We start from the raw sequence: 72,089 nt of genomic DNA, 5'->3' as shown, positions 1-72,089 counted from the left end.
GAATCATACTGAGTACAAAACATATTTACAAATACAGATTTCCAGACCATGGAAGAAAGGGATTTGTCAGACATTGTCCTATAAAATAGGCAAACATTGACGTAGATGATGTCATCAGCTTGAGCCATCTCACCTACCGGGCAAAAGTAGTCCAACATCATATAATGCAAGACAGATGTCAGTACAACAATTTCTGATCACAAGCTCATTACAATCCAGTGCTCATGCAACTGGTGGAATGACACAAACATATCTCAAAGAGTTGGCACAGGCACCTTGGCTTACAATGATGAAACACATCAACAGCTACATAAAGGTCATACAGAAAGAGTGTTTAGTCAATGTGAATGGTAACTGACATGATTGTGGCATACTGATTCGTATATGCTGACCACATGATGGTACCCATGATGCATCAGAGCCAACACAGGACAAGAAACAAGTCCAATGGAGACTTATGAACTTCCATCCTATCACTGTGTAAGCTGTCTTGGCACATGTCCCCTACACCCAAAGTCTGTGACCTTCATTCCCTTGAACAATGCGTGTCCACTTCGTATGTCCAAACAGCTTCACATACCTGCCAGTGTCACAACTCTGAAATGTGCACATGAAGGTGTCATGGTGAAGGTACCTGAACAAAGAACAAAACAAGGAGTATAGGCATGAAACCATATAAAACACAAGTCACATAAGAAGCATCTGGAAAACAAAGTACAATGCAATAAATCTGACACAAACAAATCAACAGCATCAAGATGGGGATGCGTCAAAACTTTTCTCATCAAACAGCCTTTGGCTGATTTTTTTCTTAGTATTATCTCCCCAACTATTTCAAATAATCAACTCCACACATTGTCACAACTACAGTACATTGTATAGCCAAACTCAAGACACCACATGACATACTCACACTCATGAGAGGAAGCTGTCGATGAGATCTTGTCACAAGTCAGCTCCTTCCTCTTCACCACTGTCATCTTCATTTGGCATTTCAGGATTTCCACCCGGTGGCAGTACAGGCTCCACCTCCTCTGGGATGTAAGGGATAATCCTCTGCAGGGTGATGTTGTGGAGCATGCAGCATGCCACAGTGATCTGACACACTTTCCCAGGTGAGTAGAGGAGGGCTCCACCAGTCCTGTCCAGACAGCAAAATCTGCCCTTCAGGAGCCCAAAAGCCCGGCTCAACTTCCCACCATGTTGTTCCATGGGCCTTATTGAAGCAGACGTCTCCTGGTGTAGTTGGATTCCTCAGCGGTGTCAATAACCAAGGATGGTTTGGCTTTGCTGAATCTCCTGTTCATGAATGGGACATAAGTGCAACAATGAGTCACTCACTTCATGATTGCAGCACTTGACATAGCACACACACAACCAGGACAGACGAGACTTACCAACAGCCACGCCCTCTCTGGTTGCAGTTGTGACAACCGCTTGGGTATGGTGCTGTACCACATTATGGAGGAGATGTAGAGATCTGATAAACAGACAACTTGCGCATTGATTGAATGAAAGTTTTTCCTGTTGCGTTAGACTTCTTCTATGGCCTGCGTGGGCACCAAGGCAACATGTGTGCCATCAATGGCCCCCAACACATGTGGGAGGCAGGCTAAATTATAGACGTCAGCCTTCATATTGGCAAAATCCTTACGTCGGGGAACATGATATAGCGGTTAATGTGTTTCAATATTGCTGATAGGAGATCTCTCAGCACAAGACTGAGCATAGCTTGGGACATACCACCAGATATGGCCACTGTATATTGGAAGGACTGGGTGACCTGGAAGTGCAATACTGCCATGAGTCTCACAATTGGTGGTATGCATGTTGGATTAGTGTTTTCAGGCATCGGATATGGCTACAACTGGTGACATAAATCCACTATTGTTTGCCTACTGAGATTAAACAGTTGAATTATGTGGCGTTCTTCCATGGTTTGAAGGCCTGGCAAAGGACAGTACACTGGAGCTTGTCATATCCTCCCTCTCCCTGGGTACCTATGTGTGAAAATACATGTGTGGGAGCGTTAGTCACTGTGTTTACATCAACATACATGATGTATCCCAACAAAATTAGGTACAACCAGTACACATCACAGCTGTCAACTACACGAGGGTCAAATGTGACCCTCATGGTTGACAAGACATGTGTCCACTATACGGATTCATGCAACACCCAACCATCTACTACTCAATTGCCCCTCTAAATTTCACAGTATTTTCCGACCGCCCAAAAAACGTGAGCGACGTTGGACAGTGCACCACCGTCATATGGCTTCACTGCCCAGCAACACACTACACTGGTGAATGTGTAGTAGGACCTACACAACAAGACTGATTAGGGATGTTTGTGATGATCCCACACATATATGGTTGTTGTGAAGCATTTAACAGGGCTTCTTACTGTATTACAAAATGCCTGGTGCCTGGCCTACTCCTCTGGACATTGGGAACCACCTGCAACCGCTGGCAGAAGTCATCCGCAGTGGGCGGTACCATCTGCGGTGAACACAGCCATAGGCTAAAGTTGTTTCCTGTGGCGGTCACAGGCCAATGGCTGTGGCCGTCGGCGGTGATCACCACATATGTGTATGCCTCGTTTTGGTAAATCAGTCACTTTACTCCTGGCACTGCTGCCAGCAACACCTCCACCACTTCAGCTGCTGTGCGCCACCAATGGGAACAATCATGCCACACCAGCAGGTGAAAGCGCCCCCCATCTCTCCAGAAGAGCTGTAGAGGCTTGTGGACGAGGTCCTTCCCCTGTATGGTCAGCTCTATGGCTCACTAGAGGATCAGGTAAGTACCTCCTAGGCACAGTTGGCTCTGTTCAATACCATCCTTTGCCTCTTCACCGGCTACAATGGGCCCATGTGTACCAGTTAGACTTCTTGTGTGCCTGTTGTTGCAGTTTCAATGGGATGTGCATGGTGCAGGTATTGACGACCAGTACTATATTTTGTGGACATTCACATTGTGTTGTGTGATGTTTTTGAGGCCCTAGATCCTCCTTGTGTTGGATACATACAAGTAGGCAAGGAGGCTTTTCTGCCATACAATGACATTTCTCTGTTTATGATGGTTGTAAATGTCAGACAACATGAATGTGCACAACAGCATGAGCTGTGTATGCATCTTGTCCCAGTCATTTGAGGATCTTGTAAGCAATGTGTATTGTGCCACAGATCTTTCAACGTACATCTGGCCTTGCCAAACTGTTGTCTGGAAGGCATATCATGAATCACTGTGCCCTTCAGGTTGCCAAACAAGCCACAAGCTATATTGAAGATGGGTACATGATGTACTATCATGCATGGAAGTGAGGGAAAGGTGAGTGCCATGTAGGTTGTGTATGCTCAGCATGCAGAGACCAGGGCCTGTCAAATGTATCTCCCAGTATGGAACATGTTCCAGGCTGTGGGAGAGTCAAAGAGGCTATGCAACTGTGGCACTGTGCCCACTCCCTGTAGACCATCAGATCCTGTCATGTAACCAATATGAGGCTCTAGTGGCAAAACGTGCCCTGAATGCATCAGTCCATTGACTAGATTAGGAATGGGTGCTGAGGTCAATCCATGAACTAGTCCATATGTGCTTTTTGCATCATTGTTAATGTGTGCATTTGACTCATGTCAGGTCCCTTACTTCCACAGCCCTGTTGTCCCCTTCACATGTCATATTTGTCTAGTACAAGGGTATTGAACAGTTGACAAACCCACAGTGCAGATAGTGTGTAGATTCCAGGGAGGCCATGACTTGTGACTCAGTAGCTTGGTTACATTGCAGAAATTGAACCAAACATACCTTTGTATGTTGGGTGCCATCTCTGTAGGTTTGCCACATATGTTCAAAGGTGTGTTCTGTGGTACAGTACATGCCACAAAAACCCACCCTGAAGTGGCATGAGTCTACATTTGGCAGGGCATATGTTCATGCATGCATAGGGTAAACTTTCTGTGTCCACCATGGCAGCCCTTTCAATGTTCCTCAAGTCTTGGGTTGAAGCCTTTACTGTGGTAGTTGCCTGTAGAGACTGTATGCATTGAGTCAATGTGGCAGAGTGCATATGTGTTTGTCCAGTCAGGCCCAAGGAGCTTACCCTTTAGAAGCCACATAGGTGTGTAGTGTTTAATTGTGCTCGCATCACAGTATATGTTTCTGGAGCCTGGGCTACCTGATGTCAGTAGTCTTGCTTGGTCTTTGTTGGCCATAAGCAGGGTAGTGGCTTAGTCTGCAGATAACTCCAAAAGTGTGTAGTCATGTCCCTGTACATGTGTGCTTTACACTTGTGGTGTGTTGACAAATTGCATATTTTGTGCTTAGTGTTGCTGACATGTATGTGACACAACCATTTATGCAAATACTTGTGTTTGTAACCTTTTGATTTGTCTCTTGCATCCATATAGGTCAACGCCCATCAGAAGAAGGGATTTTCTCGAAATGTGCAGTCACTGGGTGTCCATAGCCAGCGGAGCGCCCACTGTCAAAAGGGGTGGGAAGACCTGAGTCGCTGGGCCCGGAAGATCACAGAGGTACAGCAGGGGTGGTCGACCAACATGGGCGGGGCGCTAAACGGAGCCTGATCCGACTAATGGCCTACATTCTGGCAGTGGCCTACCCAGAGCTTGATGGGTGTTTGAAGGGAGCACAGCAGCCACAAGGGTGGGAGTGCAGGGCATATTCCTGCCTGTCACATTGCCAAGTTGGTGTGTTAGGTATGGACTTCTCCCCCTGATGATTGGGGATAGGTCATATGTGACACACAAGATGAGTAACTATTTGTACAGGTTTGAAAGTTTGTGCATATTGATGTGCCTTGCCTATTAGCCCAGGGACCTAGGACACAACTGAGTACAGTCTACAAACAATTTGCTCCCTAGGGTCAACACATGGCTATGTACAGTGATAGATCAAGTAATGTTGTTTGTTGTTGTGGATGTAATTTGTACACAACAGTCCATTACTCTTCAGTGCATCAGCCAAAAAAATGAAGTGATGGATAACTATCCTCATCCATGTATCTGCTCCGGTGAGTATATTGGCATCTTCTGCAAAGAGGCCACTTGTCTTCAGTGTGTCACGAGTACTGGTGCCTCACTACTGACTGTCATGTGAAGGTGGCCATCATACATGTAACATAGCATACATTGTTCTTTGGGTGCATCTAAAGATCAGTACTTTCCCTTGGTAAGTGGGGAATGTCCATTGACATGATTTGTGTGACATCACTGTTGCCAAAATATGTTAGCATGTGTTCCTTTCACTTTTGACAAATTATTTTCAGTGCTGTTTCATGCATGGTCTACCTGTGTTCATGGGATGATTTCTGTAGTTTTCACATATGTGTGCATGCTAACGTGTTTTGAATTGGACATGTGTCATAAGGCTACATTTCATGTGGCCACAGACAGGAGTGTGGTTGGAGACTCACATATGCCCTCACCCGTCATTGCATGTAATGTGGCGTGCACAGCTACAGTAGCAATGAAGGGCATGACAAGTAAGACTACAGTTTTTACCCACAATGTTAATTTCTATGCCATTGATGTGGTATCATGTATCAAAGTCAGCTACACTTGTTAAACGTGGAATGTTCATTACCTCCCTGTTGGCATGCACCATGAAGTGATTTCCAGTTATGTGGGAATCATATGTGGTTGTGTACAACCATTCCTCCACAGAAATCTGGGTTTGCAGGACCAAAATTGAGACAGTGATGTAGCTTCCAATTGGGCAACATGCTGAAGGCCTTCTTACTTGAGAATCCCTGGGCCTCTCCAACGTTCAAAAGACTATTGGCCTACTACTGATATAATCAGAGTATGTCCTTGTAAGGGGTGCCATACAAGAGAGGTGATTTCCCTGAGTCTAGTTGATTCGTTGTGTTGTGGATTTTGAAGACATATCTCATTGACATTTTGCACATTTTGGGGGTCATTCTGACCCTGGCGGCCGGTGACTGCCAGGGTCACCGACCACGGGAGCACCGCCAACAGGCTGGCGGTGATCCCTCGAGCATTCTGACCGCGGCGGTTCAGCCGCGGTCAGAAACGGAAAGTCGACGGTCTCCCGCCGACTTTCCGCTGCTCGGGAGAATCCTCCATGGCGGCGGAGCGCGCTCCGCCGCCATGGGGATTCTGACAGCCCCTACCGCCATCCTGTTCCTGGCGGGTCTCCCGCCAGGAACAGGATGGCGGTAGGGGGTGCCGCGGGGCCCCTGGGGGCCCCTGCAGTGCCCATGCCAATGGCATGGGCACTGCAGGGGCCCCCGTAAGAGGGCCCCGCAAAGTATTTCAGTGTCTGCAAAGCAGACACTGAAATACGCGACGGGTGCCACTGCACCCGTCGCACCCCTGCAACTCCGCCGCCTCCATTCGGAGCCGGCATCCTCGTTGCAGGGGCATTTCCGCTGGGCCGGCGGGCGCTCTTTTGGAGAGCGCCCGCCGGTCCAGCGGAAATGTAAGAATGGCCGCCGCGGTCTTTTGACCGCGGTGCGGTCATTTGTCGGCGGGACTGTGGCGGGCGGCCTCGGCCGCCCGCCACAGTCAGAATCACCCCCTTTGTCTACAGTGTACATTTCCATGCTAGATGTGTAGTACATCTGAGCAGCATTAGTACAACCTCCATGACTCCATTAGGACAATTTACACATGGTGAAGTGAGCATTCTTGATTTGTTTCTGGTGTGACATTGGGCATTTCCATGTCACCTTCTCCAGGCCCCTATACTTCTGTCAGCCACATTCCAGTATATTGAACTATCATTTCTTATTATTGTGGTGTTGTGTATGTGACAAATAGATGTATTCATGACCTTGTGTGGGATCTGTGGGAATCAACTTGGCATTGGCCTACTATTGTATGACAACAGGTAACTGTGGTTTTCTGCATGTGGCAAACCATTGAAGGTGATGAGGTCTGCCTCTTGTTCAGTGGTTACTGTGTTGCACAACTTCACCCATGCAATGGGAGTTGTCTGAGATTCTGATTTTCCTGTGGGCAACTGTTGATAGTTCATGTGGCATGCATGCATATAGTGCGGTAAGTGTAGGAACCACTTTGATGGAGTTTGTTGCTAGGGACTACTTTACATCAGGATAATGTTTGCTAATCACCGCTGTTGTTCAAGTGTGATCAGGAGCATGTAGTGACCCTAGTTCTCTTTGTATTTGCAGAATCATCCCAGGCAAGCAAAGGAGACAGAGCTAAACCAAGTGTGGAAGCATCTGGTCATGGTGCCTCCAGTCATGACACCACTGACACAGAGGGACCCAGTGGCCCGGAAGGTGAGGGGAGTGCCACCGAGGACACAGGACTGACCTTGTCATCTTCAGATTCTACCTCCAGTGGCAACTCCCTAGTGGTGGCCGACCTATCAGGACCTGCTCGTGTACCATCCTTGTCAGCCACCCCCAGTTCTATACCCACCCTTGCTGTTGCTCCTCACCTAGTTGTCTGTGCCTGCTCACCCAGGAGGGTGGTGTCTCCTTCGCCCCTGGCACCTCACCCCCAGCTCCTGTAACCCCTGCTGCCCTGAGTGAAGAGGCTATAGACCTCCTGATGAAGATCTCTGTGGGGGAGACTTCTGCCATTGTGCATGGAATCCAGGGTTTGGCCAGCCAACTTCGGCAGACATATGCGTATCTGGAAGGCATTCAGAGCTGCATGTCTAACCTACAGAGATCTTTTCAGGCTCTGGCCTCCTCACTGATGGCAGCCATCCAACCACCACACTCCTACCCCCCATCACCTCCCTCTGCCCAAACCAAATTCCCTATCCCCCTACCTGTCCCAAGCACACTTACTCATCAGCAATCACCCACCTAAACACACAAAATTAGCACACATAGGCGCAAGCACCACAAGACACACTGGCACTCAACAGTCACCCACAGGCACCACAACAGCCACCATTTCCACAGACACCCCCACCACCCCCACCGACTCATACTGCACAACCACAATGCCCATATACACCACCCACCACAACACCCAGTAACACATCCAACACACCCACCATGCACCCAGACAACACCTCACAACCCTCAGACCCACACACACCTCAGAGACCATACTCTAAGACACCACCACAACACCCACAGACACATCCACCACATCCACCATACCCACAGACAGCGCTCCAACACACACAGACACATCCACCATACCCACAGATACCACCCCAACAGACACACACACATCCACCACTCCTACATCACCCAGCACCTCCACCTCACAGCCCCAAGACTCGCAAATGCCCACACTCACACATGCAACAGACACCACCCAAACACAAGCATACCTCACACACACTCACATCAAGGGCATCAACACCCACAGACAAGACCACCACTCCCTCAACCTCCCAATCACCAATCCCTTCTGATGACCCTACCCATTTTCCCAAACAAAGTTTGGTTTTTGACCTTGCCATTTCCCCTGTTACCTCCACCCCCAAACCCAAGAGGTCCCACTACAGCCCAAACCACCCCTTCCACATCCAGGTCCTCCCCTGCCACACCTGCCCCCCTGCAAGCACCCATACCCGTCCCCCAAAGAAGAAGACTACCCCCTAAAGAAACAGCCCCCCTCAAACCCACCCATCCCAAATCCAACCCACCCAAGCATGATCCCTGAGGTGCCTCCATGCCCACTTGATGCTACTTCCTGTTTAGTGATTGGAGTCACGCTTGAGCACATTACTCGGCATGGACTAATATGGACGGGCCAATGGCCTGTGCTCTAAATCACTTGCATTCAGTAAACCTAAGTTGTTGATTTTTGGGTACACATTTGTTCAGTAATTACTTTTCCACCTTTTTGTTGTTCCGCAGTAATTTGTGTTGTATGCCTACAGTTGTGTGTGTTTCACCTTGATTGCTGCTCCATTTGCTGTTGTTTTCAAAACAAGACTTTGTGGGGAGTGCTGGTGTCAAACAAAACAAGGGTAGATGTTTACTGTATAGAAATGTGTTTGTTAATTTAATCGGGGTGTTATTGCATTGTGTTGTGTTTGATATGATAAGTATTTTATCTTGGGTTGGCCAATGTCAGCATATATGGTGCCAGAATTGTCCCCTGATATGGATTGTTCATTCAACGCATGTCTGGGAGTTAGAATTTTGTTTGTCCACACATGGAGAGTGTTCAATTGTGATACCTTCCTTTACATTTGACTGACCATGTGTCCATTTTGATGTGTGTACCTTGCAGCTACTTCATCTACACATATGGCCCATGCTGTTGCTGGTGTATTTTCTTCCTTGATTTGCAATTACACATTGGGCTGATTGGCATGTCACTTGGCTGTACTATTGGCTGTCCCTGAGATACATTAAGGACCAGTAACTGTGCAAATGGATTTTTAGGGCATGTGCAAAGTGAAATGCGTCCCAGGGCAGCATCCTTCCAGGAGCACTCTTGATGCCACCATCCCTATTGTGTAGGTATTGTTTGCATTGTGAGCTTTGGATATTTGCCTCACAATATATTGTGTATCCCATTGACCTTTCATTGTAATGCAATGTGGGTGATATGTGTGGGTCCATTACAGGGATGTTTAGTTGGAGGTGTGTTTGTGTGAAATGACACATCCATACATGTGTCTTCAATCTGATGACAGTCCATGGCATGTGAGCAATGTGAGGGTGTCAGTTGAATTATGTGTGATATTGTTCTGGTGTGGCTGTTGTGTGACACAATGTTCTGTACACTTCACTGTCCCTGTGACTAAGATGAGCAGACGTGTTATTGTGGAGTGTGGTGGTGCAGTGTCAGTAACCTGCCCAAACGGGGTTACTGACTCTGGATGTGTCAATTGTTATGAATGACCCAGACCCAGAACACAATGACAAGTGTACTTGGTCCACGTAGCGTAACCCCGCGTATCATGTGGATGATGGTGCGACGATCTGTTGTTGAGCTTAATGACATAGGTAGGTGCATGTTTTTACTGTCGGTTGCATTCAAAGCAGTGTGGAATTTGTGCTCCATCTATGAGCAGCAGCTGCGACAGGATGTGTGTGATTGGCTCTATAGTGACACAGGACATGTGACGCTGCCTGCAGGAGAGTTCCTTCCTTTAAAGTCTCCATTTCCACTGCTGAAAAGTGGTGGTTGGACTGCCACAGTCATGTTGGCAGGAAGGCAACATCATAATGTGTGCGGTGGAAGCAGTGTCTCCGACGGCTTCATTGGCCTGTCTCACCACCATGGTGGTCTACGTTGCTTGGTGGTGACGGTAGGACCGCGGTGGTCTTTTCTCTATGGAACCACATGCATCGTAATATAATGGTCCACCCGCCAAGCTGATGGCGGTTGCGCCGCTGCCATGGTGGTCCACAGACATCCAAACTCGTAATCAGGCCCTAAATCTTTTTGGGGATTTAAAAATCAAAGCAACTTGGTATTTGCATTAGCTTGTAAGAAATAGTAATGCAAACCAGAACTGCTTTGCTTTTCTCTGTGTCAAGGGAGCACTCCAATGGTGGTAAAGGGGCGTTCCTGTACTACCACACATGCTTTTTGATGCAAATCCCTACCTACTAACTAGACAGGGTTTTGCACCAAAAATTAACACCACTTGAATGCAGGTATTAAAAAGGAAAAATGCTTAAATTTGTCCTTTCTTTCCCAGCTTTGCATGTATGCTACACTGGACATTACACACAAAAAGTAGGAGAAATTGTAAAGTCAGTGTAAGAATAGTAAGGGTACCCTTGCAGTACTAAACCTATGCTAGACTCACAAAGATACCTCAGTACTATAGTCCAAAGGTGTGTGTGTGGCACTTGGTAGCATAATTCCATTCCGTGCTAGGAAGAGAGAAGGATAATGCCATATCTCTGTAGATATAGTGCTGCCCTTCTCTCTCTCACGCAATGGAGCCCTGCAACTTTGGGTGCTGCACTGCATTGCATGAGAGTTTGTAAATCTGGGCTCCAGTGTAGAAAACCACAGACATCTATTTTATTTTCATAAACCATATTGATGTAAATGTTAAAGTATGAATTGCCCATTATTTAGTGATTTGGGCAAGCTAAAAAAAGATGGCATACTGTGCTACGAAGTGGTTATGTTTATATTAGAACATTGGAATGCTGGGGGCTCCATTGAAAACAATGGAGTGCTGCGGGCTTTTACTGGCCGGTAAAAGCCCGCAGCGCCAACATTCCAATGTTCGCTTTGTTCACAGCAACAGCTGTGAAGAAAGCCTCACGGAGCCCGAGGGGATTTTAATCCCCTCGGGCTCCGTGATTTTTTTTTTTTTAATAGAACATTCTGCCCTGAGTGGCAGAATGTTCTAATAGCCTTAGAACCCGCCGTAGCGGGCTCTACCGGCTATTAAAGTCCCTTACGGCGGGTTCTAAGGCTATATTAAGCATCTTCATATAATACATCTCAACAAGGTAAAGAAGTGACAGATGAAGGTCAGGCCCCATGAGGGTCAGGTAGCTTGAATAGATAGGTTTTCAACCTGCCTGTGAATAGAAAGAAAGATTCAGAATGTTGACGATCCAAAGAGGGCTCATTCCAACATTTGACTTCCATATCTTCTATGATATTAACACCCAAATTCTTGAAATTAATTTTAAGGACTTCTAGCCATCTCTTTTTTGGCAAACTCAATTTCCTGCTTGTGAACTAGGGATTCAAATATTTCTAGGGAGTGGGATGTACTTTACTGATACATTTTCTTAAATACCATCATTAGAGGTCAGCATTTAATCTGATTAGCCATAGCCTACTATGTTTTACTAGGGTAACCATAAGGCTGATATGCTCACAACCTTTGAGTACATCCACAGCTTTAAACACCATTGTGCCTGGTTTATCAAGCCTTAAATGCACCAACGCCCGGAGAGAAAGGAACAACACCACATCTTACAAGATATGGGGTTGTTCTCTTCTCTCCCTTTCATGCAACACAGTGCAGCAACTTTGCTTGTGTCCCAAATTTTGAATTCTTTAATGGGCCTCATCAACCTTCTTAAATACTCCATAGAGATGGTACTACCACATTCTGACCTAAATCTTTGCTGGATTCTCAACTGTAACCCAAGGCTGTAAACTGGAAAGAGGTCAGGTATAGTGTCCTCAGAATGTGGTTTGTTGGTTTGTCCGCCCTTTCTTGTTTATTGTACTATCAAACGTGACACTTAATACATGGCCTGCTGGATCAAACAGATAGCTGAGTCCACAAGAGACAAAGGTTCTCATTTACCTCCCTAATCTTAACCTGAGTTCTAGTCCTCATGGCCATTGTGGATAGCCTCATTTTACGACTAGCTGTAGCCATCTGACTATGGTCGCACAAAGCTACAAGGCTGCCTATGGCCTCAGTGATGCATGATAAGCTTACAAGATATGGCAGGCCATGAAACCTGGTTGCTAGACAATGCTTCTAAAGGGAAGCAGCAGGTAACCAGGTCTATTTAAATCACAGAGGTTACTAAACATTGGTGACTTATTTTTTCCTTTTGTGGTTGCAATTTGCCTAAATCATGGAAGACAAAACAAAATACAAAATAAATTATATTGAGTCTGATCCCGATGAGGCTTTGGTTGAGCCTGCCTCTGGGGAGATAATTATGAAGGATACTATACAATTGATTAAACAGACTGAGGCCACAGATGGGCCACTACCATCAAGGGCTCCCTGATAGATAATTCCTCTTGTGCATTAGATGAAGGATGATGATGACGAAGGGGTTCCTGGCTAATTTGTCCAGAGTCCTTGATTAGCTGAAGTCATCCAGCACTGTAGGGAAATCTTATCTATGCCTTTAGAAGCATAGCTATTTGATAAAGAGGACTTTTCAGTCAATATCAGAAGGAGCCTGACTTTCTTCCACTTCATTCTTCAGTCAAAAATGTCATGATGCATGAATGTAGTATTATGAAAAAAAAACATTTTTTTAAGATTCATTTCAAAGAAGTATTCTCTTAAAACATTTGCTGATAAATTACCTCCGGTGGTGAAGGTACATTGATGAATGGATTATCCTGCCTGGGAGTCATCATTTTGGACAAGGTGTCTCCCTCTGGTCCTGTAGATAGAAGGTCAAGTCAGCTGTAAAGGGAGCATAAGCAGCATTGTAGTTCTCTATTAGAGCCAGCACAATATCTGTTTATGCAATTCAGTCTCTCTTAAGGATTTTCAATCTCTAAATATAGCAAGGCACTGACTTTGTGGTTACCCTGTTTATTACGGGTAGCAAGATGAGTTCTTAGCAGGTATCTCAGAACAGCAAGTGTGGCATCAGGAGCTTCCATTGGCCCAAAAGACATGTTTGTATGACTTCCTGGAAGGTTTATTCAGCTCAGAAGAATATTCCGATGCATCTTCCTTTCTGAAGTTCCAAAGTTTTTAGGAATCAGTTGGTAGAAGTGGTCAAGAAGGCAGGTGGCGATCGGAAATTTCTGACCCCTACTAGATAAGCTTCAAGAGGAAGGGTTTTGCCTAAAGAAGAGCATTTGAGTCCAGCAGCAACCTCCAAGCCTTGCCATTCCTTTCATGGCCATTCCTTTCATGGCATCGTCTCTGCAGGTGATCTGTCCAAGTTTCAGCCGTCCTCCACAGACTATCCATGACCAGCTCCCAGACACTTAAGACTGTCACTTAAAATATTTTCAAAGGTTTGACAGCAGGATATTATGGATAATTGCCCAATATAATTGTTTCAACATGGTTATTGGGTGGACATTTCTGCTTCACGCCTAGACCAGACTTTTTTATAGGACCCCTCTCCCTGGGGATCCAGTACGTCAAGGTTCTCTATTAGACGGCATCCAAGCACTTCTCAACGCAGCAGAAATTATTCTAGTCTCAGAAGCCGAGAAAGGGAGTGGCTGTAACTCAATAATTTCTCAAAGTATTGAAAGAACATCGAAGCTCCAGTCTGGTTCTGGATCTCAAGTCTCTAAACACCACATACTGCACCAAAGGTTCAGGATGCTGATGACCGAATCAATCGTACCACTAATGAAGAGAGACAATGTCCTCACTTCAATCGATTTAAGAGACACTAACTTACATATTCCTGTGCACAAAGACTCCCAGAAATATCTTCGCTTTCGTGTTCAGGACAAGCGTTTCCAGTTCTAGGTGCGTTCATTTGTCCTGGCATCAGCACAACTAACTTTCACAAAAGTGTTACCATCAGTGGTGGGTAAAATTCATTTTGATGTTATCACATTTTTTCATTATCTGGATGACTGACTTATCACTTCTTTTTTTCACAGGAAAAAGTTTATTTCTGGATCATTTACGAGACGCTTATAAGGTTTACCTTCCTTCTGGACAAAGCTGAAATTGGAAAAACTTTACTCCGTGAACCCATAAATTGGGTATCAAGATGTGACAACAAAAGGTAGGTGGAGTCACAAGGGGCAGAGTCATGAATAGCAGCCTGACAGTCAACTTATCTATTTATTTTATCAAAAGCCTAGCATAAATAAATTGTCAACAAGGAGAAATATGACAGTAAATATGTTCTGGCTTAATTTGTTGCAAAGGATGCAAACAAAAAACGTATGGGGTTAAGGCACCTGTTACAGAGAGCTTTGTGTACCCAGTATGACTCAGGGAATACAAATAATGGTAAGATACCTCTGGCAGTTAATGCACTTGCTAGAGAGATCTGCATTTTGTCTAGTCTCAGTTTTTTCTTATAAAGTAGCCCAGAAGGTTACTTTGTTTATTGCGAAGCAGATTGTATAAGATGCAGAAGCCAGATCATTTTTTATGGTATATAGGTACGTGGGTTTCTGCTTTCGATACAGATCATTCAATTATTTGCATTTCATAAATTGAAAACTTTTAATATAGTAAAGTGAACCATGACCCAGCATCAAGAACATGCATGCAAGCTGAATGGATGAGTTAAGAACCTTTTTGATTTTCCTTAATTTGAAACATAAATATAAAAAAAACAACTACAAAAAAATAAATAAATTACATAATTAATTAGAAAACCTAAACCTCTATAAAAACCAAAAATAATTTACTGAAGATATTACCAAAAGTACAAAATGAATCTGTATATAAACAATATTTAAAAATGTAGTGAAGCCTGTAAATAATAGATATACTATTCTTACTCCAGTGTGTGCAACAGTAGGGAAAGCATTGGACTTCGGAGGGGTTAAAATTACTATTCCCACTACAGTCAGTGCAATAGTAGGGAAAGTGTTGGACACAGGAGGGGGATTTACTTTTCCCACTCCACTCTGTGCAAAAGTAGGAACAGTGCTGGACTTCAGAGGGGTTAAATTTACTATTTCCACTCCAGTCTGTGCAATGGAAGGGAAAGAGCTGGACTTCAGAGGAGTACAATTTACTACTCACACTCCACTCTGTGCAACCGTTGGGAAGGCATTAGACTCTGGAGGGGTTACATGTACTATTTCCACTACAGTTTGCTCTATAGTAGGGAAAGTGTTGGACTTCAGAGCTTCAGAGGGGTTACATTTACTAATCCCAAACCAGTCTGTGCAACAGTAGGGAAAGTGTTGGACTTCGGAGGGGTAAAATGTACTATTCCAACTCCACTGTGTGCAACAGTAAGGAAAGCGATGGACTTTGGAGGGGTTAAATTTACTATTCTCACTCCAGTCTATGCACCAGTATGGAAAGTGTTGGACATTTGAAAGGGGTTAAATTTACTATTCCCACTCCAGTCTGTGCAGCAGTTAGGGAAAGTACTTCACTTCAAACACATAACATATTTGAATATCTCTATTAGTTGACCAGAAATATAAAACACTTATTAGGAAAATTGTTGTGGGAGCCTTTGCCATATGGCTTGACATCGCTGAGGCCTCCCCAGTTGAAAATAGTCCAATCCTCCCACAACATACCCACCACACCCGACCCTGTTGGCAAAACTTTCATGCATCTCTTGGGTTAGGAGTCATGAACCCCAGGCCGTATTTTATTAAAACATAAAATATTGTGCGTGTGCAGGTGATTGGCCAGAAGGACAAGATGCCAGCCTTCACTCGCAAACCCCAGCACCCCTAAATCCTCTATTTGACTGCATGCCAGCACCCTGGCCCTGTGACACCGTTATTTATGTTCATCTAAGGAAAAGGTATGCATTATAAGGATTCAAACTGTCCCACCAAACATGACCTAACCCACCACAGGCCAGCATAGTTCCCCTACTATCTGACCTCCCTGTGATCAATCCCACTACCGTGGGCAGTGAATCAACCAGGCCAGCAGGTTTTGTTACCTATCTTTGACAAATGAACTCCGTCCTGTAGGGAAAAACGCTCACCTTTTATGCAGCCATGAGGTATGGACAATAAACTGGGTGACCTGAACAACTTACCAACCTCATTATTTATTAGTTTCAGTGACTCTTTTAGAGCTCTGACGTGGTACCACCCATCCACTGCAGCCTTGGGATGATGTTAGAGCATGCAAGCACAACAGTTCAAACAGATCCTTCCCACTATTGTTTACCAAATAATTGCCACTGAAATGCACAATGATGACACTGTGTCCAGCTAAGTCCTCAATTCGGCCAGATGCAGCCCTCCTCTAACATAAAAGGACTGGTGGTAACCTGTCCGCTGTGCCATGGTTGCGAAGCCACCTGTGAGATAAACCTCTTTAGCTCGTCGAACATATGAGTGGCCCAAAACAGCACTTCAGTGATTTCCATCGCCTCTGAGTTGACAGGGGTCGGCAAGATACCCGGCAGCTGGCTTCAATCTCTGCGTCCCCCACCTGCATCGACAGAACAGAAAAAAGGGTGGGGGAGACTGGGATTAAGTGTGATCACTACAACATGTGCAATCTAATATAGCACTTGTAGCAATTGGATGACCACCTACCAATTTTTTGGACCGCCAAGCCTGCGAGCCCCATTGCTGCCATCTCAGTGGCCACCCTGCCCTCAAAGAGTGAGACCCAAACTCAGCTGGGTCATAACCTGCCGCTCGCAGGGCCTCATCAAGTATTCTGCAGAACTGAAACTTGATCAAAAAGGGGTCCCATCAGCATAGTCCAAGAGGGGGCCCCACATACCCTGGGGTCGATGGGCTAGAAATGACTCAAGGTTACTCAAGTGGCAACATGGATTTCCTAGGGCCCTGTGCAGTAGGATGTGGTTGCCCGTAACAACCTTGTCTGCTTTGGTATGGGGGATATTAATCACCAGGGACCCCTCCAGCCACCAAAGATCCACTCGCTGTAAACCCCCTAAAAAAATCATTTTTGTTCTTGGCCACTAACTCACTCACCCTGAGGGCCCAATAGACAGCAAGGGTAAATGACTCTCTAAAGAGGCGTACTTCATCCGGTAACCTGTAGAGGGCCCCCAGGGATCCCAGAATTGCAGCTAGCTTGCCAGGGCCGATGGGATGCCTAGAGTCTGGCCTGGCTCCCTCTAGGAATTGCCAACACCTCAAGGCCCTTTGTATGAAGGAAGATTTGGTCCCGTCTGCATGCCCCATCATCTTTGCAAAAAAGGATATTGCCATGGTGTAGCGACTGGTGCAAGGCCAATGACCACCCCTTGCCCCTGAGCGACCCCAAGAATGCTAGGACTGAAGTAGAAGCAAACTAATCCGCCACCCCCACGCGCTCCAAGAACTTACAATTTGTGTTAAGTTCCCCACAAGGTCTGGTAAGCTTCAGCACCAAGGCTGTCACAGTTGGTCCTGGAAAGGTGTAAAGGAATCTGCTGCTCCTGGGTGATGGAACCTGAAAGCCTGCATCTTGAAACAAGAAAATGCATCAGCAGCTTATTTAACAGGCCATGGACATTTTTGGCTTTAACTAGCACATTCAACTTCAAACACTGCAATACAATGTCCTTCATTTAAGAAAAGTGGGGCTGCACCCAGTGCAACGCCACTCTTCTTGCGCCCCTTAACGACCCTGTAATGTCAGCATGTGTGCGCCATAGCTAAGATACGGCCATCAAGGCGGTAGTTAGGAGAACTAGCGTCAAACTTTTTGTCACTAGTTCAGAGCTTTTCAGGATTAGCATCAAACATTTTGATGCTAATCCTGCAAAGCCCTTTGAGGCCCTTTGAGGCCCATTGTATACATGGGTGTGCCTCCTTTTAACACCTGCTCTGAGTAGGTGTTAAAAGTGCCAAAAAAATGACACAGAGAAATATCTTAGATTTCTTTGCATCATTTTTTCGCCCCCCCCCTTAACGGGTGACCACCCCTTTGCATACATTATGCTTGATACAGGCATAATGTGGCACAAAGGGTTACAAAGTGTCGCAAGGCATGCATTGCACCACTTTGTAAATTTGGCTCAGCGATTTTGGCCTCGTTGGGCCACATTAGTATTAAAACAAATTACGCTAATGTGGCACACGGAGGTGCTAGGGGCTCTTAAATCTGCCCTTTGGTGTGATGGTGCTTCTCTTTCAGGCCGGACATGGCTTAGGCAATAGTCCGGGAAAGGGGCGGCCCATGGGGATGATCTGCAGGGTGACATTCAGCTGCCCAAACAAGACTTGTAACTGTTGCAGTGTGACCTTCCTGGCACCCAGGAACATCTGCAAGGCTTAGGAAAAGGTGTTAACCTACTCCCCCAGGAGCTTCGAGACCCCTGCCACAGAATCCAACTCTGTACCTAAAAATTCTATTGTAGTCGCAGGCCCAGTGTCTTGCCCTGAGCAAGTGGAACCGTAAATTCTCCCAGCAATGCTCGGAGGGACTGCAAGGCCTCAGCCCAATCTTCAGTTCCAGTGGACCTAAATACAGAAAGCCAATGAGGTAGTGCAACACCCACTTAAAGAACATGCTAAACTTCTCAAAGTAGAAGCAAGATAAAAGGCATGCACTTATCAGAATAAAATGCACCCTCACTCTGGGAAACTAGTAGATGGAAATCCTGCAGCTGCACATGAAGCAAGCAGAAGGCATACTCAATATCAGATTTTGTCAGCAAGTTCCCAGGCCCCAGTTTCTGTAGCACCTTAATCACTTGGTAAAGGGAAGCATATTTAACTGAGTATAAAGCATTGTCAATAGCCTAGTTCAATAACTGGCCCCTGGAAGCCAATAGGTTGTAGATCAGTCTAAACTCACCAGGCTTCTTTTGCGGTACCAGCCCGAGGGTACAGCAAATGAAACTCTCAAGCGGAATCGCATCAAAGGTGCCTTCCACCCTGCCCAGACTCATCTCCTTAAGGATCTTTGGCCTGGCTACACCACGATTGGACCTGAGTCACTGTTGGTTTCTACAATAAGGGACGCCCACATATCCCTCCACTGGGACCCTGAAACCTTCCTTGAAACCCTCATACAGTGTCTGAGCTGCCAGATGAATGTTGTAAACATTAAGTCATGGAACCCATTGCCATCAAACCAACCGGTGAGAAAGCCCTGTTAAATTTGGGGTGATCATTGCTGTTTTTGGGATCTTCACTTTGTGGACATCCGAAAGCACTTAGATTCTGGGTGTGAGGCTAAGCCACAGAATGAGCAACAACGCTTGAATTTACAGGTCCCTCAGGCTGGGTACAGGTCTGCCTGTAAAAGTCCCAACAGACACCTTTCTTCACCCCTCTTCCCCCAGGCTGCTAACAGACCCCGAGCCTATGTGAAGAAGCTAACCAGCTGTAGCATCAGTACAGTGCCGTTTCATATACCGCAGCCACGTGATGGCATACATCTGATCTTAGAGTAATGATGACCTAGTAGCCTTAATCATCCTGAATTACTTAGCATATTCCATCCAGGCTGACCACCATACTCATCACGATAGCACATATTTCTATTCTGCTAGCACGTGAGTTGGGAGCCCAAATTAGTAAAGTGCTCATTCAGAATAGCCTGGTAAATTGAGAAACCTCTCACCAGTTTACCAGTGTTTCCTCTACATTTTATCTGTACGGCCAGTGACTACAGTCCATTTAGTGAGAACAGTCCCTGCATCACTTGTCCTTCTCTTTCTTGGGCTTGTCCACAAGCAACTCAAAAATGTCTACTTACTCCTCCTTCCAGATTTGTTCCTTTACCTCCATTGAGACATGCCTTCCCAGCTGTTCATGCTCAGACTGTACATAACCCAAACCAATGGCCGGCAAAGAAGCTCCTGTACCTGGATTTGTGATTTCTTGAGCAGGGGAAGTCGGCACCATTGCCACAGAGCCTCCAGGCATACTGCCCGCCAAAGCAGTGCCTGGTGCTGAATATACATGCATCACTGGGGGAGTGGCCTCACCATCCCCGCAATCCCTACAGATCCCCCTGATGGGGTTGTAGCATTCACTGGTGGCACACCACTGCTCCCAGCGCTGCCCCCAGCAGAACCAGCACTCGCCTGCATACCCTGACTTGTCAACGTACCATCAAGGTACGCTACCCTTCCCCTGGCCATCTCCAGGTCATTACCATCACCAACCCCAGCAAGGGCCCCTCCACAAAGGGGGCAGACAACATCCCAAGTTTGGAGAGCCAAGGCAACACACTTGCAAATTAGCCACCAAGTCCGCCTGGACAGAGCTTACCACAGGCATAACCCCAGTAGCCTTATATCTGTTGCCATCCTGGACAATAGCTCTGCCGGTGCAGCTTCCGCTGGGGTACAGCTGTGAATCCTCAAAGTACTAGGGTTGGCTGCCACTTGTTCTCACAAATCCCCCTTCCGTGCACCTCTCCTCCAAGCCTTCTTCATGACTAGGGGAAATGCCACACTCCTGGCCTTCTAGGCCTCTCTGCTGGCTCAGCCGGCACACCGCCGTGGCCTGTCGATGGCTGCGACATCATCAAAGCCAGTGCCTCATCCATAGCGTACATTCTATGCATTAATGCCTCTAGAAGCACCTCAGTCCGTGAGGTTTAGCATTTTTTCTTCCACTACCAGACATTGTTGTAAATCAAGTCAGGAAACCACAACAACCACGAGAGCGTGTGTCAAATTAATCACCCAAGAATGAACCTGCTGTCTCCAGACCAACACAACCAATGTAGCAAGACCAAACTTACACTCACCCCTACTCACTTCTCAGCAGAACATCCACTTCAACATGGCCGGACAAAGTTGCCCCCAAACAATGCCATTACTCCAGGCAAACTGCCATGAACAAGAAGACAATGAACCAATAACAGGTAAAGATCACATCACACTTTGTGACAGTGGGAGGACTTGAACCCTTGTCTTAGAGAAGGCTGTGACACCGAACGTACACGACTTTGCCCCAGTGCTAATAGGCACCAGGTGTGCTCACATAGGGGAAAATTAACCAACCATAAACAATCGCCACCAAAATTGCCCCAAAACACTAGACAAAATGCCCCCTGTCCCTCCACAATATGCTAAGCAATGGCACCAAAAGTGCCTCAAAAATGCTATGCAAAATTGCCCCCATAAATGTACCTCTCACCTGCCACAAAGCTTTAGGCAATACCCCCAAAATTGACCACAAATGCTATGGAAATGGCACTCACAATGTTCCCCTCACCTGCAGCAACAGCGGCTGCCTGCTGGAGCCAACTCAGAGTGTAAGAGTACCCAGGACAAGTGAGTCAAGCTCTAGCCTGTTTGGTCCCCAGGCAGGAGATGGCTGTGCTGCTCAAGTTCCAATGCAGAGTGCAGAGCAGAGCACGCATGACCTGCAGGTAGACAAAAGAGCCAAAAGAGCAAAGCCAATCCTTATTTGGAGCAAAAGAAGATCCCACGTAGGCGTGGGGGAGCAGGCTGCTTCCTTGTGAGGCAACGAGTGGGAGAGGAAAACCCTCTTGTGGCCTCGCAGCCCATTTTATGTGTGGGGCCTGCACCGCACATTGAAGGCATGCGACCTGGAAGCACTCTAAGTGCTTCTGGTGCCACAACTTCACCTACACCCAATCGATGAAATGCCGACCTCCAGGCCAGGGCCCGGCAAAGACCTCCAAATGTGAGGACTCTTAGCCATTCAACCTCAAGTTGCTCAGGCTCTTCAGTGGTGGCTATAGTCAGGCACCTTGACCAGAAGTACTCTTTCGTTTATCACTCTCCAAAAGTGATTATGACAGATGCCAGTGTGTGAGGGTGGGTGGGCAACTCTGGAAGACAAGCAGGTTTAAGACAAATGGAATCCCAGCCCAAAGCTATTTACCTTGCCCTGTTGTTCTTTGCTCTGGTCCCAGTCAGTCAATCGGTCATGATTTGACAGACAATCAAGTGGTCAGAAGCTATGTGAATCACCTGTGGTGGTAAGATCATCCTCTCTAGCTATCTTGATTCACAAGATTTGCTCATGGGTGGGGCATCATCTTCTCAATTTATACGCTGCCTGTCATCCAAGGAAAGAGAATTTGCTTGCAGACCATCTCAGTGACTCATTCCCTTCCTCAGATTTACAGTAATGCCTTCCTGGGTTTTCCAGCAGATAGTTGTGAGTTTCTGGTCCCCATGGTTGGATCTGTTCACCTCTATGTCGAATACCAAGCTTTCCAGGTTTTGTTGTTTCAGTCCAATTCTGGAGACTTTCACAGTGCTGCATTTTCAGTAATCTGGCCCCAGGGGCTAACAAATGCCTTTCCTCTATTTCAAGAGTTCTACAGAAGATTCTGATGGATGACGTGGGGGTTCTTCTAGAGGTTCCAGAATAGGTTCCTGCTCCTTCTTCAGCTATCAGAAGCCCCTCATAGGTTGCTTCCTCTCAATCCATACCCCTCTATGGTCCCCATCCTTCAACAAATCAACCTTAGTCTACCTTCAGTTGTGGTCCTGGAGCTTGAAAGATTAAAACATCAGACCTTGAGGTGATAAGAGGAGGTTGTCTATTGAGTTTAACAGTCCAGACGTTGAGCTATGCTAGGCACTGGAAGTATTTTTCAACTTGGTGTATAGCTCAGTCCTAGTCCTTTCCTGAAATGATCCTATGAAAATGTTAGCTTTTTGAGGGACTGGTTTGTGATGTGGCTATCACCGTCTACACTGCGTGGCCAGTAGGCAGCGGTCCAGATGTTCGGGGGGCTTTTAAGGAGTTTTTTAAAAAGGCCTGTGGTTCATTCTCCTATCCTTTCTTTGAATCTGCCGTTAATTCCTAAAGCCTTTCAGCATCCACCCCTTGAGCACTTAAGGAGTAGAAATGTCTTTCGTTTAAGGTTTTATTTTTAGTGGCTCTATGTTCTGCTGAATTGGGAGGGCTCTGCTGTGTGCAGATCCTTTTCTCCATTTTCTTCCAGATAACGTTATTTTGAGACCAAACCCTTCCTTTGTACCCAAAGTACTGTCTGACTTCAATGTTTCTCATATCTTGGTGTTTACAGTCTATTTTCCATTACCTTCCTCTCCAGAAGAGAAAAGACGTTATAAACTTGACCTTAATAGAGTGTTATCAATTTATGAGGCATGATTAGCTGCATTTAGAAAGGTGCAAACTCTTTTTGTAATTTTTGGTATTTCTGGACCAGGTTTATGGTCATCTTCGAGGATGATAGAAATAGACAATGACTTTGGCTTAGAAGAAAGAAAATGAGTTACTATAACCTTCCATACAAAGAAGGTCAACAAGCAGCATGTCTCCCTCCTGGGCTTTGCTCAAAAGTGCTCAATGAATGATGTGTCTTTGGTCATAACCACCTTCATGAAACACTATATTCTCCAGATGGGAGGTGGAGTACTGTTTTTTGGGTAAAGGTTTTTGGATGATGTCCTACATAATTATTTATTGGTTTTGTATTAAATCCACCACTTCAGCATGCTTTAGAATGCTGATGTTTTTCACATACTTTGGGCCTCATTACAAGTTTGGCGGTCATGAGACCGTCAAACTTGTGTTGGCTGGTGGTCCAACCACCAGATTATGACCATTGCAGTCACACTGCCAGGGGACCACCACCACCGCCAAGATCATAGGTCCTGATGAGTTGATGACAGTCGAAGTCGTAGTCAGCCACTGCGGCACTGAGTTCAGCACCGCTGTGCTGATCACGACTTCCCTTTCCGCCAGCCTTTTCATAGTGGGGTCCCTGCCATAAAAAGGGTGGCAAAAAGGTAGTGCTTGGGGCCACGGAGGCCCCTGCACTGCCCAAGGCCATGTTGTGGGCAGTGCAGGGCACCCCTGCCCAGCACCCTTGCAATGGCACTGTGCTACGGCAGACAGTGCACATTCTGAGGATGCTGGGAGACATCCTCTGTGCGATGACATCGGCCTCAGTTCCCTTAGGAGCAAAGGCCAATTTCGCAGCACTGTTTCCACCGGGCTGACCAGCGGAAATCGAATACAGAGGTTTCTGCCGGTCAGCCCAGTGGATACATTATAAGAAGGTCTGGGGGGAGACCTCCAGATCCACGGTGGTCTCCTCCCCATGGATCTGGCGGGCCAACAGTCAGCCCACAAACTTGTAATGAGACCCTTTGACCGGCTTTGGTATGATTAGGTATGATCTCCCCCACTAAAGATTGAGACAAGGAAGAGGGGCAAGAAGATAAGGGCCATATTAGTTATTGCCAATCCTTCCTACTCCAAGTTCAGGTTTCCCTATGTCACGGTTTTACATTGTCCTGATGTTGAGAGCCAATCAGAAAAGGGTTCATGCATGTTTTTGAAGTCAGAGTTTTCTGCTTGAAATTTACAGGAAGTAGATTAAGACCACTTCCTTTAAATGTGATTAACAGAAGCAGACAAACCGAGCCAATTTTGCAGTTTAGTGTGATTTTGCATTGGTGGGTAAACAATATCTGTAGCAAGATATGACATCTCAACCAGTAAGGGCTGTGCCAAGGAAGACCTGGGTTCAAACTATAAGTAACTGAGCCATCAACTCTGCTTTACTGATCTAGAGGGCCAGCCCGCTCTTGCTCATCCAACCTTGGATTTCATCAACCAGACTTCAGTGCCCCAGGACTGTGACTAATCATCCCCCTTCCAAAAGAGACACTGTTATGTGTCATCTGCATTAATATGACATACTACACATAGGTTTCCAGCAAGTTGTGCAATGGTCTAATTCTTACATTATTATTCATGGGGGCCCTCTGGGACTCAAATATGGATTTGTTAAACTTCTTCCTCATTTCACACTTCAAAATGTATTTTTATTTTTTATGTGCACTTTAAGAGTCAATAGGTTTATTGGACCCATTCCAGCCCCTCCTCACCTATGTCAAATGTTCTCTCTTCTCAGAGAACGCACACAAACAGGCTGCCTAGTGCCATGACACACATATTTGCACTAAAGTACAAAGGTCTATGCACGATGTTTAGCAGAGGTTTTCTACTGGAAGCTTACCCTTCTAGTAGATAAATACTGTTCCTAGACATGTTTTTAAACTTTTCACTCATTGGATGTGGGCTGAACAGTGCATTGCGAACAGTTAGGAGAAATTGTGAACAGAGCAATCCACCTCACTGGGATGTGGCATTAGGACTTGGGATCCAGAGGGCGAGGCCTCCTCCCCGCACCTTTCAATCCGCTAGCCTTGATGGGTTTGGGGTTTCAAGGACTGCTTCAGGACATGACGTTGGGGCAACACTCTTTGTCTGGTGTGCGGTGTGCGCGTCACTTCCGCTCCCGCTATTGCGACCAATTGGCTGTGGCTGTGCCCCTGGCCACCTCCTTTTCTCCACAGAGACAGCGCAGCAGTGGGAGCGGCAATGGTTGCACAACTCAACAGCTGCATTGGATCGTGTATCAGCAAGTGGCACAGGATTCCTAGTCTTTGGGCGCCTTGCTTTGCGGCACAGTTTAGTGGCCTGGGTGGGGACTTTCGAGCTTTCAGAGGGACATTGGTCGCTCCAGCTGATCATTGCTTATCAGCACTCTCTCCCATCTCTACCTCTTGATCTCTCAGCTGGCTCTTTTTCCTGCCATGGCGTAGGCTGTGGTGCTTTAGTCAGGACATTATTTTGGGCGCTCTTTTTTAATTGTTCCTAGCGCTTCTACCCCCATTTCGCCTCCTTCTCCTTGGGCTTCGAGATTTGGCTAGCAGGGAGTCAGCAGGTCATGGCTTGCTTGTAGTCTGATTTAATTTAGTGTGTCGCATCAGCATGAACTCTCCTGTAGCCTGTAGCCTCGTGGTTAAGATCTCAGACCCACATGCTTAAAACTGAGGGTTCTAGTCTAGTTGTCTCTGTGGTCATGTCCCTATATTAATATCTTCCCACTGTCCTCTTTTATACCTTGGTAGTAGGGCTTCTGGGGGCCTGTTTTCCTGAATAATTTGCTGGTATACACCCACTCCCTTCCACAGGTGCTAACTCAGCGGGCTAATGTTACGCCGTGGGCTGCCTTTCCTCCTGTAAAAAGAAGGGCGAGAAATAAATCCGCCCTACCCTCCTCCCAGGGCGTGGTTGCCTCCACAGGTTTGGGGGTTGCGGTAGCTGTAGGGTGTCAGCCCAATGTGTTAGCAGCTGAGGAGACAAGGCAGTACCTCCCAGTCCGTCTGCACCCGCTGCATCCACCGAGCCGCTGCAGGCAATATCATTCTCACAAAAAACACTGTTCATGTGAAACTATTTTGTTATATATAAATTACGACTGTAAGTTCTGCATTGAACTAATCATACCAAAATCAATTTCTTCAGGACAGTAAACATTCTCTCAGACATGAATCCAAAGTGAGCACAAGCAATAAGTGCTTGAGGTGAAACACCGAACAAATGTATTCATAAATACATAGGCAGAACAATTTTGTTGCAATTGGGAAGAAAATAATTAGTTATAAGTGCACCCCAAGTGAAGTGAACCAAAAACAAAGAAGAGAAAGTATCTAAAATTGTGAAATTGTTGGTGTCTTGGTACACAGTTTTTAGACAGGGGTCCTGTTGGGCATTCAACAGAAAATTGTGCACTCGCCCGGCAGGGTCTTCTAAGTTCAAGCAAGGAAGGTGGCTCAGTTGTTATATCAGGGGTTTTCCGGTGGCTTCCGCATACCTGCACAAGGGGTCTTACCTGTTTCACACGGCAAGAACCAGATATCCGTACATGCTGAACCTGGAGTGGTTGCTCAGAAACTGGAGAAAGAGGGCTCGGTGGGCAGAATTGCGGGGCCATTCGCCAAACCACCATTGCTTAATTTTGTTTGTTCCCTGCTAGGCGTGGTTCTGAAGAAGGAGTCCGGTCAATTTAGACTAATCCATAACCTCTCAGCACCCAAAGGTTTATCTGTAAATGACGCAATCAACTCTGATCTGTGCTCAGTGACCTACTCTTATGTTGACATGGCATTGGGTCCACATTTAGACTTTTCTTGTTCATCCTGGCAATTACCACATGCTTGGTTTCCACTATGGTGGTCAATATTTTTGTGACAAATGTATGCCAATGGGCTATGCGGTCTCCTGTAATTACTTTGAACAGTTTTGCTCTATGTTGCAATGGTTGTTTGCATACAAAAACGGTCACTGCAACATCATACATTAGCTTGATGCAGACTTTCCCTTAACAAGGTTCAGGCCTTCACCCAGGCGATTGACTCCATTCTCTGGCCTCAGAAGGTAACTTTACATCAGCTCCAAGTTTTGTTGGGTCAACTCAATTTCACTCTTCGCATTATTTTAATGGATCACCACGTTCTCAAGGTATATAGCTCGGGCAATGACGGGTCTAACACAGTAAGACCCGGATTTCCAAAGTAGGCCCCTGCCCCAACACCCATGAAACGTAAACTGACAAAGTTTGATTGTCTTTTTGCATTGGAAGAATTTATTATCAAAATGACACTCGTTAATACACGCTGTGCAAGTTTAACCAAATCATATTGAAAATCATAAAAACACAAAACACATAACCTGTAAATCAAAAATTGTTAAGCAGTCATAATTCTTATAACACCTACCCAAGGACCCAGCTGCGTCCCAAACCACCGTTGGACCACACAGGTGAACCGTACCTCACCTGAATTCCGGGAGGTGGTTCCAACACCTCACCGTACCTTGTCCTCATGCTCCAGGTTCTGTTCCCCCTCCCAAAACACCAATCAACTGTGGGGGTGCAACGGGGGGGCCAGGGGTGGGAGCCTCGTGCCCACCCTAGCGATCTGGGCACCCTAACCCCCCAGCTGGTGTGTACATCTGCCAATTGGTTCAGGACTGCAGGATTCTACCTTTGATGTTATCCAGGGTACCCCGCCTTGGGTCCCCTCCTGTTGCTTATAGTGCATTTAGTATTTTCTATCATGCAACAAGGGCAACCAGGGGTCCAAAGGTCCTACGCCCTCCCCATCCCTAAACAAACCTTGAGCAAAGGCCCATATGTCCTCGATGAACCGGTCCGTGCCCACATCAGATAAATTAACCCCATCCTTATGGAACATGTCAGCGCCTTTTAGCCGTTTATGCGGTATATTCCACAAGTGCCTGGGTCCCGGGCACAACCTTGTCAATTCGGAGTTCAAATGCCTCACCGACACGTTCATAGTTCGAGCTTTTATCTTGTGACCCCAACTCTGGCGGGGTATCATGTGGGATCATGCAAGAGCAGTTTTGGGGAAATCTTTAGATAGCTTAGCTATTTCCGATAAGATTGCTTCTCTGAGAGCTTTACGCCCAAGGCGAACCAGGTAATTTCCTCCAATAAGAACAACGGTGAGGTCTGGGAACTGGAGTCCCTCTCGCCATCCTGACGAGCTGCTGCGGTTGAGTAGCTCTCAGACCGCCAATCCCACATCACCCGAAGGACACGTTGCTAAGTGACGTTGGCTTAGGCCTACGGAGCAGTTGCAACCTGTAGGCAGCCTGCCGAATAAAGGAGTGCCCAAGCACCCACACCACGTTTGGCACCATGCTTCTGAAACAGAAGAAAATAGTGTGAGTGTGTCGTAAAGGCATGAGGCATAAACATAATAAAAGTAATCTGCATTATTGTAATTCAGGCCGAATGTACCGCCTATAGCAACCGGAGAACCATCGGCCAATTGTTTTCACCTCCTCAGAAGACATGCCAGCGCTTGCTGCTACATAGCTGCCCCTATGTGAAAAGAGTGCGGTGAATAGCCCTCTGGGTCCACCCCAGCTGCCTCCAATGCAGCATTCATCACTGCTGAAAATTGATACAGCGACAGGCATTCCCCATCCCTGTGAATGAACATTGAAGGGGCACCAGTAGCTGGGCGAACTGCCGACTATGACCTCAAGCGCTCAATTGAACAGAAGGGGGAACCTGGTGAGGCCTTTAGCTTAACGGCTGACCATTCTTGATCGGTCTTGGACCTCCGCCACCAAATTGTTAGCCAACCGGTACAAATGAGAACATCGGCCAACTGCAGCCCCCCGGTAAAATCGCTCTCAGAGTAATCCACTAACTCACCCACTCGAAATGCCCCATAGAAGGTGATAGTGAATGCTGTCGCAGATAACATAACCTCAAATGAAGAAGAACAAACTTTTTCTGTGCGGGACAAGAGTGTGCCTAACACGGGGAGCAATAGAGGGCGTCTGCTGTCTTTCCGGAGTCCTTCCAGGTGAGCCCAGCCGGCCACTGCTCTTTTAATGACAAAGGAGTTTAATTGTGCCTCCCTGCCACACAATCATGCAAAAAATTGAATAGCAGCTAGGTGGGCCCTTGCACAGGAAACTGGTTTGCCTAATTCCTTAATGTGCCCTAAGAAAAGATAAATGGCCTCGGTAGAAGACCAATCAGGCACCTGCCATGTATTCAAAAAGGCACTATATTCGTGAAATGATTTCCTCCTCGTTCGACACGCTAAAGACGCCGCTACTAATTCTAAGAGGGTGGCACTCCAATCTGCCACAGATATGCAGGGAACTCCGTCATCTTCTCCGCTGCCTGCTGGTGGAACCTCAGAAAATCCTGCATCATTGAGCGAGACAAGGCATCAGCTGAGCTGTTATGAACGCCGGGAACATGCTTTGCCCAGAATGTAATGTTGAGTTTGAGACACAATAAGACCAAGAGGGTCATTCTGACCCTGGCGGCCGGTGGCCGCCAGGGCCACCGACCACGGGAGCACCGCCGACAGGCTGGCGGTGCTCCAATGAGCATTCTGACCGCGGCGGTTCAGCCGCGGTCAGAAGCGGAAAGTCAGCGGTCTCCCGCTGACTTTCCGCTGCTCATTGGAATCCTCCATGGCTGCGGAGCGCGCTCCGCAGCCATGAGGATTCTGACCCCCCCTACCGCCATCCAGTTCATGGCGGGAAAGCCGCCATGAACAGGATGGCGGTAGGGGGGGTCGCGGGGCCCCTGGGGGCCCCTGCCGTGCCCATGCCAATGGCATGGGCACGGCAGGGGCCCCCGTAAGAGGGCCCCAAAATGTATTTCACTGTCTGCCTTGCAGACAGTGAAATACGCGACGGGTGCAGTAGCACCCGTCGCACCTTCCCACTCCGCCGGCTCGATTACGAGCCGGCATCCTCGTGGGAAGGTCGTTTTCCCCCTGGGCTGGCGGGCGGTTTAACTGGAACCGCCCGCCAGCCCAGGGGAAAACTCGTAATACCCGCCGCGGTCTTTTGACCGCGGCGCGGTAATTTGGAGGGCGGGATCCTGGCGGGCGGCCTCCGCCGCCCGCCAGGGTCATAATGAGGCCCCAAATGTTTTAACAACCCAAGGACCAACCTACAAGAAGCACCTTGTCTATTGATAGCCTCAACTACTGCCATGTTGCCAGACAAGAATATCACTGATCTGCCTTTGAGCTCCTGAGCCCATACTGTGACTGCAACCACAATGGGGAACAACTATAAAAAGGCAACATTCTTTGTAATGCCTTGGTCATGCCACTCATTTGGCCAATCCCCCCTGCACCAGGCGGCCCCAGAATGGCCCCAAACCCTACACTCCCAGTGGCATCAGTAAACAAACCTAACGTCGTACTAGAAACGGGGTGGGTGGGCCACAAGACCACCCCATTGAAATGCACCAGAAAAAATGCCCAGATATGGAGATTGTCCTTCACTTGAGATGAACGCCTAGCATGATGGTGTTTAACTTTCAGGCCAGCCATTGCCCTCGCAATGTACCGCGAGAAAGGGCGGGCAATGGGTATAATTCTCAAGGCAAAATTGAGCTCGCCCACCAACATTTGAAGCTGATGCAATGTGACTTTTCTTTGTGTTAAAACTGAGTCAATGGATTTTCTAAATGCCCTTACTTTGTCAAGCGGAAGGTGACACTCACCAACCGCTGAATCTATCTTGATGCAGAGAAACATCAGACAGGTCGCGTGACCCACGTATTTTTCAGGGGCAGTTGGCATACTGAATTTTTCAAACATACTGGTCAATGCTTGTAAAGCCCACTGACATCTCCCCAAACCAGGGGGGCCCAAGACCTGTAAATCGTCAAGGTAATGAAGGATGTCTTTTTGGCCTGTGTGTGTCGTGAAAATCCACTGCAGCGTGGAGCTGAACTGCTTGAAACAGGTACAGGACACGCTGCACCCACCTGCCATACACCTATCATAATAGTAAGACCCCGCAAATTGGAATCCCAATAAATGATAATCCTCTGGGTGCATAGGCAAGAGCCGGAAAGCAGATTCTGTGTCTGTTTTTGCCAAAAGAGCCCCACAGCCAAGCCTAAGCAAAATCTCTCCAGAGCCTGGTCAACTGTTGCATAATGCACCGAATATAGCTGGGGGTCAATGGCCTCATTGACCGAGGAACCGTAGGGGACCAACAGGTTATGGATCAGCCTGAACTGTCCTGGCTTTTTCTTTGGAACTACCCCTGGGGGGAGCACACAAATTCACCCAGTGGGGGAGAGGGGCCCGCTACCCTCCCAGCAATCTCTCTTTCTCCACCTTCTTAGCCACTACCTCCAGAAGCATTTGGGCAGACAACAAGTTCTGGCAATGCGGGATAGGGGCTAACCCGAGGGCTGGGATCCTGAAACCATAAGAAAAACCTTTAAACAGTAACTCCACTATGTCTTTATGTGGGTATGACCGCAACCATGGAAGAGTTCCCGAAATCTGAATGGGTGTGGGCAAGACATCCTCAGATTTAGGGCTTACTCCCTTCCCTTCCTTTCCCTTCTCTTTGGGCTTCTTGTTACACTTGAACTCTGGGTGGGATGGATGCCCACAAAAGGAGCAATTATGTTTAAACTTGCAAGATCCAGCCGGGAAAGAGCACAACTTCCTGTTGAATGCCCAGCAAGAGCCTTTTTTTATCGCCTGATTGTTGGTGCCGAAAAGGCTGTTTCCCTGTTATCTCACCATTCACACATTCCAACCCAACATTTACTTCTGTCTGATCCCAGCCTATTTCGGGGACCTCGACTTTAGCCCATCTGAAGTCCCTATTGTGCTCCAGCCAAGTGTTGCCCTCATGAAGGTGGTGTGCTTTCAATATTTTAATACAGTAAAATACCAAAGATGATGCCAACTCGGGTTTCTTTTCCAACATAACGTTGAACACATTAAAACTGAATAACCAATTCATAATACTCTCTTCTACCTTAGGTTTTTTGTTGTTCGAGGAGGAGCCCTTTACCTCCTTCACCTTCTGGAATATTTCTCTTCTCTTTGCTCTAATCAGTGAAAAAATATCCACAAATTCCCCTTTTCATATCTTTTCCTTTACATCAACAGGGACATGGGATGCCAACTTCCCCCACCAGGATAGTAATGTATCTTGCCCAGGGGATCCTAAAATACATGCACTCCCTGTCACGTTTTGTAGGAGGCTGGCCTGGTTTGTAGTGGGTACCTTGGGTAGTTACACCTTATACCAGGTCCAGTTATCCCTTGTTAGTGAATGTAGTAGTGTTCTAACAGCTTAGGCTGATAGAGGTAGCTATAGCAGAGCAGCTTAGGCTGAACTAGGAGACATGCAAAGCTCATGCAATACCATTTATAGTTACACAGTACTTATACACAAGTAAAGACAATACTCAGTGTTACCAAAAATAAAGGTATTTATTTGGGTGACACAGTACCAAAAATATCTTAGAGACAATACTCCTTCTGGAGGTAAGTATTATACACAATATATACACTAGACACCAAAATTAGACAAGTAAATAGTCATAGAACAATGCAAACAGTAGGAAATCCTATAGAATGCAATGGGAGAAAATAGGTCTAGGGGCAACACAAACCATATACTAAAAAAGTGGAATGTGAATCACGAATTCCCCCCTAGACAAGTGTAGTGTGTGCAGAATTGCTTGGAGAGTAAGAAGACAGTAAAGGTGAGTAAATTACCCCACCCCAGAGCCCAGAACACCAGGAGTAAAGTACTGCAATTTTCCTTAGGACACACTACACCTCGTTTTTGGGATTTTGCAGCAGCCAACCAAGTCTGCAAAGAACAACTGCTGGATTATTGGACCTGAAGACCTGCAAAGGAAGGGGACCAAGTCCAGAAGCCAAAAGAAGCCAGGAAGGACAGGAGCCCCTGCCAACCCGGAAGAGGGTGCAAAAGAAGAGTCCCTGGTTAGTAGAAGACTGCAGAAATGCACCCTAGAAAGATGCCAGTGGGTTTCTGCATAATGCAAAAGATGTTCGACGGCGTGAAGATCGTTGCAGATGAGATTTTGTGTTGGAAGGCGCCAACAAGCCTTCGTTACAGCAAAAGTACGTTTTTCATCAAAATGGCACTGGAAGGACCCAGGAGGGACCTGGGGGCCTCAACTCTGTGTGAGGAGGAAGAGGGGGCTCTCAGCACTTTAGAGAGCCCTCAGGATGCTAGTCAGAACCCCAGAACATGCAGGATCGAGGTTCAATGGAGGTGCAAAACATGGTTGATGCAGCACAACAAAAGAAGGTCCCACGCCGCCGGAGAACAACTCAGTAAGTTGAGCGTTGCAGGGTGGAGTGCTGGGGACCTGGGCCAGGCTGTGCAAGAAGGAATTTTGCAAAGAGTGCACAGAGGTCTCAGTAGGCAAAGAAGACACAAAACACAGGGGTATCGTCGTTCTCTGGGAAGGCAAGGGGGTACCTCCTCAGGACAGTATATGTCGATGATGTCCACCCTCTGTGCCCTTAGGAGCACGCTCGTTGCCATTAGAGGAGTCCCAGGGTACCAGTCGTTGCCTTGGAAGGTGCCTGCTTGGAGCAGGGGAGTGATTCCGTCACTCCACTGGAGATTTCTTTGGTTCTTCAGGTGCAGGATGAAGACAGGGAGTCCCCAGAGCGTGCACACCGTGGAAACTGTTGCAGTTGCTGACTTGGAGCTGAGGTTGCTGAAGAAAAGTATCTCTTGTAGACACTTTGTTGCAGTTACAGCATTTCTTGGAGCAGGCTGCGATTGATCCGAGGTCAGAGGAATCTGAAGTTGTTGCAGAGGATTCCTGAAGGAAACTTGCAAGCAGAATCTGAAGAGAACCCACAGGAGAGACCGTAAATAGCCCTGGGAGGGGGATTGGCTACCTTATCAGGTATGGACCTACCAGGAGTGGTCTCTGATGTCACCTGCTGGCACTGGCCACTCAGAGCCCATCAGAGTGCCTCCACACCTTGCAAAGTAAGATGGCTGAAGTCTGGGACACATTGGAGGAGCTCTGGGCACCACCCCTGGGGTGGTGATGGACAGGGGAGTGGTCACTCCCCTTTCCTTTGTCCAGTTTCCTGCCAGAGCAGGGGATAAGGGGTCCCTGAACTGGTGTAGACTGGCTTTTGCAAGGAGGGCAACATCTGTGCCCTTCAAAGATTTTCCAGAGGCTGGGGGAGGCTACCCCTCCCCAGCCTGTAACACCTATTTCCAAAGGGAGATGGTGTAACACCCTGCTCTCAGAGGAAATGCTTTGTTCTGCCTTCCAGGGACTGGGCTGCCAGACCCCAGGAGGGCAGAACCCTGTCTGTGAGCTATAGCTGCAGTGTAAGTCTCAGAGAGCTGGTTTGGCAGTACTGGGGGTCCATGGCAGAGCCCCCAGGATGCATGGAATTGGCTCCCCAATACCAGATTTGGAATGGGGGGGACAATTCCATGATCTTAGACATGTTACATAGACATATTCGGAGTTACCATTGTGGAGCTACATTTAGGTATTGACCTATATGGAGTGCACACATGTAATGGCTCACAAAGTCCGGGGAAATGGCCCTGAAGTATGTGTGGGCACCTTTGTTAGTGCAAGGTTGCCCTCACACTTAGTAACTTTGCACCTAACCTTCAGCAAGTGAAGGTTAGCCATATAGGTGACTTATAAGTTCTTTAAGTGCAGTGAAAATGGCTGTGAAATAGTGTGTGCACTATTTCACGCAGGCTGTATTGGCAGTCCTGTGTAAGGGTTTGTCTGAGCTCCCTTTGGGTGGTAAAAGAAATGCTGCAGCCCATATGGATCTCCTGGAACCCCAATGCCCTGGGAACCTAGGTACCTTATACTAGTGACAAATTTAAAAGCAGATAGAGCATAAGCACTGAGGTTCTGATTAGCAGAGCCTCAAAGACACAGTTAGGCACTACACAGGCATACACATTAGGCCACAAACTATGAGCACTGGGGTCCTGGCTATCAGGATCCCAGTGACACAGTAAAACACATTCATATACACTCACAAACAGGCCAAAAGTGGGGGTAACCATGCTAGAAAGAGGCTACTTTCCTACACGTTTGCAGTGGGATCTGTGGCCTTACCTGTTGCTGCTTCCGGTGCATACGTAGGACCGCCAGAGCATTGATTTGTCACTTAAGGTCGGCAATAGCATTCTGCACCATGTCTACGGGAGCCCAGGGGGCGGTAGGTAGGGCTGGGGTGAAAAGGCTATCTATCGATGACAGTAGCCGGGCTGCTGACATTAAAACCTGCGCGGGTGCATCCTGGGCCTGGGGTGTAGCCCCCGAGGAGACTTGTGCTAAGCTTTGATTTGGGGTGGCAGCTGAAGGAACTGGCTGCTCTGCCGGGGGCACTAAGGACTGACCCTGTGTGGAGGGGGGAAGCGCCCCAGGAGAGGTCAGAGCTGTCAGTGCCAAATGTCTCCCAATACCGATGTGAGACCCAATGAATCTACTGTAAGGGGGGCTGGACCTCAGGCTGGGATAATGCTAAGGATTGGTTCCCTGGCAAGGGGGTACTGTTGGCCTGGGATGCACCCCTGCCAAGACTTGATGATGAGGGCAGTGCGGGCGTCGCCATCGGGGTAGCGCTTCAGAAGTAGATAACGTGGGCTGCTGAGCTGGGGCCATCTCCCCACCAGATGAAGTAACTGGGGACTGCTTCTTAGGCCTGCGTCTGACCGGGGGAAGGGAGTGCGGGGGGACATGGGAGCACCTGGGACGGTCAACAGCTTCTCACACCTCCTTGTCTGTCTCAGAATCCGTACTCTCAGGCCCCCATCCCCTCACTTTGCAAGCACTAACTTCAACAACTGTGATAATTCGGGATCTCTGCCTTGGCTCTTTCCTACTCTGTTTCTGCCTGAAGCCATGACCTGGATAATGTCCCAAACCTGCTTAGTAACTTCAATGAAAACCGTATATATATATATATATATATATATATATATATATTTTTTATTTTTTTTATTTTTTTTTTAATTAATTAACAGTTACTCAAAACAGGCTGTACCAAGCACAATCAACGCTTGTAGCATTAAGGCCCATCCTCCCCCCAGATTCCCACACTTGCCCCATTCCTGGTGCGCATTCCTGGGCCCAGGCCGGGGTCAACGTGAGTCGTGTTTCAGTAAATAACCTGAGCCACCCCGTCAGGTCAAGGAAGACAGGCCAGTGGGAGTAGGTGATTAAATTCAACCCTCGCGCCAGTAGGCCTGTTAGGGATAAAACTATAATAATAAACAAAGGGAAAAACAGGGGGATCAACACGGCTTGCGACGGCCCCAATTTCAGGCGGCTCAGCGCGAGTGGTGATACAAGCGCCAGGAAGGGGACTGCGGGTCAGCGGCTGCACTCGTGATGCACTCGGGAATACCAAGACTCGCTCCAAACGTGTAGATGCAGCAGGCCCCAAGAGCAGCGCGAGAAAAAACCCTCCAGCGGCTCGAAGTGGCCGGAACAAAGACGGGATCCAGATCCGTTGCTGAAGAAAGGGAAAAAAGGACGGTCAGCCTTCGGGCCGCCTGCACCGCATCCACGAGAAAGGCTGTGGCCTACTCGGGGGTACTTAAATACCCCCCATGGATGCGGCACTGACCGTAAGTGACGCGCCCCCTGCGCGCCCCCAAATTTCACAGCCTTCCACCCTCCCGCCTCACAAGGCTAGAAGGCAGAAGTCTGATGGCCAGCAACCCATGACCAGTGTAAAGGGCCCGGGCTACAGTGGCCTCCAGGTCCTAAACGCCGCGCCACCCCAATTGGAGCTGCACTCTGTCAAAACACCACCACACCAGAACTCCAGTCTGAGGTGAGGGAGGACTTAAGGATCTGGCAGAAACTTTTACATTGGTTTAACAGGTCTGTCGTGTGTCCAGCCCTGCCGGTATCTAGCAAGACTTTGGGCTTGTTTACTGATGCAGCCAGCAGTGTGGGTTTTGGGGCTGTTTTGGGCCCGCCCGAGTGCAGGGCTGATTGGCTTGTTGAATGGCATGATAGCGGTGTGATGAAGAACATTGCCTTTTTGGAGTTGTTTCCCATTGTTGTTGCAGTCACTATTAGGTCTGTTGCTATCCAGAACAGTACGGTGATTATTTGGTCAGACATTATGGCTGTGGTCAAGACTATTAATAAACAGGGAGCCTCCTATAGGCTGGTTCTGAGGCTGCTATAGCACCATGTCTTGCTCTGTTTGTAATTGAATGTTGTCTTTAGGGCAAAACACAGCCCAGGTGTCCATAATAAGGCGGCTGATGCTTTATCTCACTCCAAGTTACAGGCATTCTGGGAGTTTCATCCACAAGCAGCGGACCAGATGATGGAGTGCTTGACATCTCTCTGGAAGATTGGAGACCCGTCTTATTGGATTTAGTGGCAGCTTCCTTGCCCAAGGGTGCTGGGGGGGCTTACCAGAAGTGCTTTAAGACATACAGTGCCTCTTTGCATGGTCAGGGCATATCTGAGTTATTTGTGCCTGATTCTGTATGCCACTTCCAGGCAGTGTCGATGTTATATGGCAGACCTGTTTCTTATGCTAGAGTCCTTTGGCAGCCATTGCCTTCTTTGCATAAGCTGAATGGCAGGCTGGATGTTGGCAATTTCTTTCTGGTAAGGAAAGCTGTAGCGGAATGGGCCAGACTTGAAGGCACAGGCAAGGATGGGAGGAGACCACTGGATGCGCAGGTGCTGAGCACTGTTCTGGCCAACCTTCAGTGTTTGCAGTTCCTTTTATGAATTAGTATGGCTTGGGGCTGCATTTTCTGTCGCTTTGCATGGAGCTTTTAGGGTAGGAGAGTTAGTTGGGGCATCAAAAACAGACAGGTCTGGTTGCTTACAATGGGTGAATACCCATTTATACTCAGGCTTGTCCTCAAGCTGAGGAAGGCCAAAACTGACCAAGCTGATAAAAGAGTGATAATAGAACTCAGATCAGCTTGGGGGTCTGTAATTTGCCTAGTAACGCGAATGGGGGCATACTTTTCAGTTCGGCCCATGGTACATTCACCTGCACTCTTCAACCATGCTAATGGGGAGTGTCTATCACAGTACCAATTTTCGGCAGTGTTCCACAGCACTCGCAGCAGTGTATGGCTATCATAGCATGGTCCCATATCATTCCTAGGTGGATCTGGAGGTTAGGGCGCCCAACAAAGGCCCTTAACGAATCAGTCAGGCAGCTGAATGGTCACGTGAAATGGCTTCTCAACACATCAGTGCTAAGGACTATTACGCACTGGTGCCTTCGAGGAGAGGCAATGTTTCACAAAGATGGAGTACACCTGTCTGATGGCAGACATGTACTGTTTGTGGAGAACCTGGTAGCATTTGCAATGCAGTGTCTCTCTCAGCACTGAGCATCTTAGTCTTTGGGGGAGGCCTGGTTGGTCGGGAAACCATCCAGGCCTGTGGGAGGGAAGGAGTCATGTTTGGGCACAAAGCAGGTGGACAACCTTGGCATCAAGAATACTAGTGCAGGCGAACTCAAGACGGAATCAGAAGCCTTTTGGCTCAAATCAGGGCTGCGGTGCTGAGGGTGTAGAAAAGGGGCTCGGGACGACCACTACAGCGAATCCCCATAGCTCATCCAACGGTACTCCATTACATGGCCCTAAAGATTTGGGGGGATGGAGACTGCGCCAGGGGACCAAGGTATGGCCCGGTTGTCCAGGACCATCCCCATTGGGTGCCAGGGAGATCCCTTTCTTAGGGTTGGCTCTGGCATGGTTTGTTATGGGGGACAGTTTTCATTCTGGCCCGCGCACCCTCTATCTTGAGGGAGAAGGTAAGTCTTGCCTTGTGAAGTGTAACTTGTTTGGGGGGAATACGGCCCCCAGTCTACGTTGATACCACAGGTGCCTGGGGGGTGGTCAACCATGACTCCTTTTAAAGAATCCAAATTATGAACCCATAAAAATGACTTGAGATGCATGTTGTAAATAAGTATTGGAAATTAAGGATGAAAAAGAAAATACGGTAAAATCTGATAATGTTTCTTATGTCGTGTTTATATGGTTATGAATGAATACGGCCTGAGAATTGGTATATTCTCTATCACAGGAAGGTTTCAGTCTGCTTTGTCTCCTGGAAGGTTGGGGGGCGGGCAACAGAAAATAAGTAAGCTCCTTCAGGGGAGAGGATTACATTACAGATTTGGAACTAGTGTGAATTGCCTGGCTATGTGGTTGGAGGTCTCGGTACGTCCCCCACCTGCGAACAATTGCATCAAAAATCCATTGGTGGTAGCATGGGTGTATCCGTATACCACCAATGGTATGCTCCCTTGATATAAAGTAGCTCAAAGCAGGGCAAACCAGTGTAAAGCATTATTTATTTTAAATCAAGAACTACTTTCCAGTACAAAAAAGTTTTGAGCAGGAAAGTAAATATGTCTTCAACACTTTGCGCCACTTTGTGCTATTTTTTATGATTTTGCAGCGGCGCAATGTGTTGATAACTCTGCCCCCTGTGCTCACGTTTACTATAACCCAGAAATGATTCATTACTTTCTGCTTCCTTTGCCTCATGGCCTGTAAATTTACTGTTCCCACATTCTCCCCATCTGAACTCTGTATTTCTGCTAAATTAACATTCCATTGTCTAATGCAATATTTTTACTTTTAGAGTAGGTTCCTAAAAGTACAACAGGTGACCAGAGACAAGAGTGGTGCTCCTCCATTAACCCATTTCCGTTTTAGTTTTTCGTAATTTCGCCGAACATAAATGAAAGTTTCTGAAATATTTTTATAGCCACGTTGACATGTTATTCTGCATAGCTGTCTGCTGCTTCAGTCCCATACCTCGTCAGAGTCTATTTTATATAATATAGTTTAATTACGTCTAGTCAATTCCCGGCTCCATATTGATAATGATGCCAGAGTAAAATTCAGAAGCCTCAGGTCAGAAACAAAGGATGCCTTAATCCCCCACACCTCCCCCCGCAAGCCCTCCCCCACCGTATATTCTTATGCCTCCACCTTCCAATCCAGAAGGAAACTGGATAAAGATCCCACTGTTTTTCTTGAGAGAGAAACAATAGTTTCTCGTTCAGGGAGTGGTATTGTCATGATAAATGGTGATTCAGTTAATTGGTTTTGCTGCCGCCTCTCATTGTTTAGCTTAATGCATTTACTGTGCACTGCATGAGAACGAGCCCCTAATGGAATGGAATAGGTATACATTAACTTAGAGATAATTGTTCCGAAGTCAGCTTTATCCTCGAAGAAGGTAAATTTAACTGGCGCACGCACTATTTGCCATCTGAAATAATTTAAAATGAAACACGAACTTTCGAGGAGAATTATGATTATGACGAGGTTTTACAAAAACCTGTTACTCTCGAAATGGTCTTTGTGATTGCTGCGCCCCAAAAAAACATTCTTTGCAACCTTATCAAATAAAAAAATCTTTCCCGTACACGCGTTTTTTTTTTTAGAAAGAAAGTGTTTATTTTTTTCAAAACATACAATTTTGCATTCAAATAAATTAAGCACCTAACCACCAAGATCAACTTTCACTGAAAGTACACTGAAAACCTATAAGGCTTTTGACATTTGTTTAAAAGTACAAGCTATCATAGTTTTTTATACTTTTTCAGGCTGCACTGGCTTCGCTTATCCTTATTGACTTTGCTCCACAAATTGCTGTGACAGTACAGAAACAGACGGCATTCCGGACGGCGTGGGAAACGCTACTCACCGAAAGGAAAATCTGCACACATACAGAGTCACGGATTATAATCCAAAATGGCTGACAGGGTTTGTTTGACCATTGCATATTTTGTATTAAATCTTTCCAAAAACTTGCTGCTCAATGTCGCAGCATTCCATTGACAACTGATCACGTGTTTACCACCAATAAAATTGCTTTCTCAATATATTGAGCACGCAAGGCCAACCATAAATGAAGAACGTGCCATCAGTGACATACACACTCATCGAGGCCTAGCTGTTTTGTTGTGTTTTATGTTGGAACTAACGAGTCCAAGTTTGTAAACTGGAAAGTAAATTTAAGGAGAGAAATGCAAATGGCCATTAACTAAAAAGCTTAATTTGGCTGCAGATGTCATGTATGACCTGGCAGCACAGGGGCCATATGAAATGAGTATGAAAATGTCACCCATTGTCTATTTAGACTTTTGGGTCATCTGCAACGTCCATTATGGGACTTGTAGTTTCACTTTTATAAGTGAGGCCCTATAAGTCTCAGCATGCAAAGTGCATATGGTAAAACAAACAGAGTATCCAGAAGTCTCGCACATGATATGAGTCAGCTATAAGTAACTGTAAAAATAACTTCGAAAATAGGCATTCGTTTATATCACAAAAAGGTTTTTTAGCCAACACAAAATGTGCTCCTCGATCACTGCAATCATTCCCTGGGGGGGGGGGATTGCTGACCTCTGCTAGCAGCATTTGATGTGCCGTCGTTGACTGTTCACGAAGTAAGAAAATAATCCTGTGGTTTTTTCTGCTGCTGTGCATAGTCTTTGCTATGAGTAAAAAATGCGGGAATGCTTGAGTCAGTTTGCTGGCCTCTAGATCAACCGATGAAACTGCCTTCAAAGAGCTTTCCAAAAGGTTCGTTCTTTTGTGTCCTGTCATCCTCTATAGCTTTTCCCTTACATTCCAGGATCGTTTAACGTAGACCACAGATTTAACATCCGGTACCAGTTCAGTGAAAGTGCTTCGAAATGAGGCAAGATGGCGGCCTGTAAAGGAAAGACAATACAACTTTAGAAGGTGTCACAATCACCACAAATTACACGCTCCTTACATGTAGGCACAATCATTTAGAAAGGTGCATTCCGTGCTAATTTAATGGGGCTCACTTATACCTTAGGGGGCTCACTGGTCTCCCTGGGATATTACATTATATATGACCGACTCAGCCCTACGAGACTATAAAAAACTATCTCCGTTTCTTGAGCAGCAACCTTGCTCCAGCACACGCCAATGGAAAGGAAGAGGATGTCTGCTAAGAGATCAGATGTCTACAATAGCTGTTTCTCTGCCGTAAGAGATAAACATAATTAAGCTCCTGTGTTTTTAAAAATATATCCAGTCTGAACATTGGCAGGTGAACTGGATATTACAGATGGCGACCAGGAGATGTGCAATGGAAAACTGTTTTTTTTCTATAAGCCTTTGCAAATATACTGTACATTATATAGGCACCAAGCACACACTGAACACTCTTCTAACACAGGTCAGATGTGCCATAGCTATCACATTCTCTCTCTCTAGGGATTTATATGGAGCACACTACCCAGAGGAGAGAGTGGTCTCTTGGCAGCACTAATGTTTAATGGAAAACAGCACGAAAATGGGCAAATCCCACAAGTATGAGTGCAGTAACTCCAACTCCTGCTGTAATTTTCAATTTCTAAGGGTTCATCCAGTGTGAAAGTCAGAATATTGTGCCTGCTTGCGGAATTACAGTTAGATGCTATTATGGCACAAACCAGCACTCACCACCAAAAATTGCCTTAAATATGAATGCTTCTGCCTAGCAATGGGCATGTGCACCATTTTAGAAAGTGCATAAGTGATTTAGTGCAACCCTCTGGTCTCATCCATGAAACACCAAAACTTTTAACCACATTTCATTAAGCATAAACAGTCATCTAACATAGAAACATACCCTTTGAGCCACACTACGGTCGGAAACCTGTGAATCATTTGCAAAGTTATCCCTGGAACACTGAAAGCTCTGCATTACCATACTAATAGCAGACTGGATGCCATAATAACGTCAATAACGTAACATGACCCTTTCTGGGAGCAAGGCCTACAAATGTGGTCATTTAAATAGAGGGGCGGCTCCTCCATTAGGGCGGAGGAGCGTCGCCCCCGCTAGCAGCAACAGCTGCACAACTTTGACTATAAAACAATACTAAACAACGTTTATTGAAATTTTATAGGAAAAAAGGGCAGGGTCTTGGGTCTGTGACAGGGGCAAGGGGGATTGCACAGCACTTCCCCTCAGTACGCACCTATATTTGGCTGGCCGTCTTGGGCCGGCCAAACACACATGTGCACAGGGCTGTCTCCATCCCAGAAATGCAGGCACTGCATTGCTGGGATGGACACAGCAGGCAGAGACTTTCAGTCTGCCACAGAGCCCTGGCTGGGCACTCCATCTAATCCTCGCTGCTTTCATGCTACTTGTAGCATGAAAGCAGCGTTAGGATTGGACGCAGGGCAGGCTGGGAGCCTGTGCCTGAGTTCTGTATAGGAGCGGATGCTTGTGGTGAGGTGCATCTTGGCACAAAAAGGTATGGGTTTTTTTCAAAATTACTTTTATTTTTTTCGTCTTTACCCGTCACATGCAGTGCCACCCAGCCCCTTTTCCGTCCCGCAAGCCGCTCCTGTTTAAATATGTTGATATCAATTTGTTCAGCCTGAAGATGTCATACTTATTGTGTTTCAATGAGACAATGAGGGACCTGTCTCCTTAAAACTTTTTGATACTGACAGGTCTTGCGAATTCGATGGTATATTTTGGCCCAGTGATGGAATTGAGGGTTTTCCCCAAAATGATCTGGGCTGTAGTGTAATGTAATGTGTTGTGCTGCAGTCACAGTGGCAGAAGTGTGTGACTGGAGCAAGGGGCATTCCAACTAAAGAGGACTAATAAACGCAGGCTCACAGAATGTGTGCCAGTGGATGTTAGACAGTGCGCTCTAACATGCACCATTTATCAAATATATACTCCCATCACACTATATTCCACCAGAACAGAAATGAAGGTTAATGTCTTTTCTCCAAATTCTGAATCCAGTTAAACCCATAGATTTAGTGGCTCTTTGGCCAACTATGGAAGCAAAAAATAAAATCTGGCAATAGTCTTAGATCAATGCTAATGAACACAAATAGCATATAAGGAATCTCGGTCATAGAGAAATGGCATAATTTGTGTTGAATCATAAAATATAGTCAGGTAGGCAATCTGGGATTAAAATGCAAGCGTACAGTTTCGGAGTGCTCTCGTTATCCATATCCCCGCTCTACAATCCGCTGAATGGCCACTGCAGAGAATGCATCCCTGAAATTTGCCTCAATAGAGCGTCAGCTCACCTGTCCATGTCCTTGCTTCGCCGATGACGAAGCCCTGGCACTGCGGATGGGAGCTGCAGATGGCTGCCGCCTCCTCGGCATTGTGAATGGACAGTAAGCACCCCAGGTGGCTAAACGAAGGCCAGCATTTGTAGTCCTGTATCTCCTTGATTCGAAATCCCTTCAAGGGTGTGTAATCTGAAAAATATCATGAACCAGGCTTTAATGCATGTGACTACCAGTTACAGTTCTAACAGGAGAAAAGTCAAAGAAAATACGTTCTCAGTTTGACAGTGTGGTCATCAACAGGATTCTGCATATACTACATTATTAAGTTGAAATGCCGAGTCATGCTTTCCATGATTCAAACCTGCAATTTCAAAGCCGCACACAGCTCACTGTGCAAGGATTTAAATCTCTGTGATGTCTTCCTTGCTTACCCTATAATCTTAGGATGAAGGAGAATGCAAATATATACAAATAGGCTCCACTGGAAAAAAAGTAAATTCCCTCATTAGAATATTACATTCTGTAAGCAGAAAAATATGCAAAAAAGTGAGAAAAAAGGAGTTTCCCACAGGTTATCAGGAAGCACTAGCCATTTCCCAGGATGGAGCACTGCGCAGCAATAAAAACAGAGTTTTTTGCCGCACAGTTTACTTTCAAGCAACTATTGCCTCAAATGATTCTTTACCTAAGGCAATTTTTCTTTCATTATGTAAGTATATTCTTCCCACCAGCTGGAGTAAGGGTGTACTAATGGGGCGGGGGGAGAAGGGGTGGGGGAGAGGCCTATATTTTCTTGCCTTCCATTTTGCTATTTCTGAAAACAAATGGGTATGATAGCATAGAGGGTTAATGCACAGACTAGAGTAAAGATATGGTATCTTGCTTACTGGACTTGTTTGGTCGATCAAATTATTACAAGTGAGATTCACAACATTATTACTGTTCAAGTGTCATAATTTCCTAAAATGCAGTGAGAATCTTCTGACACATGCACTGGGGACTATTAATGAAATGAAAAGGATGTTTATAGAGCGCAACTTTTGCCAGAAGGCGTCTTAGCGCTGCCTGTCACAGAAGACTGCAAAGAGGACAAGATTGGACAAAACTAACTAAAACCAAAATGACCCTAATAATTGAAAAAACGTGTTTTTCATGCCTTTCAAAAAGAAAGAAGATATTTACTATTTTTCGGTGGCTGTGGAAGCGAGTTCCAACACTGAGCTGTACAATGTACAAAGCTTCTGCCACTCCAATGGGCTCTTTTGAATTTGGAGATAACTACATTATATGCTGTGGAAGTTTGCAAGGTCCTAGAGGGAATATGAGCCATGCAAAGCTTTAAAAGCAACACACAGAGCCTTAAAGTCAATACATTTGCGGATAGGAAGCCAATTAGGCTGAAATAAAACCTGTGATGCAGGTTGATACTTGGGAATCCAAGCAGCATACAAGCTGCTGCATTCAGCAAAACCTGCAATTTATTTAGAAGTCTCTGCTGGATGTTGATGTATAGAGCATTACATTAATCCAGTTTTGAAAGCAGAAGGGTGGTAACCACCTGTTTCTGCAGATCTTGGGGAATGCAAGGGAACACCTTCCTCAAAATTTTCAAAATGAAAAAAGATCAAGAGGTAACTGCATTGATTTGTTTTTCAAATGACAATTTGTCATCGAATAAGATCCCCAGAATTTTTAATTTAGAGACAGGTGTTTGCAAGGATCCCAATTCCTTCAGCCACCATTTTGGGGAACAAAAGGAGATATTATTACCCATCAGAAGGACTTCGGTTTTTCCAGAGTTCAATTTTAGGCAATTATTGGACATCCAATTACTGACACGCAGCATACAGCTGTGAAATCTGTTTTCCGTATTCTCCAGATTCCCAGATACTGACACCGCTATCTGGGTATCATTTGCATAGGACACTACCAAAAACCCAAATGTTTTAATGAGCCTGACAAAAGGGGTGACATAAAGATTGACAAGGGTGAGACTCAGGGAAGAGCCTTGAGGTACATCGCATGGTAGGAAGAAAGAGCTGGAAGTGAAACCATCCCAAGGCAACAAATTGCTCTCTTTCAGTTAAGAATGATTTCAAAAGGGCCAGAGCTGCTCCCATGATACCTATAGAGTGGAGACAGTCAATCAACACCTCGTGATTGACCACATCAAAAGCAGCAGAAGGGTTTAACATAATCAAGGCTGCATTACCGCCTTTATCTAAGATGGCGCTCAATTCTTCAGAAGCAACAATCAGGGCAGATTCTGTGCCATGTTTACTCCTAAACACAAATTGAGACAGGTCCAGGAGATGATTTGATTTAAGAAACAAGGCTACTTCATTATTTAGTGCATCTCAACAATTTTGGCCAGGAAAGGAAGATGAGATATTGGCTGATAACTACTGGGATCTAATGGATTAAGATTGTTTTTTTTTCAATAGCTGCACAATGGAAGCTATTTTCCAAGATTTAGGAAAAAAGCCTTGGCTAAACACTTTGTTAAAATGTTTATTAAATGGCCAGCTATTATATTAGTGGCCAAGTGAATGACTTTGGGAGGACAGGGGTTCAGAGGGGAGCCAGATTTTATAGACTGGGGTAGATCCAAAACCTGGTCAACAGTCAGGGCCGAGAAAGATGATGAAATCCTATCTTCCAGGTTTGAAATCCCAACTTCCATGTTTGAGATAACATTCCCCCATAACTCAGAGATATCTCTACTAGTTCGACCTCTGATGGGAGGTTGTTCTTAATATGAGACGCTTACTATGTACTAGCTTTGAAAATGTCATTGATATCCACTACCTTTGTTTGAAAACATTATGCTAAAGAATTGCACAGTGATTGGCTGCTATTAGATGTATTGCCATCTTCAACATTTGCAAGTTTTTTATATAATACTAAACAATTCTTTGGTAGAGTTCTTAGACATTTTTATTTTCTGAATAAAATAGGCCCTCTTTTTCATAAATAAACGTTTTATATTCTTTCATCTTCTGTTAGTTCTCTTTTCCGGAGGATCATAATTCTGCCTCTATCTATGCTCCTGTCTACGACATAGCTGTTTGAAGCCTCTCAGTTTTTCTGAAAACCAAGAATGAGATGGCGTAGCCCTCTGATTAAAGATAATTCTTTCAGGGGCCAGCTGATTAATAGATGAGTCCAACCATACATGATAACCATCGTAGCTTGATCAATATTATTAACAACAGTGAGCAAAGAGTTTTATCCAACTGAATGGAGTCCATTTTTTGTTCCAGGGACAGTTTTTCCAAATTACAGGGAGGGTTAGGACCCCTTTCAGTTTGGCCAACACTATTATTTTAAACATGACTGCTGAGTGGTCCAACCATATTAATAGTAATGATTCCGTAAATGACAATGATTTGTTGTCAGGAAAGATTCAGTTTAGTCTGCGGCTGGCCATATGAGTAAAGGTATTTACCAGTTGGACCAGGCCTAAACTAGTCATTAAATCAGTCAGGAGGTCGGAATCTTTATCTTCATCATCTTCTAAATGAAAGTTAAAGTCCCCAAGGACTACTCAAATTTAACTTCAAGCAATTGACTGAAAGCTTGAATAAACCAGGATTTGGGGCCAGGTGGACGGCATAGCAGGAGCCCATTAAAGGTGGAATTATTATTCAGGGCAAACTTAAAAAGGAGTGCCCACAGTCTAATGAGGGAGGCACCGCTGAAAAGGTAGCTGTTAAATTATTACAAAAGACTATTCCAAGACAACCCCCCTCCTTTTTTGCTTCACGGTCTAATTTAAAAATGGAATAGTCATCTGGGATAACTAATACTAAGTCAGGGCCTGAGCTAACGTCAGTCCAGGTCTTTGTAATGAATACCAAATCCAGATTTTGGGCCTGAAGAAATTCTAAATATTCTAATTTGTTTTTAACTATGGGCCTGGCATTAATTAAAGCACCCCGTATCATAAACTGAGATGTTTGGATCTTGAACGTGGAAAACGTATCCCCATTTGCAGTATTAGTTTAGAAACTGGTTAGTGAAAAGTTACAGCCTGAAGACTTCAAAATATTGTCCCTCTTTGAGGGTTCAAGAATGGAAGACTGGCAGCTTCTATCTGCTGTACGAAATTTCATCAGATCTTCCCGCTTGTAATGGAGGGACATATTAGGTTGGAGCAACAAACCAACACGAAGGCTGGCACTGGCCGCTGTCCAGGTGCAGACAACTATAAATACAATATACCCAAAATGACCAAAAGGGATACACAGAGGGGAAAAAAACGTTATTCTTCATGTTTCACCACCAGCACATTCAGTTTATATAGCACTGCTGTGAACAATTGGGGAGATTTCCATGTAGTAGCTTAAAAAAAATATAGCAGTGCTTATCACCAAAAGAGAAAATGAGGTTACAGAAACGGAGAGGTTTCCTAACAGGATAGTACTGTTAATGGTGTAACGAAACTTGAGAGGGCCCCCTGCAAAGTACAAGGAGGGGGCTCCCACAAACCCCCTCCACCCAGTCAGGAGCTCTCAGGCCTGGGGCCCGCTGCCTGTGCACAGTGCCAGCCAGTGTGCAGTCTGTGACTGCTGCTGCTGAGAGGGCCCCCTGGAGCTCACCCCCGCACCATGGGGGCTGCAAGGCCTATTGTTACGCCACTGAGTAATATAAATGGCCAGGGTGGCTTGGTTAGATTCAGAGGCATGCTGTGACCCAAGAAAGAAGCACCCAGTTCCTCTTCTCCACAGACTGATTCATGATTTTAGAGCTGAAATACACTAATTGTCCCTACTACCTAGCCTGCTTCAGGCTCTGCGAAAGAAAACCCACACTAATTACCTGCTGACCAATCTTCTCCTGCATCAGCCCACCTTTAGACGCATGTGTTCCAGGGCTGTTGAAATGCCCCATTTAACCTAAAGACATCCTACAGGAATATAAAGGGACCGGTATAGGGCAAGGCAATGTTATGGGCCTAAATCCCCATATTGGAAGAAATTCCATATTATGCCTGGGCACACTCACACAATTAACCTACATGTGCGCGTAAAGTGACTTCTGCAGCATAGTTTGGGTAATCACAAAACTGGAGTGCACAGACAGAGGCACTTCCTTCAATCAGGTGTACCATCCTCTGTTCTCTTTCTCCCAAGGTTCCCCTTTCACTAAGTGAGTCTTGATCAGCCACACAACGCACGCAGGACAGAGTGGAATGCATACTGGGGACAAATATGTCCCCTTCTTGCTTTCTTAGCACATTGCACAAGTGTTCCTGTGAACTCTGAGCACTGATGTACTGAATTTCATTGGTTCCCTTAAATCATGTGGAGAAATTATGGTGGTCATTCTGACCGCAGCGGCCATTCTGGCTTTCCCGCTGGGCCGGCCAGACAGTGAAAATCTGTATGGGGCCCTGTTATGGGGCCCCTGCACTGCCCATGCCAGCGGCATGGGCAGTGCAGGGGCCCCCAGGGACCCCACGACACCTGTTCCCGCCATCCTGGTTCTGGCGGTGAAAACCGCCAGAAACAGGATGGCGGGAAGGGGGTCGGAATCCCCATGGCGGCGCTGCTAACCGCCGGTTCCCCTTTTCTGATCGCGGCTTTACCGCCGCGGTCAGAATAGCCCAGGAAGCACCGCCAGCCTGTTGGCGGTGCTTCCGCTGCCCTCCGCCCTGGCGGTCAGAGACCGCCAGGGTTGGAATGAGGGCCTATGTCATTTACATTTTCCAGGAAGCACATATTTGGAAAGATTCAGCACTAGTAAGTAGTATCCCAGAATAAACTGGAACATGTCCATAGTCAATAGTGATACCCTTCGGAATGTGCAGCTCCAAGAATTATTTGCCTTAGCTACAGGTGATTTTCGTCCACATTCCGAACTTGCCAGCATCCTCATTCTATACATTGATCCTTAACGTAGCTCCCACCACAAAATGAAAGTGTTTATTAGCAGTTAACAAGAGGGGTTATAATACAATTCCTTTCTTTGCCGCCACAAGGATAGAAGGCAGAGTCAGGTGTGGCTAGGAATTTACTCCCTGACCTGCAGGATCTGCAAACACAGCGGAACTGGTGGCATGCCTCTGCAGTGACGGCTCAACCCACTGAGCTATCTTTTTATATTGCATGCATCTTCTTCCACATAGCCTGCTCTACACAAAACTGCTGTGGGTGATGCTGGCAGCCGCAGTAGAGTGTGAGAATCTGAAACGTGCGGTTTTATACAATGGAGGTAGATTAGACACACACCATATTTACTCCTCCACTGCAAATGAACTGAACAGCAGTGAGATCAAGGAAATTTAAGAGGAATCTGCCAGAGGCTGTTTAGTGGGGAAGAGGGTACCCCTCCCTGTTCTCATTTAATCTTTAAAGTATCCACGTGGATACCGAAAATTACTAGTCTCAGGGCAGGTTCGCTGCCTCTTCCTTGACAACGCATCTGGGGTATCAAATGGCATAAAGCATACTTAGCGGAGACACTTAATCAACACATGCAGTCAGGCAGCCAGAGTGTTAATTAAAATATATCCCAAAGCGTGCTATCAACTATACCTTTCAAATAGCGAGGCCTTTTATGTAGATACAGTCCAGACTTGTACAGATGGAAAACGGTTTCAAAAGCTTCCAGGGTGTCGTTTATCCCATATCGTAAATCGCCTGAGTGGGAGGAAAGATGATATCGTAAGCAAGCTGCCATGAAGAGCTTCTTTTTATATTGGAAAAAAAAACATATAGAAGGTGCTGGTACCTGTCGCGTTCATGATATCATAGAGGAGTGGCTGGAGGGCTGGTGGGGCCGAATGAGGCAAGAGGTATGTGAAAAAATATCTGGAATAGAAAAAAATATAGATTATTTGACATTCTGTTTTGAACTGCATCACAATATGTATTTTTTTATTAAACATTTAATTAGCCATTTTCTATCGATAGGCATCAAATTTTTCCTTTGTACTGAACTTCATCAAAACATCAATTCTGTAGTGAGATCCCTCAAAATATTAATTCTGAATGGACATCTATCAAATATCCATTCTGTAATAAAGTTTGCTGTAACAGAATTTCCATTCCCTAACTAACTTTATCATTTAAACAATACAGGGAGTGCAGAATTATTAGGCAAGTTGTATTTTTGAGGATTAATTTTATTATTGAAAAACAACCATGTTCTCAATGAACCCAAAAAACTCATTAATATCAAAGCTGAATATTTTTGGAAGTAGTTTTTAGTTTGTTTTTAGTTTTAGCTATGTTAGGGGGATATCTGTGTGTGCAGGTGACTATTACTGTGCATAATTATTAGGCAACTTAACAAAAAAAAAATATATACCCATTTCAATTATTTATTATTAGCAGTGAAACCAATATAACATCTCAACATTCACAAATATACATTTCTGACATTCAAAAACAAAACAAAAACAAATCAGTGACCAATATAGCCACCTTTCTTTGCAAGGACACTCAAAAGCCTGCCATCCATGGATTCTGTCAGTGTTTTGATCTGTTCACCATCAACATTGCGTGCAGCAGCAACCACAGCCTCCCAGACACTGTTCAGAGAGGTGTACTGTTTTCCCTCCTTGTAAATCTCACATTTGATGATGGACCACAGGTTCTCAATGGGGTTCAGATCAGGTGAACAAGGAGGCCATGTCATTAGATTTCCTTCTTTTATACCCTTTCTTGCCAGCCACGCTGTGGAGTACTTGGACGCGTGTGATGGAGCATTGTCCTGCATGAAAATCATGTTTTTCTTGAAGGATGCAGACTTCTTCCTGTACCACTGCTTGAAGAAGGTGTCTTCCAGGAACTGGCAGTAGGACTGGGAGTTGAGCTTGACTCCATCCTCAACCCGAAAAGTCCCCACAAGCTCATCTTTGATGATACCAGCCCAAACCAGTACTCCACCTCCACCTTGCTGGCGTCTGAGTCGGACTGGAGCTCTCTGCCCTTTACCAATCCAGCCACGGGCCCATCCATCTGGCCCATCAAGACTCACTCTCATTTCATCAGTCCATAAAACCTTAGAAAAATCAGTCTTGAGATATTTCTTGGCCCAGTCTTGACGTTTCAGCTTGTGTGTCTTGTTCAGTGGTGGTCGTCTTTCAGCCTTTCTTACCTTGGCCATGTCTCTGAGTATTACACACCTTGTGCTTTTGGGCACTCCAGTGATGTTGCAGCTCTGAAATATGGCCAAACTGGTGGCAAGTGGCATCGTGGCAGCTGCACGCTTGACTTTTCTCAGTTCATGGGCAGTTATTTTGCGCCTTGGTTTTTCTACACGCTTCTTGCGACCCTGTTGACTATTTTGAATGAAACGCTTGATTGTTCGATGATCACGCTTCAGAAGCTTTGCAATTTTAAGAGTGCTGCATCCCTCTGCAAGATATCTCACTATTTTTTACTGTTCTGAGCCTGTCAAGTCCTTCTTTTGACCCATTTTGCCAAAGGAAAGGAAGTTGCCTAATAATTATGCACACCTGATATAGGGTGTTGATGTCATTAGACCACACCCCTTCTCATTACAGAGATGCACATCACCTAATATGCTTAATTGGTAGTAGGCTTTCGAGCCTATACAGCTTGGAGTAAGACAACATGCATAAAGAGGATGATGTGGTCAAAATACTCATTTGCCTAATAATTCTGCACTCCCTGTATATCCATTTTGTTTTGAACATGGTCATAAATATAGCTTCTGTATTAAGCTGCATGAAAACGTCCATTCTATGTTGAATTTCATCAAGATATCAATTCTGAACTGAATTTTAAAGCATCCGTTCTGTATTAAATGACTGCATAAAAAATCCCATTCTCTAGTTAGCTTCATCATTAAAACAATTTACTTCCTATGTATTGAACTTCGTCATAAATTTAGAACTTCTGTATTCTGTTGCATCTAAATAGCCTTTCTCTGTTGAATTTCATCACGATATCAATTCTGAATTGAACTTTCAAATTGTATATTAAAACTATTTACCTTAATCATCCAAATATAATGTCAGTACCGTAGGGAAATTCGTCATAAAAATATAAACGATGTATTAAGCTGGATCGAAATACCCACCCTGCATTGATATTTATTGGAATATCCACATTGTTATACACTACGTCAATAAATCATTTCTGTGTTGAACTTCATCAACAAGGCCGTTTTTTCTAAACCGCACCATGATGGCTGCCAAAACCACCAGTGTATATTTTATTTTTCTGCTGTTTACGGAATTTCCTTAGATTTTTAAGCAAGGTGTTTTATTAGTGACTAAAGGAAAAATAAGTGAATAATTTGTAACACTGGTTTCTTTTAACTCCAAAACTTGGAAAACGTGCAAGTTCCATTTTGCTTCAAAGTTTCAGAAGGTGTGTAAGTTCACTCTTGTCTCTGTACCTCCATATAGGTTGTTTGGACAGATGAGCCAGCAGAAATATTAAAGATTGGAGTGGTGATGCCCTGGGGACACACGCCTGCTTGAAAACAAGCTCCTCGCTGTGCACGAACTTGTACTTCAATGGCATCCTCCGCATGGAGACTGAAACTTTGATATTAAAGTTTAGTTGCAAAATATGGCAACAGGTTTGCTGATTTCAAAGCACCGGCCTACAAAGAACTGAAAAAAACAATTGTGTAATTGTTTCTTGAGCCAAGCCTATTGTGAACCTTGACTAGGTTCTGAATACATTCTCCAAGATCATATTTCACTTCTAGAAGGCCTAAACTGTATGTGCAGAATCAATGTTGTGGAATGTTCGTTTTAAAATAAATCATACTAAATAAAACAGTCTCCCAGGCTTCAGCCTGCTTTGAAGGAATTTATAGAAGGATTTCACAGAACTTCATGGGCCGGATGTATGTAGATGCAATCTTGCATTTCCTAAATAGAGACTTCATAGAAATGCAAAATGCTATGTACCAAGCTACCAATTTTCTAATAGCGGTTCTGACAATGTAGGACTCACTATTAGGATATTGCAATTATTAAATCCCAAGCCATTTGTGACAATGGGCTGGATTTGCATTTCCGAACGAGCAAATTCCTATTAGGAAATCAATAGTTGGGAAATGCAAAACCAAGGATGGCTATGGGCAAAAGTCCCCACCCCTGAAATGCACCCCAAAAATAGTGGTGCACATGTAGAGCACACATATGCCCAAGGGGCAAGTGTGGGCTCTATTGCACTTTAAAAAAAAGCATTTTGGAGTGCTTTTTTTTAAATTGCACATGGTTACCATTGACTTGAAGTTTATGGTAATTGCATTTCCTAAAGGCCAAATTCGCATTTAGGAAACGCTTTGTACATCTGAATAGGAATCGCAAATAGGGATTACCTATAGGACTTTGTACATCTGAAAAGCCTATTTTGTATTTCTTTACAGCCCAAAGTAGTGATTCTGACCGTTAAGAAATGCAAATTGGCTTTGACCATCTGAACCTATATCTGCAAGCACACATCTATGCACATACTGACATCCACTTCCCAAACACCAACCACAGGACTAAAGTTAATATTAGTATGAGATAGGTACGCAACTGCAAACATATACCACGTGTTATTAGCTCATTCTGAACCCTACTGAGGATCCCAAGCAAACGGCTAGAAGGAAAAGCAAAAGTTTCAATGGCTGCAGGCCTGCAGACGGAGCACAGACAAAGAAAGATGAAAAACAACTGATGCTCTGCTTTTTAGCTTAACATGCTCTGACTCAGAAAGGAGAGTAATTCTTCCCCACACAGGATTATGAAACTGTGGTACAGCTTAGAGTTTGGAGCATGGAGACCATAACAAAGATGAAGATCAGAGGCTTATAAGAAAAGCGCTAAATTTCCAAAGCTTTCAGCAATTTTAGAGGAATATAATTTGTCCAGGTGGAAAAAAAGAATCCAGCTTTGTATTCCTCACATTTTGTTTTATTTCAAGGGCACAATGCAAAGAACAGTTCATTAAATACTGAGGCCCTGATTTAAGAAAAGTGGTGCTGCACCTTTTCTTGTGCCCCTTAGCGCCCCTAATGCCACCATGTGTGCGCCATATCTAAGTTAGTTAGGAGAACTAGCATCAAAACGTATGACGCTAGTTCGGAGCTTTGCAGGATTACCACCAAAAATGTTGACGCTAATCCTGCAAAGCCCATTGAGGCCCATTGACAACAATGGCATGGCTCCTTTTAACGCCTTCTCTGAGCAGGCATTAAAAGTGCCAAAATAAATGACGCAAAGAAATCTCTCAGATTTCTTTGCACCATTTTTTCATCCCTCCCCTTAACAGGGGAATGCCCCCTTTGCATAAATTATGACTGGCGCAGGCATAATGTAGTGCAAAGTTTTACAAAGTGGCCCAATTAATGCATTGCACCACTTTGTAAATTTGGTGCTGCGATTTTGGCCTTGGTGGGCCACCTTAGTGTAAAAAAAGCTACGCTAATGTGGGGCAAGGAGGCGCTAGGGGCTCTAAATTCAGCCCCTGAGTACTGATGGTTGCTGTTACATAAGTATTTAGGGACAGCTTCTTCATCATCTTCTAGCACCGAGCACAGTTTTGTTATTGCCCATTTCAGACCGCTGGCATCGACTTTGGCACACGATTTTGTAAATCCAGAGGCTGAAGGTAAGAGTGAAAGGTCCTATCCACACTGAACCAATTCTTCAACCACTATAGATGGTGCAGTTCAAGTCATGTGATCGGAATGGCAAGTCTAAATAACGTAGGAGACTTGGGGAGATGAACAGGATTTACCTTAAAGAGACAGTAACAACAAAGAAGGGAAGGGAGATCCATAGACTTTGGGATCTCACTGGGGTCATGCACCCCTCTATGCTGACCGATGGGACAAACTGAAAAACCTAGCACCAAACCCAGCGTAATAGTGGAAGAGATCCAAAAGGCGCAGCAAATCCTGTTTTCTAAATTTACCATTCTATCCCCAATATTTTCAGAATGGTGGTACAGGTTTAGCTTTTTTTTTAAAGAAAAGAACTATTGACTCTGAACCCCAGACCCAATTCGAGGTCTATTATCTTTTTTATCCTTATCCCTTCATCATGGTTATTGGCCATTGTGGCTTTTTTTTTTTACCAGAACTGGCTTTAGCTAGCCAGGTTTCAGCAGTTTGACATTTTCATCACGGTTTACCAACTTGGCTGTCAGTATTTTTCAGGTACCCACAGCTTTACACATGTAAGCCTGTTGGCTTCAATAAAGCTAATCATAGCAAACATATAGTACAGAAATCAACAAGGTTACAACGGACAAAGTTTCAGTAAAACATCTGACCTATCAGAATTTAAAATATTTCACTTTGTTTCCCCAAGACGTCATAAGACTCGATATTGCTCAATCTTTGATCCAATAAACTGGCCACTGTACCTTTTCAATCAAAATGTTAACGCAAACTCAAGATGTTGCTATCTTAATAAATAATGATGAACAAGAGACACAAACATCCAGCTGCTAGAAATACCAAAGACTCCGAATTCTTACTTTGAAAAAGTCAGCAGCAATATTATGTATACTAGAAAGGGTACAAAACCATAAACATGGGTTTCAAGCAGCTCTATATGTGCAGCCATTGTTGCTGCCCTAAACGCTTCTGCAAATCACATATGCTTGGCAACATTTCCTATTCACACCGTGGTCAACTAAAACAGACTGTATACGAGAACGAAGAGCCAATGAATTAAGCAATTTTATCACCGATTACTTTTTATCGGTTCTTGGATTTTATATTAAGGTGTTTAAGAAAAGAATGGCCTCATAAGGACAACACATCAACATGGAAGACTAAATCAGGAACCAATACAGTGAAGAAATATGGAGTTGTGTGTTACATGAATTATTTCAACCTATGGTACAAGGTAGTACACAAGAAACAATTAGATGGGAGAATATTGTTACAATGTGGACTTGGGGATGGGTCAGGGACTTTAAATATGCATTAAATTAGTATACGAAGCCTTGATTGCAGCAGACACCAAATTCCTTGCCCCTAACTGTATGCCGGTCTTTTGGTTCCAGAATATCAACATCGTAAAGTGAAATAAAAGTAAAACAGTATCAATTAGGGGTAGACAGGGATACAGCGACTCTGCCTGGATTGCTCTTTGACACCCCTGGCACTACCCTTGCAGACTCTGGCCTCAGGGGTCAGCATGCAGATGCAGGAACAGAAAGTAATCCTGACTAAGAGCGCCCTTTCTCTTTCTAGTTTCCGCTCTGTGCTCGTACACTTGCTTCTCAGCAACAAGTAGGATGTTTTAAGGCTGATGTGTATTACAAGAAGTTAACCCTGTTATACCATGAGATATGGCTTAGTGTCTAAGCTTGCCATTTTGGAATCTAGATGCCTATATTCAAATCCCAGCCTCAGTGCTTGACTGAAAAATTCGTGAATCTGGGAAAATCACTTAGTCTCAGTGTGCCTAAAATGTCAATGTAATTGTGTAATTCAAAGAGGTACATTACCACTTGAGATACACAAGCTTGTATTGTCTGCCAGCATCCTCATGGTTGCTTTCCAGCTAAGTTCAACGTATAAAAGTACCCAAGTATACATGCAATGCCTCTTCTGTTCCACTTGGACTTGGGCGACTCGACACCAATGGGTAAAGGGAGTGAAATGGGGGCCTTGAGCTGCATGGATCTCTCTCTTTGGATGAAGTAACAGTGCTACTCACCGGTATGCGTTGTATAGGTTCCTCTTCTCATTTATCCTTTCACAAGTCCCAGAAGGTGCACAACGGAGGGCAAACGTTTTCGTTGGGAAGTCGAGACGACAGTCATCGTCCTTTCTGCAAGGAAGCTCCTCAGTGCTAGCATCGTCGAGGTCGGTCACTTTCAGCTTTCCATCGACCAGGACAAACTGTCTGGGCTGGAAATCCAGGAGAGCTATCGAGCCCAACGGAGACTGCGCCAGGTAATGTAGAAGTTGCACAAGGTTCAGACAAATCTAGAGAAAATAAGAGCCACTTGTATCGTCAATGTCAGTCTCATCATGATTCTTTTTACAATTGATTGATTAATGAAATGTATGTCTACAATAATGGACATCACAATTGATGTTAAGAGAGCAAGATAACAGTTACCAACAAAAGTTAAGCAACTGAAAGTCTTCCATTGTGGTACACCAAGGAGAAGAAATAGAAATCATCAACAATTTACACAACTATCACTAAACATGTTTAATAAAAAAATGTAACCTAACATTTAGTGCACAGGTCATCATTAATGGTAATAATATTGATGCCTCCACTCCTGCTTCAGTTGATGCCACAAAACTGTAGATCTGCCAGCATTATATTTACATGAAAGGAAAATATTCCTGAACGTAAAAACGGAGTTTAACATAGTCTACAAAATTACTAGTGCTCTTTCAATTCATTGAGGCCCTGAAGGAAGGCAATCCAATCAATACTTCTCATCCATGAGGACTAGGGATGTGAGAAGCTGCAGAGTTTTTCTTTTATGAACTTTTTCTAATTCTAACGAATTTTAGAATTTCTATAAATTTTCTGCGTGTCGCTTTTTTGTATTAAAATCGGGACCATTATACCCCACATAAGTTGTTTCAAGGTAAAAAAAAAGGATATCCATCCTCTACCATGATTCAAAATAAAATTCACAAGGAAAGAGGTTTTGTATTATCTTGTGAGAAAACGTCACATTCATTTTCTGTGCTGGTAGATGACTAAGTAGATGAATAATAGGTAAGTGAATAATCGGGAGCTAGGCAAGACTTCACTTGCTTAATAAACACTTCACACGTCCCTGGTGAGTAGGGGTCCTAGAGTTTGAAAAACAAAAAAACGAGATTTCACAAACATAGAAGTAGGACTACAGTGTTGAATGGAGCGAGGGGGGTAGAATAACTTAATTGCCACTTCTTGCCATTATGGAAAACAAAGAGACTGTGGTACTTAAATGCAGCTTTTACACACAGTACCATCTGTGTTAAATAAATTGCTTTCTGCTAGCAGTTGCCAACTAATACTCCACTGTAACACATGAACGTTTGCCTCCCTCTGTGTTCAGTAGACCCTCTCTAAAATCCGGGACATGCTCTACAATTATAAACATTTTCCAGGACATATGGTGAATAACTGGGACTATCTTAGCACTCCTGGTCACCCTACTAATGAGGACGCTCAGTAGCAATTCTCTACACAAACACAGCTATAACTCCTGTTCCCTGGGACCACTAGAAAAAGAAACAAATGTGAAGTTCAATGGTCATCAATACACCTGCTGCTTTAGAGCCCTAGAAATTAGCCAGATTTTACAAAGTATACCAGCATCCCGGCTTACAGTGCTAAAACTGGCCATGTCATCTAACCCCACCACCCAGTTGGTACCAGTATTAATGACACCACCAGTGCTTTCTCAATAGTGTCCTCCTACTGCACATTGGGGAAACAGGAAAGCATTGCATAACATCACATGGCACAGGAAAGACCCCCAAAATCTTAGACACCTCCAGGTGCAACAGCTGCAGGTCTGATGATCCCACTCGCCACACCGAGGTCACAGCACCAGGCAGGTGTAAATATCCAGGCTTTATACAGCATGTAATCACCTCTGTCTAAACGCTTCAAATTTTACCAGATAATGGATCTGAGGATCAGAGATATAATGTAACGTGCCCAGGACCACACAATGTGGACACATGGGGAAGTCTAAATTATGTGTTCATTTATTACAAGGTTTTAACCATAACATAACATGTATTTCTAAAGTGTGTCTTCACCATTGCACTTTTTAGTGCTGAACTACTAAAAGTTGTTTCCCAACCCAATGGTACACACTTATAGGGTGGTACATGCCTTGTTTTTGTCTGTCTAAGTATTTGGGAATAAGGTGGACATCAAGAAGGCAGAACAGGGAGCTTAGAGTCTAGTCAACTGCTGAGTAACTGTGCCTTAAATTCTCAGATCAAGACATTCTGTGTTGGGTTCAGTTAAAGGGCAGTATGAAGAGTTGAGCTTGCAGGAGCTGTCTTGACTGTAGGAAACTGAATTCAGATCTCAAGTTCAGAATGGCTTCAGTCTCTTATTTCCACCATGAGCAACTTACCAACAATGCCTTATGGACTCACAGAGACCCTCTACACCCAGCAGCCGTCCATACAGTGACCACAAATGGATAGCAACCTCAGACAAACTGACACTTTCCTCTTATTGAAGTATTGATGTGCTGAGCACCACACATGTACTTCAATGCTAAGAGTTGATACTGGCAGTGGTAACATGCCATTACTGACAGCGGAAGTGTACTGATCTTCACATATTGATCTAAAGAGCCCTGGGCATGATGAAGACCTCGGAGAACAATGCTGTGAATCTGTTTAAGCCAAAAATGTTCCCGAAGACACCTGTGCTTTCTCTCATTTAACTAACAGTGTTAAAGAGAATGTACATGCTTCACAGATGAAACATGCAACAGCCTAATCGCATTACATATTTTGTCAAATTGCTAAATTTTTTACTTAAAAAACAGGAAACCACCTTCTGCACTCATCCAAAAATAGTGTAGTTCTGGTGAAATCACTTCATTGCTGTATGTGTGAAATTGTTAACGTGTACAATGTGCATACATTTAATACAAAAAAAATAAACTGAACAGTGTGCTAATATTGTCCCCATCTACACCTCCCACCTAGATCACTTCCCTGTACCTGTAATCTGGTTTGTTTAATAAGACACCCAAACTAAGATGTTCTATATACAGCACGATGTTCCAACAGCACGCCCAAATGGTGCAGGGAGCTACCCATATGGGAAAGCATTTAACCCCCTATGTACAGGTAGTAAGCGCTACAGACATAGCATAATACAGTACAAGACATGTTTGAAATGCTCCTGTCACAATATAAAATTCTTTTCAAAGCACTCCTTTGAGTTAGGTATGTCCAAATCATGTACCTTAAAAAGAAATATATATTTTTTTAAAGTATTGTGAAATAGTGTAAACATTCTGAAACTGTCATTCATGTGCTGTGTTCTCATTATAAACCAGGACACGTGAACGAGTTTCTTCCTGCTCACTGCTGATAACACTGAGCATTGCTCTGGATACATCAAAGACATGCAGGTCAACAAACTACGACGTCATTAAAAAGCAATGGTGCATATTATTCTTTTGGCTCGGGGTACTGTGGAATAGCTATGTCTTTATTTTTAACTAAAAACATATCGGGGTGTTTTAGCATCAGGCTTACAAGCTTGATCCTTTAAGAGGCCGTATCATGAATACTTGTGCTAGTTTAGCACAATCAAGTGCCTGTTTTTATGCTCTTGCGGTTTCTAACGTGCATTCACTTGACCAAATATGTATCTAAGTTAAAGCTTGATTATCAAATTATACAGCTGGGGCTCGGTGAGCAGGATTTGCCTTTTTCTGTTTCCATGCTGTGCTGACGAAAATCATACTCTAACTCGGAGAAATATAGAGTTAATCTACCATTTCACAGTAGGAAAATACGAATGTAACTCTGACACTTGCAACAATATGTCTGGAAGGGTTGTAAGTAATAAGGCTTGCTTTCAACTCGACGTTCAAGTGGAGTATACTCTTGGTTAGTTTGTCAGAAAGTGACGTGGCAGGACATCAGAAAGGTTTGGATGTAGGTTCACCAGCTGCCAAGTCTCATTTTGGAGGAGTTTCACAGAGATTGCAACACTTGTGCGCCTCACTCTTATGAGGAGGGCTCCCATGCTTATTTCCAGGACCAGCACATCCTCCCCCTGCGCGAGCTGGCCTTTTGAGTCGTCTCTGTTTACAAAAAGCCCGCCTTATCTCGTCAGGAAAACAAGCCCCCCACGCTGCTGAAAGAGGCTTGCTTCACGGGGCAGAGGCAGGCCGTGGCACCCAGGCGCGGCCCCATGAGTAAGGATTTTACATCACGCTCTTTGCAGTTCCAAATCTTTTTACCAGCGGTATTACCTGCAAAATGGACGCAAACAGGACTATGTTTTATGGAGAGAAAAAATGCAGTTAACAGGCATGTAAACAGAGCGGCATCTGGAGGGTTTGTTCAGGCAAACGTAAAGTCGACGTGATACCCAGTGCCCAGGAGTAGGGGGTATTTCAGGCCTGCTCAGCTGGAGAGCTGCGAGTCGCTCATACGTTTCCCTTTGCTTTGTTTTCTTACCTTAAATCTCTCCTCCCAGGGGGTCTGCAGCAGTTTAATCATCTCCAGAGGGCAGCCCAGCTCCAGCATAGCTGTGACCCTGGTGTCACCATCGAGGCTATTATCATAGCACTGGCCCTGCAACTGCAGAGAAGAAAGGCGCGTTATAGCTACTGCCTCACAGATAAACCCTGGCTTAACTCACAGAAAAGGGGCACTCATTTTAAACAACACAGAGCATACCGGAATAATCACCAGTCTCTCTCTTGACAAGAAATTGATCCAATTAGTGTGTCTCGCCCTGTCTCTCCCCTTTTGCTATGGGCCCGTCTCTCTTCTAACCCCTTATCTCTGTCTTTCTCTCATACATCCACACGGGCATTCATGTTTGGCGACAGGGACTTATTTTTCAGCGCCAGACTTTAACCAAGAAAGAGAAAGTTAGAAAATGGGGAAAGAATGAGGAAGACAAAGTTCGGGTAAGAGTGAAAAGAGGGAAACTAGGGGCCATATTTATACTTTTTGACGCAAACCTGCGCCAGTGCACGTTTATGTAAAAAAGTTTAGCACCGGCTACCGCCATTCCAATGCGCCAGCCGGGCGTCATATTTAAGGAATGACGGTAGCCGGTGCTGCAGCCTGGTTAGCGTCAAAATAAATGACTCTAACCGGGCAGCGGAGGCGTAGGGAAGACTGGGGGTTGTGCGTCAAAGAATGGTGCAAGTCAGGTTAGAGTAAAAAAAAATTAGTCTAACCTGACGAGCGTCATTTTTTGACGCACAACCCCCATGGAAATGACTCCTGTCTTAGCAAAGACATGAGTCATGCCCTCCTGCCCAATGGCCATGCCCAGGGGACATCTGTCCCCTGGGCATAGCCATTGGGCACAGTGGCATATGTGGGGGACCCAAGGTAGGCCCCCTTATGCCATTAAATTTAATTAAAAAAAATACTTATCTGCTCTCACCATAGATGGGTCCCTCCATCCATGGGTGTCCTCCAGGGGTGGGCTAGGCTGGCAGGGAGTGTCCATGGGTGCAGGGAAGGTCACCTGTGGACTACTTCCATGATCTCCCACCATTGAAAACAGCCCACAGGTCCCTTAACGCCTGCCCTGACCCAGGTGTTAATTTTTTACGCATATCGGGATTTACGTCATTTCCGGGTCCGCCTCCTAGCCGTGCGCCGTTTTTTCCCAGTTGGATAAATATGGCGCATGGGTGTTTCAGTCATTTTTTGGACGGGAACACCTACCTTGCATGTTCATTAGCGCAAGGTGGTTTCACACATCCAGAAAATGACGCACACTGAGATATTTTGACAGTTGCGGGGTCTAGCGTCAAAATATAAATATGGTGTTCGTTTTGCACCGAATTTGCGTTAAAAAAATGATGCAAATCCAGCGCAAGCAGAGTATAAATATGCCCCTAGGTACGAGAAATAACATGTACGAGTGACAAAAAAAAGACAGAAAGTATAGAGTGTTGAAAAGGGGCATGAGGTGGAATCATAACCAGGAAACATTAGTAGTCTGCAACCCTGACTTTCAGCAGCTGTGCGGCCGGGCTCCTATGTAAACCTCTGGCCCCTACACTTATTCGTGTACCATAAATTCAGACTTCACCTATGGCTCTCTCTTTTCTGTCTCTCTGACTTTTTCGCTCTCTTTCGGGCGCAGTTACGATATATATTATACGCCTATTAAGACTGGGGTTACAATGGCCATATATCCCTGTGGGCTTGGAATTGACTCACTGTGAAATGTTACCAACAAACTAATACAAAGATGGCGATTCTGTATACCACGAAACGACCATACATGTTGCTTATTTCATAGATAATGGAGTTGAGTCACCTATTTCTGAGCAGAAAAACCCTGGCAACAGAACTACAAAGAAACAAAGCTGTAAATAACAGGGGTACATTAATAGAGACCAGCTGGAATCAAGGGTGACGTGGATTGAAAACAGATACGGTTTGCACGATTAGGGAGCATGGACCGATAACAAGGGGATTGATAGGGTGCACTGAATACGGAGGGTAGAAATAACGTGTTTGTTTTAAATATATCTAGAACGACTGGTGCCGTTTCTGAGAGCTGTAAGCAACAGTTTGTTCTGTCGCTCAGCTCAGTTTAATAGTTTACTGAATCTCCCAGGCTGGGTCGGCCTTGCCAGGATTTGGACTCCTGCTTGGCAGCTCACGGTACGTCAGCAGCAAGCACTGAAGCAATTGATGGGCAGGGGTGAGCCTAGTACTGCGGTGACTTGGGACAGAGAACAGATTTTTTGCAGAAAATAATTTCGGGGTCAGTGAATGGAATTCACGATGTGCCTACGATCACACTAAAGAGTCAAGCGGGGAGTTAAGAGCTGAGCCCAAGTGCGTAAAAGCGCTACACCGTCCTTTTCAGTAAAAACATCCAACCATTCTTAGAGCCATCGGGCAACCGACTGTCTTTTTCTTTCACAAATTCCTAAATCATAAATCTTCACACATACAAACCAATAGAAAAAGATGCATCAACATTATCAGTTCACCATTTATTTTACATCGTTCCCATTCTTTAAATTCGGGGGGGCAAAAAAATTGCAAACAAGGAAACGGACGCCTGCAAATAAGGGATTGCTGAAGTCGGGATCAGAAGAGCCCATGGCAGAAGAGACCAAGCGTCTTCCAGGAGCCGGGCTGCAGCAGGCGTAATTGTAGGAGAGTACACGAACATCATCCCGAGAAGTGAAAAGACGCAGATCATTAATGATGTCAGAATGAAGGGAACTTTAACGCCTAGGCCAAGTGTACCTTTCCCAGGAGTGAGGATGCGGCCCCGGCGAGGAGGTGAAGGCAGGACAGGCAGCGGCAGAGGCCTGTAATTACAAGGTGACCTCTAAATTGGCTGCTTCATAGATGGTTTTTTAATTGCCAGCTGAAGCCACCCAGTTTGTTGTGACTGGGATTTCTGGGATGGAAAAGTGCTGTCTGACTCGCGTTGTTCCACTCTTAAAAGTGCTATCCCTTAGATGGGAAGGGTGCAGCTGGTCCACTCCAGCTTTCTCCCGCCTGAAGAATCCTGAATGTGAGCCGAGGTCACGTAGAAAGTGTGTCTCTGCAGTAAAAACGGGTAACTGGACACCCGCTGAGTGAAAAGGAAGGAAGATCAAGGAGCAGAGGGCATCCCTGCCCGGAGACGTCTCGTTGTGTCATACAGAGCGCTTCCTGCCAGCACCATGCGGCGTTGGCCAGTGTTAATAAATAAAATCGTGACTATTTTATTGGTTCTGGTTTTTAGCAACTTACGATGGCATGAGAGGGTCGCCCTTTGCACTGCTATTCACGTGTTGTTATTCCCCAAGTCAGCGGTGCTAGTGTTACGGACTTAAGAAAACGTCGTGGCATGGCCTTTGGATTATTATAATACTCGGCAGCACTACTCTGTTTACTGCTTATAGACGGAGGGCCTCAAAATGATGAAAGGCAAAGCCAGTCTAAATCAGAACATGTGAAAGGCAGAGTTTACATTTTTCTGCAACTGATGTAACTCGTGAGTTATCTCGTCCAAAGAAGCCCTAATACATTTTGGAATAGGGATTTCCCATATAATAAATTCTTTAAACTATGTAGACCAACGCTAAGCTGTACACATAACATGTAAAGCACGTGACCACCCAGCGCCGCGTCCAAGCACTACTGAAAGGTAAAGATGTACAGTGACACAAATCCCACCGGTGCAGTAGCCAGCTGCGGAGGGATGGCAGACTGAGAGGACCCGTCAGAATTCCAGCTGGTGGGTGTTGGGTTCAGATACAAGTATCAGCAGTAGGTGCATTGATCAATTGAGCGCCATACTCAAGGACGGAGGAGATCAGAAGCACATATCTATACAGCGTTTGGAAAAAATATCTTTAAACCAGACACTATATGTTCGATTTGTAGCACTGGTATAGCGCTTGCTACCCCACGTGGGACGCTGAAGCGCTTAATGATATCTCACCTTCACGCGCGCAGGCGCGAGCCTGCCCAGTAAAGATTATACGGAGCCAAACCAGGAGCGCCCCAAATAAAACACGTGTCGCCTTGTGTGTCAGATTTCAACTAAACGTGTTTTTTAGCCAGCGTGGGGGCACCAGGCTAGTCACATCCTGAACACATTTGCAATGGGGGGTGAACCCCAGTGGTTTTCTGTAAACCCGTCTCTCATTGCATAAACAGTCAAGGGGACTATTCGGCAAGTGTGAAAAATAGCAGCTGCTTTAAGAAAACTCAGGGAGTGGCAGCTACTGACAGCGGCCGTGGGGTGCCGGGGTGGATTCCCAGGTCGGAGCAGGCTGAACTCCTGTACCTCGACATTTACTGTACTGCTGCTGAGAGGGCCCTCCAAGCCAACTTCTGCACAGAGAATTAAGAGATGGTGGATGTCTGCAAGAAGAGGAGAAAACGTGTGCCGTGACGGCTAAATGGCTGGCCTGCAACCTAGGAAGTAATCCCGGCGACACCACGTTATCTGCCAATTGTGTGATCCTGGGTGTATTTTGTGTTGTCTTGTGCTACAGAGTATGGAAGGTATAAACAGAATATTATCGGTCGTTTCCAGGCATCTACACGCATAGAGTCAAACTTACTCCCTTCAGATGCACGTCACCTGTCTGTACCAAGGGAGTGTTTAACAATAAAAGGGAGCCTGTCTGTGTTTGCTCGAGTCAACTTCGGGCCACTGAGGTCAGGACTTAAGCCGAAAACAAACACTACCATAAGAACTGCAATAAAACTAGAAAGGGAAGAGAGAAATACACTGTGCACAATTTGTGGGGGAAAAACGACAACGGCTTTTGGAAATAACAAAGGTCCATCGATGCAACATGCACTATAAATACCCTTGAAAGAATAAAAGCTTAGCAAACGGTCAAAGCGAGCTGAAACTCCAGCACCATAAATGTGTAATTTACTGGCGAGACTGTTGTGCATAAAAGCTCCGGGGAACAGATTGAGTTCACAAGGTTAAAACACATGAAAAACGCGTGTACTCGGCCACGCGCCGAGGAATAGGGCGCTAATGGGAGGGCAGTAGCTACATGCCGGGTTCATGGGAAGGGTGAAAGGTGGATAGTTGGTGACAAGTTACAAATGCAGAAGGGGTGGTGTGGCCAAAATGAGGCACCGACAAGGTACTGACAGGAAGGAGTGAGGTGTATATGGACGTGAACAGAATAGAAGCGCGGACACATAGTATGTACATGCCTGAACGATGCCCGGGTGCTGCAGCCCCCTCAGCAGGGTCACTTCCTTCAGCAGTTTGTAGGTGGCCAGCCTGTAGCAGCCCGCCGGGTCCCCGTAAAGCTCCATACAGCCCCTCAGGTCGCTTCCTTCTCCGTGGACGGACTTGAGGGCCACGGCTCGTCCGTCGGCCAGCGTCGCTTTCAGGACCAGCTTGGTGAAACCGGAACCCAGGTAGTCCACCTGCTTCAAGGCGCTAAGATCCTGGCAGCCCAGGCCCTCTTGGGCCGACTCGGGCCCCCGGAGCATTGTCCAATCCAGATTGCCGAGGTCTAGTTCATAGTTGGGGGTCCGCAGCCTACCTGACCTCTGACCTCTCTGTAATGCTCGGTGGTACAGTGCCAGATCCACATGCCTTTTCTCGATCTCCTTGAGTAATCCCTGATTCATGGAGTCCACGAAAGATCTGTGTTTCCCATTGCCAGTCCCAGTGGCTGGTATGGAGAGTTTCAGCAGTGCCAGTGCGGCAAGAGACAGAGCAATGCCCAGGAGCACACCGACACCCAGAGCTCCCATGCTGAAGCGCCGGTGCACGAAATATTGCTGTTGACTGTCTGGCTTCTGTTTCGAGCTATCACCGCCGGCTTTAATAGGCGGGGTCCAGGTTTTCGATCACACCCAATAAGGCGGGTCTTCGATAGAGCACGGAGTGGCATCATCCCTGCCCCCCATTCAACCCCATGATCACTCTTCTATCTGTGCATCAGGAGATCGAGGAACTGTGCTGCCCTCTAGCGGCCAAACTAATACACAAGCGCCATACCTGTGATGACAGAAATCGTGTGTGTAGTCCACTAATGGGCCATTACAACTCTTCTAATACAACAAAGAATCCCGATGTAAAAAATTACCTTAATTTGATACCCATTTTGTTCTGAAAAGATGACCCCCTTCATGTTCTAGAAGCCAAAGTACACTTCATACACGTGTAATCGAGTTGAAAATGTTATTTTAGCTTATTTATGCACGATTTAGTTGATTTATTTACTAGCTTTGTTTATAATTAGTATTAATGCACTTTCTGTTTGTTGCACAAGTCTTTGTGGGAATTCCACCGTGTTTTCAGTACACCTCACCGTTTTTTAAATTATCGTATACATACACCCTACACGTTTTCATTTTGGGGGAATTCCATTTTATTTTTAATTCATACACGTGTGCGCGTGTTAGAAATTCTAGTTTAAGTGATACATACAAAATTGTTCTAGTGTTCTATAACACTTCTTAGCCATACCTTGTTTTGTTTTGGGAATTGACGAATACTTCCAGGTTTTGACATGTACCTGTTTTTGAACATCTAAAGAACTCCAATGCCTGACGTGTACTTCTTTTGACACATTAGAGTTCGTCCGACTTTTGTGCTTGTATAGGTTGTCCTTTATAATCCTACCTCTGAAATTTGTACTTTGCTCCGGCCATTTGCAAGTTTTTAGTACTTTTCCAACTCAGACAGATATTTTAAGGGTTTAAGTACACTTTCTACACGAACAGTTGTCTTGGAAATCCTGGACTATGCTTTCATGTATATGCGTTTGGAAATGCTAATATACTTCCTTCGTTGCTTCCTATACTGTAATGCGCGTCCTCCTCGTCTTCCTACATACACCTCGTGCGTGGAACACTCTTATGTACTTGCTATGTGTATATTTGTTTTGGGAATGCACTACCCAGGGCCTTAGGAGAGGGGGGAGGGGTCGGGCTGTGGGGGGTTAAAACATCTAAATTTTGATAGTCACAGCACACATTGAGGTGGTCAGTGTCCTGTTCGTGATAATCACGGGTTATTTTCAGTTCGATGTTTTTCTTTAGTTTGTTGTTGAAGCGTGCCTCTTGAGAGTTTTGGTGTTCATGTGTGGGGGTGGCGGGATTGGGCGCGTATTTAATAATCTGAAAAAGCTTCATTGCAGTCATTGCTGTCGTATTACTTTCGTATTTCGTATCTACTTTAGATTTCTTTGAGCCTTCAAGTTCCTTGCAGCTGTTGTTTAGTGACTCTTTTGTGTATTGTAGGTTGGATTTCAGGCACTCGCAGTCATGTTTCAAACCTGCCTTTTCCATTATTGCTATTAAATAATTCCTGTTCTCTTTGAGATTGTTATTAGGTTGTGTAGTGTCAGGATTTCACTGTAGTTCAATCCAGGGACTGTAGTGCTTTCAGTCAGACAAGATCTTTAATACATCTCAGAATCTGAAAGGGCCTTCAAAGGCGGAGGTTAAGAGAGGTAGGGGGAAAATAAACTCTCTGTAGGCGTCCTAACCCCCTAACCTTGGGAACAGGGGCTGATGGAAGGGATGTGGCAATGGACTGACTGGTAAGCCCTATACACTTTTAAAACATGGTATCCTTATTCGAAAGATACTGGTGTGGAATGGGTCACACTGTCTTGTGTGTAACACTAGAATGGCGTAGCAGGTGATGGAAGCACATAGGCTCTGACGAGCCCCCAGATAATGAGGATGCAGTTCGGGAACTGAATACAAGGTTCCTCCAGTAAAAGGAACGCAAGAGCCATGATGACTTGGAGTATTTGCAATTGGAGCAGAGATTCTGGAAAGGCAGCAAGTAAAGCGTTAACCTGAGCTTCTTTAACTGTCTGAGGAAACGGAAGGAAAGCAAACCAAACAAGCATTTGCAGTGCAACGGGTCTTGCATTTGGTTCAGTTAGAGCGATTGGCATTGTAAATTAATAACTGGACTTTTCTTGCCACATAAATTGGTCAACCCTGCCTCATAATATGATATTTTCCTACCACATAGTTCAAGTGGCCCTACATATAACTAAAGCACTTCTATTTCCCTTCTTCCTCTATCTGAAACCAAAAATGAAAATGTTGCCATTTAGTATCCTAATTTAAATCTGTCTCCACTAACCTAGTGTGGGGACCCAGAGATGATCTAGACAGAAAGAGCAGGTTGTGGTGAATGTTTTGAAGGTGGTCCCATTGTCCTAGGCTGAGTTATGAGCAAAAATGTTTTGGCTGGAGCTCCTGTGTTAGCAGCGCGCTCGGTGTTTGAGCTTTTATATGTTTGCTTTGTAAATACACGGGGACTGAGCCTTGTTGCCGGGTTTTCTGTGAATATTTCAAAAGTTTTCAAAAGTTTGCTTCGCGCGGTACTGCCATATGCTTCATATAAATGCCCGTGTTTCTAAGGGTGTCGCATGCGTTACTGTTAATGAATATTTTCTGCCCAGAATGGAATCGTGTGAGTAGGTAGCAATGCCACTTATGGCGCTTCTTTAAATTGGGCTCTATTTTAAGTGTTTACTTGCATTCAACAGCAGACATTTGTAATCTATTGTATAATTTTGTGACACAGAGCGATTGCGCTTTATTTCATGATTTAAAATATTACACATTTGTTTGATGTTGTTGTTATAACGATTGCCATTTTGGGTTCTCTTGTTTTATTTGCCTTTTCAGCCCAAATTTACCTTTGCCTCTGCCTGCATTCCAGTAGTCTAGCAATTTTGGTTATTGTGGTTACAGCAGGGGTCATAGTTGTTTCTTCCAAAAAAAAAAAAAAAAACAATAATCGTAGTCTGGTTGCTGGCTTGGTGGTCCTGAGCTGGCACAGGGCCTGTAAGTGGGATCTCAATTGGTCTAGTCTACTGACCAGCATTGTATTGATTTTGTTTTCATGGTGTTTGAGTAACTGTGAAATGTTTTCATTTTGATTAGAGGTACATCTTAATGCCTTTGAATATATTGTGCTGAATTATATACAAAAAAGAAAAAAGAAAAGAAAAAAAGGGTAATCACTGTTACTTCCTTACATCATGCCATCTAACAAGGCAAGCGCAGGGAAGAGAAAAGGGAGGGACCCAGAGTTATCCCAGTTATTGAAGATGGTCCTGGAAAATTGGGCAATGATGATACTGACAGTAGTGATGTAGCATCAGATAATGAAGTTAATGGGGCTAATAGCAGTCGTCCTAGATGGTCCCACATAGCACCGCATGCGGCGTTCCCCCCGGTGAAGCGCAGGAATAAAGGGAAGGCACCTGCTTCGCAGTCCTCTACCTTAGTTGTGAGTCCCCCCGAGCAGGTCGTGGTGCCTGAGATTCCAGTTCCCGCTGTGAGCGTGCCGTCCGAGCTGCAGGGGGTGAGCGAGGGAGCGACCACGTCAACAGGGCTAGGTGTGGCTGAAGTTTTAGCTAATATACGCAAATCATTGGCTTCCCTGGCACCCCTAACAGGGCCAGGGGTCCCACCAACCCCCTTGCCGGGGGTTCCAACGCCAGCAGCACTAACCATGGCACCCCCTACACCTCAGGTA

General features: G+C 45.3%; 1 protein-coding gene across 1 annotated transcript; it reads right to left on the bottom strand.

Annotated features, from left to right (window-relative positions):
- Positions 1-40,801: 40,801 nt before the first annotated feature.
- LOC138260127 (extracellular tyrosine-protein kinase PKDCC-like) lies at positions 40,802-68,512 on the bottom strand. Its single transcript, XM_069208302.1, has 7 exons — positions 67,775-68,512; positions 62,561-62,683; positions 58,092-58,363; positions 51,170-51,249; positions 50,974-51,078; positions 44,447-44,623; positions 40,802-42,078 (listed from the first exon to the last, which is right to left on the bottom strand). The coding sequence occupies exons 1-7, from the start codon at positions 68,324-68,326 to the stop codon at positions 41,975-41,977; spliced, it is 1,413 nt and encodes a 470-aa protein (XP_069064403.1). The 5' UTR covers positions 68,327-68,512; the 3' UTR covers positions 40,802-41,974.
- Positions 68,513-72,089: the final 3,577 nt, after the last annotated feature.

The sequence above is a fragment of the Pleurodeles waltl genome, chromosome 9 (assembly GCF_031143425.1).
Source record: "Pleurodeles waltl isolate 20211129_DDA chromosome 9, aPleWal1.hap1.20221129, whole genome shotgun sequence".
In the NCBI taxonomy this organism is placed as follows: domain Eukaryota; kingdom Metazoa; phylum Chordata; class Amphibia; order Caudata; family Salamandridae; genus Pleurodeles; species Pleurodeles waltl.
This window is presented reverse-complemented; position numbering and strand designations above follow the sequence as displayed.

Bases quoted from the DNA above. Each gene is read 5' to 3' on its own strand.
- LOC138260127 (XM_069208302.1), bottom strand. From the start codon at position 68,326: ATGGGAGCTCTGGGTGTCGGTGTGCTCCTGGGCATTGCTCTGTCTCTT. The intron at 51,250-58,091 runs GTGAGTAGCACT...TTTCTATTCCAG, and splicing joins AACCTATACAACGCATACCG to ATATTTTTTCACATACCTCT. The intron at 42,079-44,446 runs GTGAGCTGACGC...TTTCCTTTACAG, and splicing joins CGAAGCAAGGACATGGACAG to GCCGCCATCTTGCCTCATTT.